Consider the following 72,089-nt stretch of genomic DNA (forward strand, 5'->3'; position numbering starts at 1 on the left):
ATAGAGGATAGGATAGGGCAGAGGATAGGATAGGATAGAGGATAGGATAGGATAAGGAATAGGATAGGATAGAGGAAATGATAGGATAGAGTATAGGATAGGATTGAGGATAGGACAGGATAGAGGATAGGATAGGGTAGAGGATAGGATAGGATTGAGGATACGATATTATAGAGAATAGAATAGGATACAGGATAGGATAGGATTGAGGATAGGATAGGATAGATGATAGGATAGAGAATAGGATAGGATAGAGGATAGGATAGGATAGAGGATAGGATAGGATAGAGGATAGGATAGGATAGAGGATAGGATAGGATATATGATACTATAGAATGGAGGATACGATATTATAGAGGATAGTATACTATAGAGGATAGGATAGGGTAGAGGATAGGATAAGATAGAGGATAGGATAGAATAGAGTACAGGATAGTATAGTGGATAAGATAATATAGAGAATAGGATAGGATAGAGGATAGGACAGGATAGAGGATAGGATAGGATAGAGGATAGGATAGGATAGAGGATAGAATAGGATACAGGATAGGATAGGATTGAGGATAGGATAGGATAGATGATAGGATAGAGGATTGGATAGGATAGAGGATACGATACGATAGAGGATAAGATAGGATAGAGGATAGGATAGATAATTGGATAAGGATAGAGGATACGATACGATAGAGGATAGAATAGGATAGAGGATGGGATAGGACAGAGGATAGGATAGGATAGAGAATAGAATAGGATAGACGATAGGATAGGATTGAGGATAGGATAGGATAGATGATAGGATAGAGGATTGGATAGGATAGAGGATACGATACGATAGAGGATAGGATAGGATAGAGGGTAAGATAGAGAATTGGATGGGATAGAGGATACGATACGATAGAGGTTAGGATAGGATAGAGGATGGGATAGGACAGAGGATAGGATAAGATAGACGATAGGATAGAGGATAGGATAGGATTGAGGATAGGATAGGATAGAGGATAGGATGGGATAAAGGATAGGATAGGATAGAGTACAGGATAGTATAGAGGACAAGATAATATAGGGAATAGGATAGGATAGAGGATAGGATAGGATAGAGGATAGGATAGGATTGAGGATATGATAGGATAGATGATAGGATAGGATAGAGGATAGGATAGAGGATAGGATAGGATAGAGGATAAGATAGTATAGAGGATAGGATATGATAGAGGATAGGATAGGATAGAGGATAGGATAAGATAGAGGATAGCATAGGATAGAGGATAGGATAGGATATATGATACTATAGGATTGAGGATATGATATTATACAGGACAGTATAGGATAGAGGATAGGATAGGGTAGAGGATAGGATAAGATAGAGGATAGGATAGGGTAGAGGATAGGATAAGATAGAGGATAGGATAGAATAGAGTACAGGATAGATAGAGGATAAGATAATATAGAGAATAGGATAGGATAGAGGATAGGATAGGATTGAGGATAGGATAGGATAGAGGATAGGATAGAGGATTGGATAGGATTGCGGATACGATACGATAGAGGATAGGATAGGATAGAGGGTAGGATAGAGAATTGGATGGGATAGAGGATACGATACGATAGAGGAGAGGATAGGATAGAGGATGGGATAGGACAGAGGATAGGATAGGATAGAGGATAGAATAGGATAGAGGATAGGATAGGATTGAGGATAGGATAGGATAGATGATAGGATAGAGGATTGGATAGGATAGAGGATATGATACGATAGAGGATAGGATAGGATAGAGGGTAGGGTAGGGTAGAGGATAGGATAGGATTGAGGATAGGATAGTATAGAGAAGAGAATAGGATAGAGGATAGGATAGGATTGAGGATAGGATAGGATAGATGATAGGATAGAGGATTGGATAGGATGGAGGATACGATACGATAGAGTATAGGATAGGATTGAGGATAGGACAGGATAGATGATAGGATAGGGTAGAGGATAGGATAGGATTGAGGATAGGATAGTATAGAGAATAGAATAGGATAGGGGATAGGATAGGATTGAGGATAGGATAGGATAGATAATAGGATAGAGGATACGATACGATAGAGGATAGGATAGGATAGAGGGTAGGATAGAGAATTGGATGGGATAGAGGATACGATACGATATAGGATAGGATAGGATAGAGGATGGGATAGGACAGAGGATAGGATAGGATAGAGGATAGGATAGGATAGAGGATATGATAGCCTAGGATAGAGGATAGGATAGCATTGAGGATAGGATAGGATAGAGGATAGGATAGGATTGAGGATAGGATAGGATAGAGAGTAGGATAGCGTAGAGGATAGGATAGGATAGAGGATAGGATAGGGGATTGGATAGGATAGGATAGGATAGGATAGAGGATAGGATAGGATATATGATACTATAGAATGGAGGATACGATATTATAGAGGATAGTATACTATAGAGGATAGGATAGGGTAGAGGATAGGATAAGATAGAGGATAGGATAGAATAGAGTACAGGATAGTATAGTGGATAAGATAATATAGAGAATAGGATAGGATAGAGGATAGGACAGGATAGAGGATAGGATAGGATAGAGGATAGGATAGGATAGATGATAGGACAGGATAGAGGATAGGATAGGATAGAAGATAGGATAGGATAGAGGATAGGATAGTATAGAGAATAGAATAGGATAGAGGAAAGGATAGGATAGAGGATAGGATAGGATAGATGATAGGATAGAGGATTGGATAGGATAGAGGATACGATACGATAGAGGATAGGATAAGATAGAGGGTAGGATAGAGAATTGGATGGGATAGAGGATACGATACGATAGAGGATAGGATAGGATAGAGGATGGGATAGAACAGAGGATAGGATAGGATAGAGGGTAGAATAGGATAGAGGATGGGATAGGATTGAGGATAGGATAGGATAGATGATAGGATAGTGGATTGGATAGGATAGAGGATACGATACGATAGAGGATAGGATAGGATAGAGGGTAGGATATAGAATTGAATAGTATTGAGGATAATATGGGATAGAGGATAGGATAGGATAGAGGATAGGATAGGATAGAGGATAGGATAGGATAGAGGAGAGGATAGGATTGAGGATAGGATAGTATAGAGAATAGAATAGGATAGAGGATAGGATAGGATAGATGATAGGATAGAGGATTGGATAGGATAGAGGATACGATACGATAGAGTATAGGATAGGATTGAGGATAGGACAGGATAGATGATAGGATAGGGTAGAGGATAGGATAGGATTGAGGATAGGATAGTATAGAGAATAGAATAGGATAGGGGATAGGATAGGATTGAGGATAGGATAGGATAGATGATAGGATAGAGGATTGGATAGGATAGAGGATACGATACGATAGAGGATAGGATAGGATAGAGGGTAGGATAGAGAATTGGATGGGATAGAGGATACGATACGATATAGGATAGGATAGGATAGAGGATGGGATAGGACAGAGGATAGGATAGGATAGAGGATAGGATAGGATAGAGGATATGATAGCCTAGGATAGAGGATAGGATAGCATTGAGGATAGGATAGGATAGAGGATAGGATAGGATTGAGGATAGGATAGGATAGAGAGTAGGATAGCGTAGAGGATAGGATAGGATAGAGGATAGGATAGGGGATTGGATAGGATTGAGGGTATTATGGGATAGAGGATAGGATAGGATAGGATAGGATAGAGGATAGGATAGGATATATGATACTATAGAATGGAGGATACGATATTATAGAGGATAGTATACTATAGAGGATAGGATAGGGTAGAGGATAGGATAAGATAGAGGATAGGATAGAATAGAGTACAGGATAGTATAGTGGATAAGATAATATAGAGAATAGGATAGGATAGAGGATAGGACAGGATAGAGGATAGGATAGGATAGAGGATAGGATAGGATAGATGATAGGACAGGATAGAGGATAGGATAGGATAGAAGATAGGATAGGATAGAGGATAGGATAGTATAGAGAATAGAATAGGATAGAGGAAAGGATAGGATAGAGGATAGGATAGGATAGATGATAGGATAGAGGATTGGATAGGATAGAGGATACGATACGATAGAGGATAGGATAGGATAGAGGGTAGGATAGAGAATTGGATGGGATAGAGGATACGATACGATAGAGGATAGGATAGGATAGAGAATGGGATAGAACAGAGGATAGGATAGGATAGAGGGTAGAATAGGATAGAGGATAGGATAGGATTGAGGATAGGATAGGATAGATGATAGGATAGAGGATTGGATAGGATAGAGGATACGATACGATAGAGGATAGGATAGGATAGAGGGTAGGATAGAGAATTGAATAGTATTGAGGATAATATGGGATAGAGGATAGGATAGGATAGGATAGGATAGAGGAGAGGATAGGATAGAGGATAGGATAGGATAGAGGATAGGATAGGATAGAGGATAGGATAGGATAGAGGAGAATATAGGATAGAGGATAGGATAGGATATACGATATTATAGGATGGAGGATACGATACTATAGAGGATAGTATAGGATAGAGGGTAGGATAGGATATAGGGTAGGATAGAGAATTGGACAGGATAGAGGATACGATACGATAGAGGATAGGATAGGATAGAGGATAGGATAGGGCAGAGGATAGGATAGGATAGAGGATAGGATTGGATAGAGGATATGATAGGATAGAGGATAGGATAGGATTGAGGATAGCATAGGATTGAGGATAAGGTAGGAAAGAGAATAGGATAGGATAGAGAATAGGATAGGATAGAGGATAGGATAGAGGATACGATACGATAGAGGATAGGATAGGATAAGGAATAGGATAGGATAGAGGAAATGATAGGATAGAGTATAGGATAGGATTGAGGATAGGATAGGATAGAGGATAGGATAGGGTAGAGGATAGGATAGGATTGAGAATAGGATAGTATAGAGAATAGAATAGGATAGAGGATAGGATAGGATTGAGGGTAGGATAGGATAGAGGATAGGATAGAGGATACGATACGATAGAGGATAGGATAGGATAGAGGGTAGGATAGAGAATTGGATGGGATAGAGGATACGATACGATAGAGGAGAGGATAGGATAGAGGATGGGATAGGACAGAGGATAGGATAGGATAGAGGATAGAATAGGATAGAGGATAGGATAGGATTGAGGATAGGATAGGATAGATGATAGGATAGAGGATTGGATAGGATAGAGGATACGATACAATAGAGTATAGGATAGGATTGAGGATAGGACAGGATAGATGATAGGATAGGGTAGAGGATAGGATAGGATTGAGGATAGGATAGTATAGATAATAGAATAGGATAGGGGATAGGATAGGATTGAGGATAGGATAGGATAGATGATAGGATAGAGGATTGGATAGGATAGAGGATACGATACGATAGAGGATAGGATAGGATAGAGGGTAGGATAGAGAATTGGATGGAATAGAGGATACGATACGATAGAGGATAGGATAGGATAGAGGATGGGATAGGACAGAGGATAGGATAGGATAGAGGATAGGATAGGATAGAGGATATGATAGCCTAGGATAGAGGATAGGATAGCATTGAGGATAGGATAGGATAGAGGATAGGATAGGATTGAGGATAGGATAGGATAGAGAGTAGGATAGCGTAGAGGATAGGATAGGATAGAGGATAGGATAGGGGATTGGATAGGATTGAGGGTATTATGGGATAGAGGATAGGATAGGATAGGATAGGATAGAGGATATGATAGGATATATGATACTATAGAATGGAGGATACGATATTATACAGGATAGTATACTATAGAGGATAGGATAGGGTAGAGGATAGGATAAGATAGAGGATAGGATAGAATAGAGTACAGGATAGTATAGTGAATAAGATAATATAGAGAATAGGATAGGATAGAGGATAGGACAGGATAGAGGATAGGATAGGATAGAGGATAGGATAGGATAGATGATAGGATAGAGGATTGGATAGGATAGAGGATACGATACGATAGAGGATAGGATAGAATAGAGGGTAGGATAGAGAATTGAATAGTATTGAGGATAATATGGGATAGAGGATAGGATAGGATAGGATAGGATAGATGATAGGATAGAGGATTGGATAGGATAGAGGATACGATTCAATAGAGGATAGGATAGGATAGATGATAGGATAGGATAGAGGATAGGATAGGATAGATGATAGGATAGAGGTTTGGATAGGATAGAGGATACGATACAATAGAGGATAGGATAGGATAGATGATAGGATAGGATAGAGGATAGGATAGGATAGAGGATATGATAAGCTAGGATAGAGGATAGGACAGGATAGAGGATAGGACAGGATAGAGGATAGGATAGGATAGAGGATAGGATAGGATAGGATGGAGGACAGGATAGGATAGAGTATAGGATAGGATAGAGAATAGAATACGATAGAGGATAGGATAGGATAGAGGATAGGATAGTATAGAGAATAGAATAGGATAGAGGATAGGATAGGATTGAGGATAGGATAGGATAGACGATAGGATAGGGGATTGGATAGGATAGAGGATATGATAGGATAGAGGATAGGATAGGATAGAGGATAGGATAGGATAGATGATAGGATAGAGGATTGGATAGGATAGAGGATACGATACGATAGAGGATAGGATAGGATAGAGGGTAGGATAGAGAATTGAATAGGATTGAGGATATAATGGGATAGAGGATAGGATAGGATAGGATAGGATAGAGGATAGGATAGGATAGAGGATAGGATAGGATAGAGGACAGGATAGGTTAGAGGATAGGATAGGATAGAGGGTAGGATAGAGAATTGAATAGGATTGAGGATATAATGGGATAGAGGATAGGATAGGATAGGATAGGATAGAGGATAGGATAGGATAGAGGATAGGATGGGATAGAGGATAGGATAGGATAGACGATAGGATAGGGGATTGGATAGGATAGAGGATATGATAGGATAGAGGATAGGATAGGATAGAGGATAGGATAGGATAGATGATAGGATAGGATAGAGGATAGGATAGGATAGAGGATATGATAAGCTAGGATAGAGGATAGGATAGGATTGAGGATAGGATAGGATAGAGGATAGGATAGGATAGAGGATAGGATACAGGATTGGATAGGATTGAGGATATTATGGGATAGAGGATAGGATAGGATAGGATAGGATAGAGGATAGGATAGGATAGAGGATATGATAAGCTAGGATAGAGGATAGGATAGGATTGAGGATAGGATAGAATAGAGTACAGGATAGTATAGAGGATAAGATAATATAGAGAATAGGATAGGATAGAGGATAGGACAGGATAGAGGATAGGATAGGATAGAGGATAGGATAGGATAGAGGATAGGATAGGATAGATGATAGGATAGAGGATTGGATAGGATAGAGGATACGATACGATAGAGGATAAGATAGGATAGAGGGTAGGATAGAGAATTGGATAAGGATAGAGGATACGATAGAGGATAGGATAGGATAGAGGATGGGATAGAGAATTGAATAGTATTGAGGATAATATGGGATAGAGGATAGGATAGGATAGGATAGGATAGATGATAGGATAGAGGATTGGATAGGATAGAGGATACGATTCAATAGAGGATAGGATAGGATAGATGATAGGATAGGATAGAGGATAGGATAGGATAGATGATAGGATAGAGGTTTGGATAGGATAGAGGATACGATACAATAGAGGATAGGATAGGATAGATGATAGGATAGGATAGAGGATAGGATAGGATAGAGGATATGATAAGCTAGGATAGAGGATAGGACAGGATAGAGGATAGGACAGGATAGAGGATAGGATAGGATAGAGGATAGGATAGGATAGGATGGAGGACAGGATAGGATAGAGTATAGGATAGGATAGAGAATAGAATACGATAGAGGATAGGATAGGATAGAGGATAGGATAGTATAGAGAATAGAATAGGATAGAGGATAGGATAGGATTGAGGATAGGATAGGATAGACGATAGGATAGGGGATTGGATAGGATAGAGGATATGATAGGATAGAGGATAGGATAGGATAGAGGATAGGATAGGATAGATGATAGGATAGAGGATTGGATAGGATAGAGGATACGATACGATAGAGGATAGGATAGGATAGAGGGTAGGATAGAGAATTGAATAGGATTGAGGATATAATGGGATAGAGGATAGGATAGGATAGGATAGGATAGAGGATAGGATAGGATAGAGGATAGGATAGGATAGAGGACAGGATAGGTTAGAGGATAGGATAGGATAGAGGGTAGGATAGAGAATTGAATAGGATTGAGGATATAATGGGATAGAGGATAGGATAGGATAGGATAGGATAGAGGATAGGATAGGATAGAGGATAGGATGGGATAGAGGATAGGATAGGATAGACGATAGGATAGGGGATTGGATAGGATAGAGGATATGATAGGATAGAGGATAGGATAGGATAGAGGATAGGATAGGATAGATGATAGGATAGGATAGAGGATAGGATAGGATAGAGGATATGATAAGCTAGGATAGAGGATAGGATAGGATTGAGGATAGGATAGGATAGAGGATAGGATAGGATAGAGGATAGGATACAGGATTGGATAGGATTGAGGATATTATGGGATAGAGGATAGGATAGGATAGGATAGGATAGAGGATAGGATAGGATAGAGGATATGATAAGCTAGGATAGAGGATAGGATAGGATTGAGGATAGGATAGAATAGAGTACAGGATAGTATAGAGGATAAGATAATATAGAGAATAGGATAGGATAGAGGATAGGACAGGATAGAGGATAGGATAGGATAGAGGATAGGATAGGATAGAGGATAGGATAGGATAGATGATAGGATAGAGGATTGGATAGGATAGAGGATACGATACGATAGAGGATAAGATAGGATAGAGGGTAGGATAGAGAATTGGATAAGGATAGAGGATACGATAGAGGATAGGATAGGATAGAGGATGGGATAGGACAGAGGATAGGATAGGATAGAGGATAGAATAGGATAGAGGATAGGATAGGATTGAGGATAGGATAGGATAGATGATAGGATAGAGGATTGGATAGGATAGAGGATACGATACGATAGAGGATAGGATAGGATAGAGGGTAGGATAGAGAATTGAATAGGATTGAGGATAATATGGGATAGAGGATAGGATAGGATAGGATAGGATAGAGGATAAGATAGGATATATGATATTATAGGATGGAGGATACGATATTATAGAGGATAATATAGGGTAGAGAATAGGATAAGATAGAGGATAGGATAGGGTAGAGGATAGGATAAGATAGAGGATAGGATAGAATAGAGTACAGGATAGTATAGAGGATAAGATAATATAGAGAATAGGATAGGATAGATGATAGGACATGATAGAGGATAGGATAGGATAGAGGATGGGATAGGATAGAGGATAGGATAGTATAGAGAATAGAATAGGATAGAGGATAGGATAGGACAGAGGATAGGATAGGACAGAGGATAGGATAGGATAGAGGAGAGGATAGGATAGAGGATAGGATAGGATAGAGTACAGGATAGTATAGAGGATAAGATAATATAGAGAATATAATAGGTTAGAGGATAGGACAGGATAGAGGATAGGATAGGATAGAGGATAGGATAGTATAGAGAATAGAATAGGATAGAGGATAGGATAGGATTGAGGATAGGATAGGATAGATGATAGGATAGAGGATTGGATAGGATAGAGGATAGGATACGATAGAGGATAGGATAGGGTAGAGGGTAGAATAGAGAATTGGATGGGATAGAGGATACGATACGATAGAGGATAGGATAGGATAGAGGATGGGATAGGACAGAGGATAGGATAGGATAGAGGATTGAATAGGATAGAGGATAGGATAGGATTGAGGATAGGATAGGATAGGATAGGATAGAGGATAGGATAGGATTGAGGATAGGATAGGATAGAGGATAGGATAGGTTAGAGGATAGGATAGGATAGAGGGTAGGATACAGAATTGAATAGGATTGAGGATATAATGGGATAGAGGATAGGATAGGATAGGATAGGATAGAGGATAGGATAGGATAGAGGATAGGATAGGATAGAGGATAGGATAGGTTAGAGGATAGGATAGGATAGAGGATAAGATAGGATAGAGGGTAGGATAGGATATATGATATTATAGGATGGAGGATACGATATTATAGAGGATAGTATAGGATAGAGGGTAGGATAGGATATAGGGTAGGATAGAGAATTGGATAGGATAGAGGATACGATACGATAGAGGATAGGATAGGATAGAGGATAGGATAGGACAGAGGATAGGATAGGATAGAGGATAGGATAGGATAGGGGATAGGATAGGATAGAGGATAGGATAGGATAGGATAGAGGATAGGATAGGATATATGATATTATTGGATGGAGGATACGATATTATAGAGGATAGGATAGGATAGAGGAAAGGATAGGATAGATGATAGGATAGAGGATTGGATAGGATAGAGGATACGATACGATAGAGGATAGGATAGGATAGGATAGAGGATAGGATAGGATAGGATAGAGGATAGGATAGGATAGACGATAGGATAGAGGATAGGATTGAGGATATTATGGGATAGTGGAAAGGATAGGATAGATGATAGGATAGAGGATTGGATAGGATAGAGGATTGGATAGGATAGAGGATACGATACGATAGAGGATAGGATAGGATACAGGATAGGATAGGATAGAGGGTAGGATAGCGGATTGGATTGGATAGGTTATACGATACGATAGAGGATAGGATAGGATAGAGGATAGGATAGGACAGAGGATAGGATAGGATAGAGGATAGGATAGGATAGAGGATATGGTAGGATAGAGGATAGGATAGGATAGAGGATAGGATAGGATTGAGGATCGGATAGGATAGATGATAGGATAGGATAGAGGATAGGATTGGATTGAGGATAGGATAGAATAGAGTACAGGATAGTATAAAGGATAAGATAGGATAGAGGATAGGATAGGATAGAGGATAGGATAGTATAGAGGATAGGATAGGACAGAGAATAGGATAGGATAGAGGATAGGATAGGATAGAGGATAGGATAGGATAGGATAGAGAATAGGATAGGATAGGATAGAGGATAGGATTGGATAGGGGATAGGATAGGGTAGAGGATAGGATAGGATAGACGATAGGATAGGGGATAGGATTGAGGATATTATGGGATAGAGGAAAGGATAGGATAGATGATAGGATAGAGGATTGGATAGGATAGAGGATACGATACGATAGAGGATAGGATAGGATACAGGATAGGATAGGATAGAGGGTAGGATAGCGGATTGGATTGGATAGAGGATACGATACGATAGAGGATAGGATAGGATAGAGGATAGGATAGGACAGAGGATAGGATAGGATAGAGGATAGGATAGGATAGAGGATATGATAGGATAGAGGATAGGATAGGATAGAGGATAGGATAGGATTGTGGATCGGATAGGATAGATGATAGGATAGGATAGAGGATAGGATAGGATTGAGGATAGGATAGAATAGAGTACAGGATAGTATAGAGGATAAGATAGGATAGAGGATAGGATAGGATAGAGGATAGGATAGGATTGAGGATATAATTGGATACAGGACAGGATAGGATATATGATATTATAGGATAGAGGATAGGATAGGATTGAGGATATAATTGGGTACAGGACAGGATAGGATATATGATATTATAGGATAGAGGATAGGATAGGATTGTGGATATAATTGGATACAGGACAGGATAGGATATATGATATTATAGGATGGAGGATACGATATTATAGAGGATAGGATAGGATAGACGATAGGATAGGGGATTGGATAGGAAAGAGGATAGGATAGGATAGAGGATAGGATAGGATACAGGATAGGATTGGATAGAGAATAGAATAGGATACAGGATAGGATAGGATTGAGGATAGAATAGGATAGAGGATAGGATAGGATTGAGGATAGGATAAGATAGAGGATAGGATAGAATAGAGTACAGGATAGTATAGAGGATAAGATAGGATAGCGGATAGGATAGGATAGAGGATAGGATAGGATTGAGGATATTATAGGTTAGAGGATAGGATAGGATAGCGGACAGGATAGGATACAGGATAGGACAGGATAGAGGATAGGATAGGATAGACGATAGGATAGGGGATTGGATAGGAAAGAGGATATAATAGGATAGAGGATAGGATAGGATACAGGATAGGATTGGATAGAGGATAGAATAGGATAGAGGATAGGATAGGATTGAGGATAGGATAGAATAGAGTACAGGATATATAGAGGATAAGATAGGATAGAGGATAGGATAGGATAGAGGATAGGATAGGATTGAGGATAGGATGGGATAGAGGATAGGATAGAGGATATTAAAGGAGAGAGGATATCATCGGATAGAGGATAGGATACGATTGAGGATAGGATTGGATACAGGATAGGATAGGATATATGATATTATGGGATGGAGGATACGATATTATAGAGGATAGGATAGGATAGACGATAGGATAGGGGATTGGATAGGATAGAGAATAGGATAGGATAGAGGATAGGATAGGATAGAGGATAGGATGGTATAGAGGACAGGATAGGATTGAGGATAGGATAGGATAGATTATAAGATTGGATAGAGGATAGGATAATATAGAGGATAAGATAGGATAGAGGATATGATAGGATAGAGGATAGGATAGGATAGGATTAAGGATAGGATAGGATAGAGGATAGGATAGGATAGAAGATAGGATAGGATAGAGGATAGGATAGGATAGAGGATAGGATAAGATAGAGGAGAGGATAGGGTAGAGGATTGGATAAGATAGAGGATATGATAGAATAGAGTACAGGATAGTATAGAGGATAAGATACGATAGAGGATAGGATTGGATAGAGGATAGGATAGGATAGAGGATATGTTAGGATTGAGAATAGGATAGGAGAGAGGATAGGATAGGATAGAGGATAGGTTTGAGGATTGGATAGGATTGAGGATATTATGGGATAGAGGATAGGATAGGATAGGATAGGATAGGATAGAGGATAGGATAGGATAGGATAGGATAGAGGATAGGATAGGATAGGGAATAGGATAGGATACAGGATAGGATAGGATAGAGGATAGGATAGGGTAGAGGATAGGATAAGATAGAGGATAGGATATGGTAGAGGATAGGATAAGATGGAGGATAGGATACAATAGTGTACAGGATAGTATTGAGGATAAGGTAGGATAGAGGATAGGGTAGGATAGAGGATAGGATAGGATTGAGGATAGGATAGGATAGAGGATAGGATAGAGGATTTAATAGGATAGAGGATACGATACGATAGAGGATAAGATAGGATAGAGGATAGGATAGGATAGAGGATAGGATAGGATAGAGGATAGGATAGGATAGAGGATAGGACAGGATAGAGGATAGGATAGAATAGAGGATAGGATAGGATAGAGGATAGGATAGGATAGAGAATAGAATAGGATAGAGGATAGGATAGGATAGAGGATACGATACGATAGAGGATAGGATAGGATAGAGGGTAGGATAGAGAATTGGATAGGATAGAGGATAGGATAGGATGGAGGACAGGATAGGATAGAGGATAGGATAGGATAGAGGATAGGATAGGATAGGATAGAGGATAGGATAGGATAGAGGATAGGATGGGATTGGAGAGAGGATAGGATAGATGATAGGATAGAGAATTGGATAGGATAGAGGATACGATACGATAGAGGATAGGATAGGATAGAGGGTAGGATTGAGAAATGGATAGGATAGAGGATACGATACGATAGAGGATAGGATAGGATATATGATATTATAGGATGGAGGATACGATATTATAGAGGATAGGATAGAGGATAGGATAAGGTAGAGGTTAGGATAGGATAGAGAATTGAATAGGATAGAGGATAGGATAGGATTGCGGATAGGATAGGATAGATGATAGGATAGAGGATTGGATAGGATAGAGGATACGATACGATAGAGGATAGGATATGATAGAGGGTAGGATAGAGAATTGGATAGGATAGAGGATACGATACGATAGAGGATAGGATAGGATAGAGGATAGGATAGGATAGAGGATAGGATAGGATTGAGGATATTAAGGGATAGAGGATAGGATAGGATAGGATAGAGGATAGGATACGATAGAGGATAGGATAGGATAGAGGATGGGATAGGGCAGAGGATAGGATAGGATAGAGGATAGAATAGGATAGAGGATAGGATTGGATTGAGGATAGAATCGAGGATAGGATAGGATAGAGGATAGGATAGGATTGAGTATAGGATAGAGGATTGGATAGGATTGAGTACATTATGGGATAGAGGATAGGATAGGATAGGATAGAGGATAGGATAGGACACAGGATAGGATAGGATAGAGAATAGGATAGGATAGAGGATATTATAGTATAGAGAAGAGAATAGGATAGAGGATAGGATAGGATTGAGGATTGGATAGGATACATGATAGGATAGAGTATTGGATAGGATACATGATAGGATAGAGTATTGGATAGGATAGAGGATACGATACGATAGAGGCTAGGATAGGTTAGAGGGTAGGATAGATAATTGGATGCGATAGAGGATACGATACGATAGAGGATAGGATAGGATAGAGGATGGGATAGGACAGAGGATAGGATAGGATAGAGGATAGAATAGGATAGAGGATACGATTGGATTGAGGATAGGATAGGATAGAGGATAGGATAGGATAGGATAGGATAGAGGATAGGATAGGATATATGATATTATAGGATGGAGGATACGATATTATAGAGGATAGGATAGGGTAGTGGATAGGATAAGATAGAGGATAGGATATGGTAGAGGATAGGATAAGATGGAGGATAGGATAGAATAGAGTACAGGATAGTATAGAGGATAAGATAATATAGAGAATAGGATAGCATAGAGGATAGGTCAGGATAGAGGATAGGATAGGATAGAGGATAGGATGGGATAGAGGATAGGATAGGATTGTGGATCGGATAGGATAGATGATAGGATAGGATAGAGTATAGGATAGGATTGAGGATAGGATAGAATAGAGTACAGGATAGTATAGAGGATAAGATAGGATAGAGAATAGGATAGGATACAGGATAGGATTGGATAGAGAATAGAATAGGATAGAGGATAGGATAGGATTGAGGATAGAATAGGATAGAGGATAGGATAGGATTGAGGATAGGATAAGATAGAGGATAGGATAGAATAGAGTACAGGATAGTATAGAGGATAAGATAGGATAGCGGATAGGATAGGATAGAGGATAGGATAGGATTGAGGATAGGATAGGATAGAGGATAGGATAGGGGATTGGATAGGAAAGAGGATAGGATAGGATAGAGGATAGGATAGGATACAGGATAGGATTGGATAGAGAATAGAATAGGATAGAGGATAGGATAGGATTGAGGATAGAATAGGATAGAGGATAGGATAGGATAGAGGATAGGATAGAGGATATTATAGGAGAGAGGATATTATAGGATAGAGGATAGGATAGGATAGAGGATAGGATAGGATTGAGGATAGCATAGGATTGAGGATAGGATAGGATAGAAAATAGGATAGGATAGAGGATAGGATAGATGATACGATACGATAGAGGATAGGATAGGATAGAGGATAGGATAGGATACAGGACAGGATAGGAAAGAGTATAAGATAGGGTAGAGGATAGGATAGGATAGAGGGTAGGATAGGACAGAGGATAGGATAGGATAGAGGATAGGATAGGATAGAGGATATGATAGGCTAGGATAGAGGATAGGATAGCATTGAGGATAGGATAGGATAGAGGATAGGATAGGATTTAGGATAGCATAGGATTGAGGATAGGATAGGATAGTGAATAGGATAGGATAGAGGATAGGATAGGATAGAGGATAGGATAGGATAGAGGATAGGATAGGATACAGGATAGGATAGGAAAGAGTATAAGATAGGATAGAGGATAGGATAGGATAGAGGGTAGGATAGAGGATTGGATAGGATTGAGTATAGGATAGAGGATTGGATAGAGGGTTGGATAGGATAGAGGATAGGATTGAGGATATTATGGGATCGAGGATAGGATAGGATAGGATAGGATAGGAAAGAGGATAGGATAGGATAGAGGATAGGATAGGATAGAGGATAGGATAGGATAGAGGATAGGATAGGATAGAGGATAGGATTGGATAGAGAATAGAATAGGATAGAGGATAGGATAGGATTGAGGATAGAATAGGATAGAGGATAGGATAGGATAGAGGATAGGATAGAGGATATTATAGGAGAGAGGATATTATAGGATAGAGGATAGGATAGGATAGAGGATAGGATAGGATTGAGGATAGCATAGGATTGAGGATAGGATAGGATAGAAAATAGGATAGGATAGAGGATAGGATAGATGATACGATACGATAGAGGATAGGATAGGATAGAGGATAGGATAGGATACAGGACAGGATAGGAAAGAGTATAAGATAGGGTAGAGGATAGGATAGGATAGAGGGTAGGATAGGACAGAGGATAGGATAGGATAGAGGATAGGATAGGATAGAGGATAGGATAGGATAGAGGATATGATAGGCTAGGATAGAGGATAGGATAGCATTGAGGATAGGATAGGATAGAGGATAGGATAGGATTTAGGATAGCATAGGATTGAGGATAGGATAGGATAGTGAATAGGATAGGATAGAGGATAGGATAGGATAGAGGATAGGATAGGATAGAGGATAGAATAGGATAGAGGATAGGATTGGATTGAGGATAGAATCGAGGATAGGATAGGATAGAGGATAGGATAGGATTGAGTATAGGATAGAGGATTGGATAGGATTGAGTACATTATGGGATAGAGGATAGGATAGGATAGGATAGAGGATAGGATAGGACACAGGATAGGATAGGATAGAGAATAGGATAGGATAGAGGATATTATAGTATAGAGAAGAGAATAGGATAGAGGATAGGATAGGATTGAGGATTGGATAGGATACATGATAGGATAGAGTATTGGATAGGATACATGATAGGATAGAGTATTGGATAGGATAGAGGATACGATACGATAGAGGCTAGGATAGGTTAGAGGGTAGGATAGATAATTGGATGCGATAGAGGATACGATACGATAGAGGATAGGATAGGATAGAGGATGGGATAGGACAGAGGATAGGATAGGATAGAGGATAGAATAGGATAGAGGATACGATTGGATTGAGGATAGGATAGGATAGAGGATAGGATAGGATAGGATAGGATAGAGGATAGGATAGGATATATGATATTATAGGATGGAGGATACGATATTATAGAGGATAGGATAGGGTAGTGGATAGGATATGATAGAGGATAGGATATGGTAGAGGATAGGATAAGATGGAGGATAGGATAGAATAGAGTACAGGATAGTATAGAGGATAAGATAATATAGAGAATAGGATAGCATAGAGGATAGGTCAGGATAGAGGATAGGATAGGATAGAGGATAGGATGGGATAGAGGATAGGATAGGATTGTGGATCGGATAGGATAGATGATAGGATAGGATAGAGTATAGGATAGGATTGAGGATAGGATAGAATAGAGTACAGGATAGTATAGAGGATAAGATAGGATAGAGGATAGGATAGGATACAGGATAGGATTGGATAGAGAATAGAATAGGATAGAGGATAGGATAGGATTGAGGATAGAATAGGATAGAGGATAGGATAGGATTGAGGATAGGATAAGATAGAGGATAGGATAGAATAGAGTACAGGATAGTATAGAGGATAAGATAGGATAGCGGATAGGATAGGATAGAGGATAGGATAGGATTGAGGATAGGATAGGATAGAGGATAGGATAGGGGATTGGATAGGAAAGAGGATAGGATAGGATAGAGGATAGGATAGGATACAGGATAGGATTGGATAGAGAATAGAATAGGATAGAGGATAGGATAGGATTGAGGATAGAATAGGATAGAGGATAGGATAGGATAGAGGATAGGATAGAGGATATTATAGGAGAGAGGATATTATAGGATAGAGGATAGGATAGGATAGAGGATAGGATAGGATTGAGGATAGCATAGGATTGAGGATAGGATAGGATAGAAAATAGGATAGGATAGAGGATAGGATAGATGATACGATACGATAGAGGATAGGATAGGATAGAGGATAGGATAGGATACAGGACAGGATAGGAAAGAGTATAAGATAGGGTAGAGGATAGGATAGGATAGAGGGTAGGATAGGACAGAGGATAGGATAGGATAGAGGATAGGATAGGATAGAGGATATGATAGGCTAGGATAGAGGATAGGATAGCATTGAGGATAGGATAGGATAGAGGATAGGATAGGATTTAGGATAGCATAGGATTGAGGATAGGATAGGATAGTGAATAGGATAGGATAGAGGATAGGATAGGATAGAGGATAGGATAGGATAGAGGATAGGATAGGATACAGGATAGGATAGGAAAGAGTATAAGATAGGATAGAGGATAGGATAGGATAGAGGGTAGGATAGAGGATTGGATAGGATTGAGTATAGGATAGAGGATTGGATAGAGGGTTGGATAGGATAGAGGATAGGATTGAGGATATTATGGGATCGAGGATAGGATAGGATAGGATAGGATAGGAAAGAGGATAGGATAGGATAGAGGATAGGATAGGATAGAGGATAGGATAGGATAGAGGATAGGATAGGATAGAGGATAGGATTGGATAGAGAATAGAATAGGATAGAGGATAGGATAGGATTGAGGATAGAATAGGATAGAGGATAGGATAGGATAGAGGATAGGATAGAGGATATTATAGGAGAGAGGATATTATAGGATAGAGGATAGGATAGGATAGAGGATAGGATAGGATTGAGGATAGCATAGGATTGAGGATAGGATAGGATAGAAAATAGGATAGGATAGAGGATAGGATAGATGATACGATACGATAGAGGATAGGATAGGATAGAGGATAGGATAGGATACAGGACAGGATAGGAAAGAGTATAAGATAGGGTAGAGGATAGGATAGGATAGAGGGTAGGATAGGACAGAGGATAGGATAGGATAGAGGATAGGATAGGATAGAGGATAGGATAGGATAGAGGATATGATAGGCTAGGATAGAGGATAGGATAGCATTGAGGATAGGATAGGATAGAGGATAGGATAGGATTTAGGATAGCATAGGATTGAGGATAGGATAGGATAGTGAATAGGATAGGATAGAGGATAGGATAGGATAGAGGATAGGATAGGATAGAGGATAGGATAGGATAGAGGATAGGATAGGATACAGGATAGGATAGAAAAGAGTATAAGATAGGATAGAGGATAGGATAGGATAGAGGGTAGGATAGAGGATTGGATAGGATTGAGTATAGGATAGAGGATTGGATAGAGGGTTGGATAGGATAGAGGATAGGATTGAGGATATTATGGGATCGAGGATAGGATAGGATAGGATAGGATAGGAAAGAGGATAGGATAGGATAGAGGATAGGATAGGATAGAGGATAGGATAGGATAGAGGATAGGATAGGATAGAGGATAGGATAGGATAGAGGATAGGATAGGATATATGATATTATAGGATGGAGGATACGATATTATAGAGGATAGGATAGAGGATAGGATAGGATAGAGGATAGGATAGGATAGACAATAGGATAGGGGATTGGATAGGGTAGAGGATAGGATAGGATAGATGATAGGATAATATAGAGAATAGGATAGGATAGAGGATAGGACAGGATGGAGGATAGGATAGGATAGAGGATATGATAGGATAGAGGATAGGATTGGGTAGAGACTAGGATAGGATAGAGGATATTATAGAGGATTGGATAGAGGATTGGAAAGGATTGAGGATATTATGGGATAGAGGATAGGATAGGATATATGATATTATAGAATGGAGGATACGATATTATAGAGGATAGGATAGGATAGACGATAGGATAGGAGATTGGATAGCATAGAGGATATCATAGGATAGAGGATAGGATAGGATAGAGGATAGGATAGGACAGAGGATAGGATACGATAGAGGATAGGATAGGATAGAGGATAGGATAGGATAGAGTACAGGATAGTATAGAGGATAAGATAGGATAGAGAATAGGATAGGATAGAGGATAGGATAGGACAGAGGATAGGATAGGATAGAGGATAGGATAGGATAGAGGATATGATAGGCTAGGATAGAGGATAGGATAGGATTGAGGATAGCATAGGATTGAGGATAGGATAGGATAGAGAATAGGATAGGATAGAGGATAGGATAGATGATAAGATACGATAGAGGATAGGATAGGATAGAGGATAGGATAGGATAGAGGATACGATACGATAGAGGATAGGATAGGATAGAGGATAGGATAGGACAGAGGATAGGGTAGGATAGAGGATAGGATAGGATAGAGGATTGGATAGGATTCAGGATATTATGGGATAGAGGTTGGTATAGGATAGGATAGAGGATAGGATAGGATAGAGGATATGTTAGGATTGAGAATAGGATAGGAGAGAGGATAGGATAGGATAGAGGATAGGTTTGAGGATTGGATAGGATTGAGGATATTATGGGATAGAGGATAGGATAGGATAGGATAGGATAGGATAGAGGATAGGATAGGATAGGATAGGATAGAGGATAGGATAGGATAGGGAATAGGATAGGATACAGGATAGGATAGGATAGAGGATAGGATAGGGTAGAGGATAGGATAAGATAGAGGATAGGATATGGTAGAGGATAGGATAAGATGGAGGATAGGATACAATAGAGTACAGGATAGTATTGAGGATAAGGTAGGATAGAGGATAGGGTAGGATAGAGGATAGGATAGGATTGAGGATAGGATAGGATAGAGGATAGGATAGAGGATTTAATAGGATAGAGGATACGATACGATAGAGGATAAGATAGGATAGAGGATAGGATAGGATAGAGGATAGGATAGGATAGAGGATAGGATAGGATAGAGAATAGAATAGGATAGAGGATAGGATAGGATTGCGGATAGGATAGGATAGATGATAGGATAGGATATAGGATAGGATAGGATAGGGGATAAGATACTATAGAGGATAGGATAGGATAGAGGATAGGATAGGATAGAGGATACGATACGATAGAGGATAGGATAGGATAGAGGGTAGGATAGAGAATTGGATAGGATAGAGGATAGGATAGGATGGAGGACAGGATAGGATAGAGGATAGGATAGGATAGAGGATAGGATAGGATAGGATAGAGGATAGGATAGGATAGAGGATAGGATGGGATTGGAGAGAGGATAGGATAGATGATAGGATAGAGAATTGGATAGGATAGAGGATACGATACGATAGAGGATAGGATAGGATAGAGGGTAGGATTGAGAAATGGATAGGATAGAGGATACGATACGATAGAGGATAGGATAGGATATATGATATTATAGGATGGAGGATACGATATTATAGAGGATAGGATAGAGGATAGGATAAGGTAGAGGTTAGGATAGGATAGAGAATTGAATAGGATAGAGGATAGGATAGGATTGCGGATAGGATAGGATAGATGATAGGATAGAGGATTGGATAGGATAGAGGATACGATACGATAGAGGATAGGATATGATAGAGGGTAGGATAGAGAATTGGATAGGATAGAGGATACGATACGATAGAGGATAGGATAGGATAGAGGATAGGATAGGATAGAGGATAGGATAGGATTGAGGATATTAAGGGATAGAGGATAGGATAGGATAGGATAGAGGATAGGATACGATAGAGGATAGGATAGGATAGAGGATGGGATAGGGCAGAGGATAGGATAGGATAGAGGATAGAATAGGATAGAGGATAGGATTGGATTGAGGATAGAATCGAGGATAGGATAGGATAGAGGATAGGATAGGATTGAGTATAGGATAGAGGATTGGATAGGATTGAGTACATTATGGGATAGAGGATAGGATAGGATAGGATAGAGGATAGGATAGGACACAGGATAGGATAGGATAGAGAATAGGATAGGATAGAGGATATTATAGTATAGAGAAGAGAATAGGATAGAGGATAGGATAGGATTGAGGATTGGATAGGATACATGATAGGATAGAGTATTGGATAGGTTACATGATAGGATAGAGTATTGGATAGGATAGAGGATACGATACGATAGAGGCTAGGATAGGTTAGAGGGTAGGATAGATAATTGGATGCGATAGAGGATACGATACGATAGAGGATAGGATAGGATAGAGGATGGGATAGGACAGAGGATAGGATAGGATAGAGGATAGGATAGGATAGAGGATAGGATAGGATAGAAGATATGATACGATAGAGGATAGGATAGGATAGAGGATATGATAGGATAGAGGATAGGATAGGATAGAGGATAGGACAGGGTAGAGGATAGGATAGGATATATGATACTATAGGATGGAGGATACGATATTATAGAGGATAGTATAGGATAGAGGATAGGATAGGGTTGAGGATAGGATAAGATAGAGGATAGGATAGGGTAGAGGGTAGGATAAGATATAGGATAGGATAGAATAGAGTACAGGATAGTATAGAGGATAGGATAGGATAGAGGATAGGATAGGATAGATGATAGGATAGAGGATTGGATAGGATAGAGGATTGGATAGGATAGAGGATACGATACGATAGAGGATAGGATAGGATAGAGGATGGGATAGGGCAGAGGATAGGATAGGATAGAGGATAGAATAGGATAGAGGATACGATTGGATTGAGGATAGGATAGGATAGAGGATAGGATAGGATAGGATAGGATAGAGGATAGGATAGGATATATGATATTATAGGATGGAGGATACGATATTATAGAGGATAGGATAGGGTAGTGGATAGGATAAGATAGAGGATAGGATATGGTAGAGGATAGGATAAGATGGAGGATAGGATAGAATAGAGTACAGGATAGTATAGAGGATAAGATAATATAGAGAATAGGATAGCATAGAGGATAGGTCAGGATAGAGGATAGGATAGGATAGAGGATAGGATGGGATAGAGGATAGGATAGTATAGAGGATAGGATAGGATAGATGATAGGATAGAGAATTGGATAGGACAGAGGATACGATACGATAGAGGATAGGATAGGATAGAGGGTAGGATTGAGAAATGGATAGGATAGAGGATACGATACGATAGAGGATAGGATAGGATATATGATATTATAGGATGGAGGATACGATATTATAGAGGATAAGATAGGATAGACGATAGGATAGGGGATAGGATAGGACAGAGGATAGGATAGGATAGAGGATACCATACGATAGAGGATAGGCTAGGATAGAGGGTAGGATAGAGAATTGGATAGGATAGAGGATACGATACGATAGAGGATAGGATTGGATAGAGGATAGGATAGGATAGAGGATAGGATAAGGTAGAGGATAGGATAGGATAGACGATAGGATAGGGGATAGGATTGAGGATATTATGGGATAGAGGAAAGGATAGGATAGATGATAGGATAGAGGATTGGATAGGATAGAGGATACGATACGATAGAGGATAGGATAGGATACAGGATAGGATAGGATAGAGGGTAGGATAGCGGATTGGATTGGATAGAGGATACGATACGATAGAGGATAGGATAGGATAGAGGATAGGATAGGACAGAGGATAGGATAGGATAGAGGATAGGATAGGATAGAGGATATGATAGGATAGAGGATAGGATAGGATAGAGGATAGGATAGGATTGTGGATCGGATAGGATAGATGATAGGATAGGATAGAGGATAGGATAGGATTGAGGATAGGATAAGATAGAGGATAGGATAGAATAGAGTACAGGATAGTATAGAGGATAAGATAGGATAGCGGATAGGATGGGATAGAGGATAGGATAGGATTGAGGATAGGATAGGATAGAGGATAGGATAGGGGATTGGATAGGAAAGAGGATAGGATAGGATAGAGGATAGGATAGGATACAGGATAGGATTGGATAGAGAATAGGATAGGATAGAGGATAGGATAGGATTGAGGATAGAATAGGATAGAGGATAGGATAGGATAGAGGATAGGATAGAGGATATTATAGGAGAGAGGATATTATAGGATAGAGGATAGGATAGGATAGAGGATAGGATAGGATTGAGGATAGCATAGGATTGAGGATAGGATAGGATAGAGAATAGGATAGGATAGAGGATAGGATAGATGATACGATACGATAGAGGATAGGATAGGATAGAGGATAGGATAGGATACAGGACAGGATAGGAAAGAGTATAAGATAGGGTAGAGGATAGGATAGGATAGAGGGTAGGATAGGACAGAGGATAGGATAGGATAGAGGATAGGATAGGATAGAGGATAGGATAGGATAGAGGATATGATAGGCTAGGATAGAGGATAGGATAGCATTGAGGATAGGATAGGATAGAGGATAGGATAGGATTTAGGATAGCATAGGATTGAGGATAGGATAGGATAGTGAATAGGATAGGATAGAGGATAGGATAGGATAGAGGATAGGATAGGATAGAGGATAGGATAGGATACAGGATAGGATAGGAAAGAGTATAAGATAGGATAGAGGATAGGATAGGATAGAGGGTAGGATAGAGGATTGGATAGGATTGAGTATAGGATAGAGGATTGGATAGAGGGTTGGATAGGATAGAGGATAGGATTGAGGATATTATGGGATCGAGGATAGGATAGGATAGGATAGGATAGGAAAGAGGATAGGATAGGATAGAGGATAGGATAGGATAGAGGATAGGATAGGATAGAGGATAGGATAGGATAGAGGATAGGATAGGATATGTGATATTATAGGATGGAGGATACGATATTATAGAGGATAGGATAGAGGATAGAATAGGATAGAGGATAGGATAGGATAGACAATAGGATAGGGGATTGGATAGGGTAGAGGATAGGATAGGATAGATGACAGTGTAGGATAGAGGATAGGATAGGATAGATGATAGGATAATATAGAGAATAGGATAGGATAGAGGATAGGACAGGATAGAGGATAGGATAGGATAGAGGATATGATAGGATAGAGGATAGGATTGGGTAGAGACTAGGATAGGATAGAGGATATTATAGAGGATTGGATAGAGGATTGGAAAGGATTGAGGATATTATGGGATAGAGGATAGGATAGGATATATGATATTATAGAATGGAGGATACGATATTATAGAGGATAGGATAGGATAGACGATAGGATAGGAGATTGGATAGCATAGAGGATATCATAGGAAAGAGGATAGGATAGGATTGAGGATAGGATAGGATTGAGGATAGGATAGGATAGAGAATAGGATTGGATAGAGGATAGGATAGAGGATTGGATAGGATAGAGGATACGATACGATAGAGGATAGGATAGGATAGAGGATAGGATAGGACAGAGGATAGGGTAGGATAGAGGATAGGATAGGATAGAGGATTGGATAGGATTCAGGATATTATGGGATAGAGGTTGGTATAGGATTGGATAGAGGATAGGATAGGATAGAGGATATGTTAGGATTGAGGATTGGATAGGAGAGAGGATAGGATAGGATTGAGGATAGGATAGGATAGAGGATAGGATTGAGGATTGGATAGGATTGAGGATATTATGGGATAGAGGATAGGATAGGATAGGATAGGATAGAGGATAGGATAGGATAGGATAGGATAGGATAGAGGATAGGATAGGATAGGGAATAGGATAGGATACAGGATAGGATAGGATAGAGGATATAATAGGGTAGAGGATAGGATAAGATAGAGGATAGGATATGGTAGAGGATAGGATAAGATGGAGGATAGGATACAATAGAGTACAGGATAGTATTGAGGATAAGATAGGATAGAGGATAGGGTAGGATAGAGGATAGGATGGGATTGAGGATAGGATAGGATAGAGGATAGGATAGAGGATTTAATAGGATAGAGGATACGGTACGATAGAGGATAAGATAGGATAGAGGATAGGATTGAGGATAGGATTGAGGATAGGATAGAGGATTGGATAGGATAGGGGATAGGATAGAGGATAGGATACGATAGGATAGGATAGAGGGTAGGATAGGATATAGGATAGGATAGGATAGAGGATAGGATAGGATACAGGATAGGATAGGATAGAGGATAGGATAGGATATATGATATTATAGGATGGAGGATACGATATTATAGAGGATAGGATAGAGGATAGGATAAGGTAGAGGTTAGGATAGGATAGAGAATTGAATAGGATAGAGGATAGGATAGGATTGCGGATAGGATAGGATAGATGATAGGATAGAGGATTGGATAGGATAGAGGATACGATACGATAGAGGATAGGATATGATAGAGGGTAGGATAGAGAATTGGATAGGATAGAGGATACGATACGATAGAGGATATGATAGGATAGAGGATAGGATAGGATAGAGGATAGGACAGGGTAGAGGATAGGATAGGATATATGATACTATAGGATGGAGGATACGATATTATAGAGGATAGTATAGGATAGAGGATAGGATAGGGTAGAGGATAGGATAAGATAGAGGATAGGATAGGGTAGAGGGTAGGATAAGATATAGGATAGGATAGAATAGAGTACAGGATAGTATAGAGGATAGGATAGGATAGAGGATAGGATAGGATAGATGATAGGATAGAGGATTGGATAGGATAGAGGATTGGATAGGATAGAGGATACGATACGATAGAGGATAGGATAGGATAGAGGATGGGATAGGGCAGAGGATAGGATAGGATAGAGGATGGAATAGGATAGAGGATAGGATTGGATTGAGGATAGGATAGGATAGAGGATAGGATAGGATAGGATAGGATAGAGGATAGGATAGGATATATGATATTATAGGATGAAGGATACGATATTATAGAGGATAGGATAGGGTAGTGGATAGGATAAGATAGAGGATAGGATAGGGTAGACGATAGGATAAGAAAGAGGATAGGATAGAATAGAGTACAGGATAGTATAGAGGATAAGATAATATAGAGAATAGGATAGCATAGAGGATAGGTCAGGATAGAGGATAGGATAGGATAGAGGATAGGATAGGATTGAGTATAGGATAGAGGATTGGATAGGATTGAGTACATTATGGGATAGAGGATAGGATAGGATAGGATAGAGGATAGGATAGGACACAGGATAGGATAGGATAGAGAATAGGATAGGATAGAGGATATTATAGTATAGAGAAGAGAATAGGATAGAGGATAGGATAGGATTGAGGATTGGATAGGATACATGATAGGATAGAGTATTGGATAGGTTACATGATAGGATAGAGTATTGGATAGGATAGAGGATACGATACGATAGAGGCTAGGATAGGTTAGAGGGTAGGATAGATAATTGGATGCGATAGAGGATACGATACGATAGAGGATAGGATAGGATAGAGGATGGGATAGGACAGAGGATAGGATAGGATAGAGGATAGGATAGGATAGAGGATAGGATAGGATAGAAGATATGATACGATAGAGGATAGGATAGGATAGAGGATATGATAGGATAGAGGATAGGATAGGATAGAGGATAGGACAGGGTAGAGGATAGGATAGGATATATGATACTATAGGATGGAGGATACGATATTATAGAGGATAGTATAGGATAGAGGATAGGATAGGGTTGAGGATAGGATAAGATAGAGGATAGGATAGGGTAGAGGGTAGGATAAGATATAGGATAGGATAGAATAGAGTACAGGATAGTATAGAGGATAGGATAGGATAGAGGATAGGATAGGATAGATGATAGGATAGAGGATTGGATAGGATAGAGGATTGGATAGGATAGAGGATACGATACGATAGAGGATAGGATAGGATAGAGGAAGGGATAGGGCAGAGGATAGGATAGGATAGAGGATAGAATAGGATAGAGGATACGATTGGATTGAGGATAGGATAGGATAGAGGATAGGATAGGATAGGATAGGATAGAGGATAGGATAGGATATATGATATTATAGGATGGAGGATACGATATTATAGAGGATAGGATAGGGTAGTGGATAGGATAAGATAGAGGATAGGATATGGTAGAGGATAGGATAAGATGGAGGATAGGATAGAATAGAGTACAGGATAGTATAGAGGATAAGATAATATAGAGAATAGGATAGCATAGAGGATAGGTCAGGATAGAGGATAGGATAGGATAGAGGATAGGATGGGATAGAGGATAGGATAGTATAGAGGATAGGATAGGATAGATGATAGGATAGAGAATTGGATAGGATAGAGGATACGATACGATAGAGGATAGGATAGGATAGAGGGTAGGATTGAGAAATGGATAGGATAGAGGATACGATACGATAGAGGATAGGATAGGATATATGATATTATAGGATGGAGGATACGATATTATAGAGGATAAGATAGGATAGACGATAGGATAGGGGATAGGATAGGACAGAGGATAGGATAGGATAGAGGATACCATACGATAGAGGATAGGCTAGGATAGAGGGTAGGATAGAGAATTGGATAGGATAGAGGATACGATACGATAGAGGATAGGATTGGATAGAGGATAGGATAGGATAGAGGATAGGATAAGGTAGAGGATAGGATAGGATAGACGATAGGATAGGGGATAGGATTGAGGATATTATGGGATAGAGGAAAGGATAGGATAGATGATAGGATAGAGGATTGGATAGGATAGAGGATACGATACGATAGAGGATAGGATAGGATACAGGATAGGATAGGATAGAGGGTAGGATAGCGGATTGGATTGGATAGAGGATACGATACGATAGAGGATAGGATAGGATAGAGGATAGGATAGGACAGAGGATAGGATAGGATAGAGGATAGGATAGGATAGAGGATATGATAGGATAGAGGATAGGATAGGATAGAGGATAGGATAGGATTGTGGATCGGATAGGATAGATGATAGGATAGGATAGAGGATAGGATAGGATTGAGGATAGGATAAGATAGAGGATAGGATAGAATAGAGTACAGGATAGTATAGAGGATAAGATAGGATAGCGGATAGGATGGGATAGAGGATAGGATAGGATTGAGGATAGGATAGGATAGAGGATAGGATAGGGGATTGGATAGGAAAGAGGATAGGATAGGATAGAGGATAGGATAGGATACAGGATAGGATTGGATAGAGAATAGGATAGGATAGAGGATAGGATAGGATTGAGGATAGAATAGGATAGAGGATAGGATAGGATAGAGGATAGGATAGAGGATATTATAGGAGAGAGGATATTATAGGATAGAGGATAGGATAGGATAGAGGATAGGATAGGATTGAGGATAGCATAGGATTGAGGATAGGATAGGATAGAGAATAGGATAGGATAGAGGATAGGATAGATGATACGATACGATAGAGGATAGGATAGGATAGAGGATAGGATAGGATACAGGACAGGATAGGAAAGAGTATAAGATAGGGTAGAGGATAGGATAGGATAGAGGGTAGGATAGGACAGAGGATAGGATAGGATAGAGGATAGGATAGGATAGAGGATAGGATAGGATAGAGGATATGATAGGCTAGGATAGAGGATAGGATAGCATTGAGGATAGGATAGGATAGAGGATAGGATAGGATTTAGGATAGCATAGGATTGAGGATAGGATTGGATAGTGAATAGGATAGGATAGAGGATAGGATAGGATAGAGGATAGGATAGGATAGAGGATAGGATAGGATACAGGATAGGATAGGAAAGAGTATAAGATAGGATAGAGGATAGGATAGGATAGAGGGTAGGATAGAGGATTGGATAGGATTGAGTATAGGATAGAGGATTGGATAGAGGGTTGGATAGGATAGAGGATAGGATTGAGGATATTATGGGATCGAGGATAGGATAGGATAGGATAGGATAGGAAAGAGGATAGGATAGGATAGAGGATAGGATAGGATAGAGGATAGGATAGGATAGAGGATAGGATAGGATAGAGGATAGGATAGGATATGTGATATTATAGGATGGAGGATACGATATTATAGAGGATAGGATAGAGGATAGAATAGGATAGAGGATAGGATAGGATAGACAATAGGATAGGGGATTGGATAGGGTAGAGGATAGGATAGGATAGATGACAGTGTAGGATAGAGGATAGGATAGGATAGATGATAGGATAATATAGAGAATAGGATAGGATAGAGGATAGGACAGGATAGAGGATAGGATAGGATAGAGGATATGATAGGATAGAGGATAGGATTGGGTAGAGACTAGGATAGGATAGAGGATATTATAGAGGATTGGATAGAGGATTGGAAAGGATTGAGGATATTATGGGATAGAGGATAGGATAGGATATATGATATTATAGAATGGAGGATACGATATTATAGAGGATAGGATAGGATAGACGATAGGATAGGAGATTGGATAGCATAGAGGATATCATAGGAAAGAGGATAGGATAGGATTGAGGATAGGATAGGATTGAGGATAGGATAGGATAGAGAATAGGATTGGATAGATGATAGGATAGAGGATTGGATAGGATAGAGGATTGGATAGGATAGAGGATACGATACGATAGAGGATAGGATAGGATAGAGGAAGGGATAGGGCAGAGGATAGGATAGGATAGAGGATAGAATAGGATAGAGGATACGATTGGATTGAGGATAGGATAGGATAGAGGATAGGATAGGATAGGATAGGATAGAGGATAGGATAGGATATATGATATTATAGGATGGAGGATACGATATTATAGAGGATAGGATAGGGTAGTGGATAGGATAAGATAGAGGATAGGATATGGTAGAGGATAGGATAAGATGGAGGATAGGATAGAATAGAGTACAGGATAGTATAGAGGATAAGATAATATAGAGAATAGGATAGCATAGAGGATAGGTCAGGATAGAGGATAGGATAGGATAGAGGATAGGATGGGATAGAGGATAGGATAGTATAGAGGATAGGATAGGATAGATGATAGGATAGAGAATTGGATAGGATAGAGGATACGATACGATAGAGGATAGGATAGGATAGAGGGTAGGATTGAGAAATGGATAGGATAGAGGATACGATACGATAGAGGATAGGATAGGATATATGATATTATAGGATGGAGGATACGATATTATAGAGGATAAGATAGGATAGACGATAGGATAGGGGATAGGATAGGACAGAGGATAGGATAGGATAGAGGATACCATACGATAGAGGATAGGCTAGGATAGAGGGTAGGATAGAGAATTGGATAGGATAGAGGATACGATACGATAGAGGATAGGATTGGATAGAGGATAGGATAGGATAGAGGATAGGATAAGGTAGAGGATAGGATAGGATAGACGATAGGATAGGGGATAGGATTGAGGATATTATGGGATAGAGGAAAGGATAGGATAGATGATAGGATAGAGGATTGGATAGGATAGAGGATACGATACGATAGAGGATAGGATAGGATACAGGATAGGATAGGATAGAGGGTAGGATAGCGGATTGGATTGGATAGAGGATACGATACGATAGAGGATAGGATAGGATAGAGGATAGGATAGGACAGAGGATAGGATAGGATAGAGGATAGGATAGGATAGAGGATATGATAGGATAGAGGATAGGATAGGATAGAGGATAGGATAGGATTGTGGATCGGATAGGTTAGATGATAGGATAGGATAGAGGATAGGATAGGATTGAGGATAGGATAAGATAGAGGATAGGATAGAATAGAGTACAGGATAGTATAGAGGATAAGATAGGATAGCGGATAGGATGGGATAGAGGATAGGATAGGATTGAGGATAGGATAGGATAGAGGATAGGATAGGGGATTGGATAGGAAAGAGGATAGGATAGGATAGAGGATAGGATAGGATACAGGATAGGATTGGATAGAGAATAGGATAGGATAGAGGATAGGATAGGATTGAGGATAGAATAGGATAGAGGATAGGATAGGATAGAGGATAGGATAGAGGATATTATAGGAGAGAGGATATTATAGGATAGAGGATAGGATAGGATAGAGGATAGGATAGGATTGAGGATAGCATAGGATTGAGGATAGGATAGGATAGAGAATAGGATAGGATAGAGGATAGGATAGATGATACGATACGATAGAGGATAGGATAGGATAGAGGATAGGATAGGATACAGGACAGGATAGGAAAGAGTATAAGATAGGGTAGAGGATAGGATAGGATAGAGGGTAGGATAGGACAGAGGATAGGATAGGATAGAGGATAGGATAGGATAGAGGATAGGATAGGATAGAGGATATGATAGGCTAGGATAGAGGATAGGATAGCATTGAGGATAGGATAGGATAGAGGATAGGATAGGATTTAGGATAGCATAGGATTGAGGATAGGATTGGATAGTGAATAGGATAGGATAGAGGATAGGATAGGATAGAGGATAGGATAGGATAGAGGATAGGATAGGATACAGGATAGGATAGGAAAGAGTATAAGATAGGATAGAGGATAGGATAGGATAGAGGGTAGGATAGAGGATTGGATAGGATTGAGTATAGGATAGAGGATTGGATAGAGGGTTGGATAGGATAGAGGATAGGATTGAGGATATTATGGGATCGAGGATAGGATAGGATAGGATAGGATAGGAAAGAGGATAGGATAGGATAGAGGATAGGATAGGATAGAGGATAGGATAGGATAGAGGATAGGATAGGATAGAGGATAGGATAGGATATGTGATATTATAGGATGGAGGATACGATATTATAGAGGATAGGATAGAGGATAGAATAGGATAGAGGATAGGATAGGATAGACAATAGGATAGGGGATTGGATAGGGTAGAGGATAGGATAGGATAGATGACAGTGTAGGATAGAGGATAGGATAGGATAGATGATAGGATAATATAGAGAATAGGATAGGATAGAGGATAGGACAGGATAGAGGATAGGATAGGATAGAGGATATGATAGGATAGAGGATAGGATTGGGTAGAGACTAGGATAGGATAGAGGATATTATAGAGGATTGGATAGAGGATTGGAAAGGATTGAGGATATTATGGGATAGAGGATAGGATAGGATATATGATATTATAGAATGGAGGATACGATATTATAGAGGATAGGATAGGATAGACGATAGGATAGGAGATTGGATAGCATAGAGGATATCATAGGAAAGAGGATAGGATAGGATTGAGGATAGGATAGGATTGAGGATAGGATAGGATAGAGAATAGGATTGGATAGAGGATAGGATAGAGGATTGGATAGGATAGAGGATACGATACGATAGAGGATAGGATAGGATAGAGGATAGGATAGGACAGAGGATAGGGTAGGATAGAGGATAGGATAGGATAGAGGATTGGATAGGATTCAGGATATTATGGGATAGAGGTTGGTATAGGATTGGATAGAGGATAGGATAGGATAGAGGATATGTTAGGATTGAGGATTGGATAGGAGAGAGGATAGGATAGGATTGAGGATAGGATAGGATAGAGGATAGGATTGAGGATTGGATAGGATTGAGGATATTATGGGATAGAGGATAGGATAGGATAGGATAGGATAGAGGATAGGATAGGATAGGATAGGATAGGATAGAGGATAGGATAGGATAGGGAATAGGATAGGATACAGGATAGGATAGGATAGAGGATATAATAGGGTAGAGGATAGGATAAGATAGAGGATAGGATATGGTAGAGGATAGGATAAGATGGAGGATAGGATACAATAGAGTACAGGATAGTATTGAGGATAAGATAGGATAGAGGATAGGGTAGGATAGAGGATAGGATGGGATTGAGGATAGGATAGGATAGAGGATAGGATAGAGGATTTAATAGGATAGAGGATACGGTACGATAGAGGATAAGATAGGATAGAGGATAGGATTGAGGATAGGATTGAGGATAGGATAGAGGATTGGATAGGATAGGGGATAGGATAGAGGATAGGATACGATAGGATAGGATAGAGGGTAGGATAGGATATAGGATAGGATAGGATAGAGGATAGGATAGGATACAGGATAGGATAGGATAGAGGATAGGATAGGATATATGATATTATAGGATGGAGGATACGATATTATAGAGGATAGGATAGAGGATAGGATAAGGTAGAGGTTAGGATAGGATAGAGAATTGAATAGGATAGAGGATAGGATAGGATTGCGGATAGGATAGGATAGATGATAGGATAGAGGATTGGATAGGATAGAGGATACGATACGATAGAGGATAGGATATGATAGAGGGTAGGATAGAGAATTGGATAGGATAGAGGATACGATACGATAGAGGATATGATAGGATAGAGGATAGGATAGGATAGAGGATAGGACAGGGTAGAGGATAGGATAGGATATATGATACTATAGGATGGAGGATACGATATTATAGAGGATAGTATAGGATAGAGGATAGGATAGGGTAGAGGATAGGATAAGATAGAGGATAGGATAGGGTAGAGGGTAGGATAAGATATAGGATAGGATAGAATAGAGTACAGGATAGTATAGAGGATAGGATAGGATAGAGGATAGGATAGGATAGATGATAGGATAGAGGATTGGATAGGATAGAGGATTGGATAGGATAGAGGATACGATACGATAGAGGATAGGATAGGATAGAGGATGGGATAGGGCAGAGGATAGGATAGGATAGAGGATGGAATAGGATAGAGGATAGGATTGGATTGAGGATAGGATAGGATAGAGGATAGGATAGGATAGGATAGGATAGAGGATAGGATAGGATATATGATATTATAGGATGAAGGATACGATATTATAGAGGATAGGATAGGGTAGTGGATAGGATAAGATAGAGGATAGGATAGGGTAGACGATAGGATAAGAAAGAGGATAGGATAGAATAGAGTACAGGATAGTATAGAGGATAAGATAATATAGAGAATAGGATAGCATAGAGGATAGGTCAGGATAGAGGATAGGATAGGATAGAGGATAGGATGGGATAGAGGATAGGATAGTATAGAGGATAGGATAGGATAGATGATAGGATAGAGAATTGGATAGGATAGAGGATACGATACGATAGAGGATAGGATAGGATAGAGGGTAGGATTGAGAAATGGATAGGATAGAGGATACGATACGATAGAGGATAGGATAGGATATATGATATTATAGGATGGAGGATACGATATTATAGAGGATAAGATAGGATAGACGATAGGATAGGGGATTGGATAGGATAGAGGATATGATAGGATAGAGGATAGGATAGGATGGAGGATAGGATAGGACAGAGGATAGGATAGGATAGAGGATACCATACGATAGAGGATAGGCTAGGATAGAGGGTAGGATAGAGAATTGGATAGGATAGAGGATACGATACGATAGAGGATAGGATTGGATAGAGGATAGGATAGGATAGAGGATAGGATAAGGTAGAGGTTAGGATAGGATAGAGGATAGGATAGGATTGAGGGTACGATATTATAGAGGATAGTATAGGATAGAGGGTAGGATAGGATATAGGGCAGGATAGAGAATTGGATAGGATAGAGGATAGGATAGAGGATTGGATAGGATAGAGGATTGGATAGGATAGAGGATACGATACGATAGAGGATAGGATAGGATAGAGGATTGGATAGGATAGAGGATACGATACGATAGAGGATAGGATAGGATAGAGGGTAGGATAGAGAATTGAATAGGATTAAGGATATTATGGGATAGAGGATAGGATAGGATAGGATAGGATAGAGTATAGGATAGGATATATGATATTATAGGATGGAGGATACGATATTATAGAGGATAGGATAGGGTAGAGGATAGGATAAGATAGAGGATAGGATAAGGTAGACGATAGGATAAGAAAGAGGACGAGTTAGAATAGAGTACAGGATAGTATAGAGGATAAGATAATATAGAGAATAGGATAGCATAGAGGATAGGTCAGGATAGAGGATAGGATAGGATAGAGGATAGGATGGGATAGAGGATAGGATAGTATAGAGGATAGGATAGGATAGATGATAGGATAGAGAATTGGATAGGATAGAGGATACGATACGATAGAGGATAGGATAGGATAGAGGGTAGGATTGAGAAATGGATAGGATAGAGGATACGATACGATAGAGGATAGGATAGGATATATGATATTATAGGATGGAGGATACGATATTATAGAGGATAAGATAGGATAGACGATAGGATAGGGGATTGGATAGGATAGAGGATATGATAGGATAGAGGATAGGATAGGATAGAGGATAGGATAGGACAGAGGATAGGATAGGATAGAGGATACCATACGATAGAGGATAGGCTAGGATAGAGGGTAGGATAGAGAATTGGATAGGATAGAGGATACGATACGATAGAGGATAGGATTGGATAGAGGATAGGATAGGATAGAGGATAGGATATGATAGAGGATAGGATAGGATAGAGGATAGGATAGGATTGAGGATAGGATAGGATTGAGGATAGGATAGGATAGAGAATAGGATTGGATAGAGGATAGGATAGAGGATTGGATAGGATAGAGGATACGATACGATAGAGGATAGGATAGGATAGAGGATAGGATAGGATAGAGTACAGGATAGTATAGAGGATAAGATAGGATAGAGAATAGGATAGGATAGAGGATAGGATAGGACAGAGGATAGGATAGGATAGAGGATAGGATAGGATAGAGGATATGATAGGCTAGGATAGAGGATAGGATAGAATTGAGGATAGGATAGGATAGAGGATAGGATAGGATTGAGGATAGCATAGGATTGAGGATAGGATAGGATAGAGAATAGGATAGGATAGAGGATAGGATAGATGATAAGATACGATAGAGGATAGGATAGGATAGAGGATAGGATAGGATAGAGGATACGATACGATAGAGGATAGGATAGGATAGAGGATAGGATAGGACAGAGGATAGGGTAGGATAGAGGATAGGATAGGATAGAGGATTGGATAGGATTCAGGATATTATGGGATAGAGGTTGGTATAGGATAGGATAGAGGATAGGATAGGATAGAGGATATGTTAGGATTGAGAATAGGATAGGAGAGAGGATAGGATAGGATAGAGGATAGGTTTGAGGATTGGATAGGATTGAGGATATTATGGGATAGAGGATAGGATAGGATAGGATAGGATAGGATAGAGGATAGGATAGGACAGAGGATAGGGTAGGATAGAGGATAGGATAGGATAGAGGATTGGATAGGATTCAGGATATTATGGGATAGAGGTTGGTATAGGATAGGATAGAGGATAGGATAGGATAGAGGATATGTTAGGATTGAGAATAGGATAGGAGAGAGGATAGGATAGGATAGAGGATAGGTTTGAGGATTGGATAGGATTGAGGATATTATGGGATAGAGGATAGGATAGGATAGGATAGGATAGGATAGAGGATAGGATAGGATAGGATAGGATAGAGGATAGGATAGGATAGGGAATAGGATAGGATACAGGATAGGATAGGATAGAGGATAGGATAGGGTAGAGGATAGGATAAGATAGAGGATAGGATATGGTAGAGGATAGGATAAGATGGAGGATAGGATACAATAGAGTACAGGATAGTATTGAGGATAAGGTAGGATAGAGGATAGGGTAGGATAGAGGATAGGATAGGATTGAGGATAGGATAGGATAGAGGATAGGATAGAGGATTTAATAGGATAGAGGATACGATACGATAGAGGATAAGATAGGATAGAGGATAGGATAGGATAGAGGATAGGATAGGATAGAGGATAGGATAGGATAGAGAATAGAATAGGATAGAGGATAGGATAGGATTGCGGATAGGATAGGATAGATGATAGGATAGGATATAGGATAGGATAGGATAGGGGATAAGATACTATAGAGGATAGGATAGGATAGAGGATAGGATAGGATAGAGGATACGATACGATAGAGGATAGGATAGGATAGAGGGTAGGATAGAGAATTGGATAGGATAGAGGATAGGATAGGATGGAGGACAGGATAGGATAGAGGATAGGATAGGATAGAGGATAGGATAGGATAGGATAGAGGATAGGATAGGATAGAGGATAGGATGGGATTGGAGAGAGGATAGGATAGATGATAGGATAGAGAATTGGATAGGATAGAGGATACGATACGATAGAGGATAGGATAGGATAGAGGGTAGGATTGAGAAATGGATAGGATAGAGGATACGATACGATAGAGGATAGGATAGGATATATGATATTATAGGATGGAGGATACGATATTATAGAGGATAGGATAGAGGATAGGATAAGGTAGAGGTTAGGATAGGATAGAGAATTGAATAGGATAGAGGATAGGATAGGATTGCGGATAGGATAGGATAGATGATAGGATAGAGGATTGGATAGGATAGAGGATACGATACGATAGAGGATAGGATATGATAGAGGGTAGGATAGAGAATTGGATAGGATAGAGGATACGATACGATAGAGGATAGGATAGGATAGAGGATAGGATAGGATAGAGGATAGGATAGGATTGAGGATATTAAGGGATAGAGGATAGGATAGGATAGGATAGAGGATAGGATACGATAGAGGATAGGATAGGATAGAGGATGGGATAGGGCAGAGGATAGGATAGGATAGAGGATAGAATAGGATAGAGGATAGGATTGGATTGAGGATAGAATCGAGGATAGGATAGGATAGAGGATAGGATAGGATTGAGTATAGGATAGAGGATTGGATAGGATTGAGTACATTATGGGATAGAGGATAGGATAGGATAGGATAGAGGATAGGATAGGACACAGGATAGGATAGGATAGAGAATAGGATAGGATAGAGGATATTATAGTATAGAGAAGAGAATAGGATAGAGGATAGGATAGGATTGAGGATTGGATAGGATACATGATAGGATAGAGTATTGGATAGGTTACATGATAGGATAGAGTATTGGATAGGATAGAGGATACGATACGATAGAGGCTAGGATAGGTTAGAGGGTAGGATAGATAATTGGATGCGATAGAGGATACGATACGATAGAGGATAGGATAGGATAGAGGATGGGATAGGACAGAGGATAGGATAGGATAGAGGATAGGATAGGATAGAGGATAGGATAGGATAGAAGATATGATACGATAGAGGATAGGATAGGATAGAGGATATGATAGGATAGAGGATAGGATAGGATAGAGGATAGGATAGGATAGGGAATAGGATAGGATACAGGATAGGATAGGATAGAGGATATAATAGGGTAGAGGATAGGATAAGATAGAGGATAGGATATGGTAGAGGATAGGATAAGATGGAGGATAGGATACAATAGAGTACAGGATAGTATTGAGGATAAGATAGGATAGAGGATAGGGTAGGATAGAGGATAGGATGGGATTGAGGATAGGATAGGATAGAGGATAGGATAGAGGATTTAATAGGATAGAGGATACGGTACGATAGAGGATAAGATAGGATAGAGGATAGGATTGAGGATAGGATTGAGGATAGGATAGAGGATTGGATAGGATAGGGGATAGGATAGAGGATAGGATACGATAGGATAGGATAGAGGGTAGGATAGGATATAGGATAGGATAGGATAGAGGATAGGATAGGATACAGGATAGGATAGGATAGAGGATAGGATAGGATATATGATATTATAGGATGGAGGATACGATATTATAGAGGATAGGATAGAGGATAGGATAAGGTAGAGGTTAGGATAGGATAGAGAATTGAATAGGATAGAGGATAGGATAGGATTGCGGATAGGATAGGATAGATGATAGGATAGAGGATTGGATAGGATAGAGGATACGATACGATAGAGGATAGGATATGATAGAGGGTAGGATAGAGAATTGGATAGGATAGAGGATACGATACGATAGAGGATATGATAGGATAGAGGATAGGATAGGATAGAGGATAGGACAGGGTAGAGGATAGGATAGGATATATGATACTATAGGATGGAGGATACGATATTATAGAGGATAGTATAGGATAGAGGATAGGATAGGGTAGAGGATAGGATAAGATAGAGGATAGGATAGGGTAGAGGGTAGGATAAGATATAGGATAGGATAGAATAGAGTACAGGATAGTATAGAGGATAGGATAGGATAGAGGATAGGATAGGATAGATGATAGGATAGAGGATTGGATAGGATAGAGGATTGGATAGGATAGAGGATACGATACGATAGAGGATAGGATAGGATAGAGGATGGGATAGGGCAGAGGATAGGATAGGATAGAGGATGGAATAGGATAGAGGATAGGATTGGATTGAGGATAGGATAGGATAGAGGATAGGATAGGATAGGATAGGATAGAGGATAGGATAGGATATATGATATTATAGGATGAAGGATACGATATTATAGAGGATAGGATTGGATAGAGGATAGGATAGGATAGAGGATAGGATATGATAGAGGATAGGATAGGATAGAGGATAGGATAGGATTGAGGATAGGATAGGATTGAGGATAGGATAGGATAGAGAATAGGATTGGATAGAGGATAGGATAGAGGATTGGATAGGATAGAGGATACGATACGATAGAGGATAGGATAGTATAGAGGATAGGATAGGATAGAGTACAGGATAGTATAGAGGATAAGATAGGATAGAGAATAGGATAGGATAGAGGATAGGATAGGACAGAGGATAGGATAGGATAGAGGATAGGATAGGATAGAGGATATGATAGGCTAGGATAGAGGATAGGATAGAATTGAGGATAGGATAGGATAGAGGATAGGATAGGATTGAGGATAGCATAGGATTGAGGATAGGATAGGATAGAGAATAGGATAGGATAGAGGATAGGATAGATGATAAGATACGATAGAGGATAGGATAGGATAGAGGATAGGATAGGATAGAGGATACGATACGATAGAGGATAGGATAGGATAGAGGATAGGATAGGACAGAGGATAGGGTAGGATAGAGGATAGGATAGGATAGAGGATTGGATAGGATTCAGGATATTATGGGATAGAGGTTGGTATAGGATAGGATAGAGGATAGGATAGGATAGAGGATATGTTAGGATTGAGAATAGGATAGGAGAGAGGATAGGATAGGATAGAGGATAGGTTTGAGGATTGGATAGGATTGAGGATATTATGGGATAGAGGATAGGATAGGATAGGATAGGATAGGATAGAGGATAGGATAGGACAGAGGATAGGGTAGGATAGAGGATAGGATAGGATAGAGGATTGGATAGGATTCAGGATATTATGGGATAGAGGTTGGTATAGGATAGGATAGAGGATAGGATAGGATAGAGGATATGTTAGGATTGAGAATAGGATAGGAGAGAGGATAGGATAGGATAGAGGATAGGTTTGAGGATTGGATAGGATTGAGGATATTATGGGATAGAGGATAGGATAGGATAGGATAGGATAGGATAGAGGATAGGATAGGATAGGATAGGATAGAGGATAGGATAGGATAGGGAATAGGATAGGATACAGGATAGGATAGGATAGAGGATAGGATAGGGTAGAGGATAGGATAAGATAGAGGATAGGATATGGTAGAGGATAGGATAAGATGGAGGATAGGATACAATAGAGTACAGGATAGTATTGAGGATAAGGTAGGATAGAGGATAGGGTAGGATAGAGGATAGGATAGGATTGAGGATAGGATAGGATAGAGGATAGGATAGAGGATTTAATAGGATAGAGGATACGATACGATAGAGGATAAGATAGGATAGAGGATAGGATAGGATAGAGGATAGGATAGGATAGAGGATAGGATAGGATAGAGAATAGAATAGGATAGAGGATAGGATAGGATTGCGGATAGGATAGGATAGATGATAGGATAGGATATAGGATAGGATAGGATAGGGGATAAGATACTATAGAGGATAGGATAGGATAGAGGATAGGATAGGATAGAGGATACGATACGATAGAGGATAGGATAGGATAGAGGGTAGGATAGAGAATTGGATAGGATAGAGGATAGGATAGGATGGAGGACAGGATAGGATAGAGGATAGGATAGGATAGAGGATAGGATAGGATAGGATAGAGGATAGGATAGGATAGAGGATAGGATGGGATTGGAGAGAGGATAGGATAGATGATAGGATAGAGAATTGGATAGGATAGAGGATACGATACGATAGAGGATAGGATAGGATAGAGGGTAGGATTGAGAAATGGATAGGATAGAGGATACGATACGATAGAGGATAGGATAGGATATATGATATTATAGGATGGAGGATACGATATTATAGAGGATAGGATAGAGGATAGGATAAGGTAGAGGTTAGGATAGGATAGAGAATTGAATAGGATAGAGGATAGGATAGGATTGCGGATAGGATAGGATAGATGATAGGATAGAGGATTGGATAGGATAGAGGATACGATACGATAGAGGATAGGATATGATAGAGGGTAGGATAGAGAATTGGATAGGATAGAGGATACGATACGATAGAGGATAGGATAGGATAGAGGATAGGATAGGATAGAGGATAGGATAGGATTGAGGATATTAAGGGATAGAGGATAGGATAGGATAGGATAGAGGATAGGATACGATAGAGGATAGGATAGGATAGAGGATGGGATAGGGCAGAGGATAGGATAGGATAGAGGATAGAATAGGATAGAGGATAGGATTGGATTGAGGATAGAATCGAGGATAGGATAGGATAGAGGATAGGATAGGATTGAGTATAGGATAGAGGATTGGATAGGATTGAGTACATTATGGGATAGAGGATAGGATAGGATAGGATAGAGGATAGGATAGGACACAGGATAGGATAGGATAGAGAATAGGATAGGATAGAGGATATTATAGTATAGAGAAGAGAATAGGATAGAGGATAGGATAGGATTGAGGATTGGATAGGATACATGATAGGATAGAGTATTGGATAGGTTACATGATAGGATAGAGTATTGGATAGGATAGAGGATACGATACGATAGAGGCTAGGATAGGTTAGAGGGTAGGATAGATAATTGGATGCGATAGAGGATACGATACGATAGAGGATAGGATAGGATAGAGGATGGGATAGGACAGAGGATAGGATAGGATAGAGGATAGGATAGGATAGAGGATAGGATAGGATAGAAGATATGATACGATAGAGGATAGGATAGGATAGAGGATATGATAGGATAGAGGATAGGATAGGATAGAGGATAGGACAGGGTAGAGGATAGGATAGGATATATGATACTATAGGATGGAGGATACGATATTATAGAGGATAGTATAGGATAGAGGATAGGATAGGGTTGAGGATAGGATAAGATAGAGGATAGGATAGGGTAGAGGGTAGGATAAGATATAGGATAGGATAGAATAGAGTACAGGATAGTATAGAGGATAGGATAGGATAGAGGATAGGATAGGATAGATGATAGGATAGAGGATTGGATAGGATAGAGGATTGGATAGGATAGAGGATACGATACGATAGAGGATAGGATAGGATAGAGGATGGGATAGGGCAGAGGATAGGATAGGATAGAGGATAGAATAGGATAGAGGATACGATTGGATTGAGGATAGGATAGGATAGAGGATAGGATAGGATAGGATAGGATAGAGGATAGGATAGGATATATGATATTATAGGATGGAGGATACGATATTATAGAGGATAGGATAGGGTAGTGGATAGGATAAGATAGAGGATAGGATATGGTAGAGGATAGGATAAGATGGAGGATAGGATAGAATAGAGTACAGGATAGTATAGAGGATAAGATAATATAGAGAATAGGATAGCATAGAGGATAGGTCAGGATAGAGGATAGGATAGGATAGAGGATAGGATGGGATAGAGGATAGGATAGTATAGAGGATAGGATAGGATAGATGATAGGATAGAGAATTGGATAGGATAGAGGATACGATACGATAGAGGATAGGATAGGATAGAGGGTAGGATTGAGAAATGGATAGGATAGAGGATACGATACGATAGAGGATAGGATAGGATATATGATATTATAGGATGGAGGATACGATATTATAGAGGATAAGATAGGATAGACGATAGGATAGGGGATAGGATAGGACAGAGGATAGGATAGGATAGAGGATACCATACGATAGAGGATAGGCTAGGATAGAGGGTAGGATAGAGAATTGGATAGGATAGAGGATACGATACGATAGAGGATAGGATTGGATAGAGGATAGGATAGGATAGAGGATAGGATAAGGTAGAGGATAGGATAGGATAGACGATAGGATAGGGGATAGGATTGAGGATATTATGGGATAGAGGAAAGGATAGGATAGATGATAGGATAGAGGATTGGATAGGATAGAGGATACGATACGATAGAGGATAGGATAGGATACAGGATAGGATAGGATAGAGGGTAGGATAGCGGATTGGATTGGATAGAGGATACGATACGATAGAGGATAGGATAGGATAGAGGATAGGATAGGACAGAGGATAGGATAGGATAGAGGATAGGATAGGATAGAGGATATGATAGGATAGAGGATAGGATAGGATAGAGGATAGGATAGGATTGTGGATCGGATAGGATAGATGATAGGATAGGATAGAGGATAGGATAGGATTGAGGATAGGATAAGATAGAGGATAGGATAGAATAGAGTACAGGATAGTATAGAGGATAAGATAGGATAGCGGATAGGATGGGATAGAGGATAGGATAGGATTGAGGATAGGATAGGATAGAGGATAGGATAGGGGATTGGATAGGAAAGAGGATAGGATAGGATAGAGGATAGGATAGGATACAGGATAGGATTGGATAGAGAATAGGATAGGATAGAGGATAGGATAGGATTGAGGATAGAATAGGATAGAGGATAGGATAGGATAGAGGATAGGATAGAGGATATTATAGGAGAGAGGATATTATAGGATAGAGGATAGGATAGGATAGAGGATAGGATAGGATTGAGGATAGCATAGGATTGAGGATAGGATAGGATAGAGAATAGGATAGGATAGAGGATAGGATAGATGATACGATACGATAGAGGATAGGATAGGATAGAGGATAGGATAGGATACAGGACAGGATAGGAAAGAGTATAAGATAGGGTAGAGGATAGGATAGGATAGAGGGTAGGATAGGACAGAGGATAGGATAGGATAGAGGATAGGATAGGATAGAGGATAGGATAGGATAGAGGATATGATAGGCTAGGATAGAGGATAGGATAGCATTGAGGATAGGATAGGATAGAGGATAGGATAGGATTTAGGATAGCATAGGATTGAGGATAGGATAGGATAGTGAATAGGATAGGATAGAGGATAGGATAGGATAGAGGATAGGATAGGATAGAGGATAGGATAGGATACAGGATAGGATAGGAAAGAGTATAAGATAGGATAGAGGATAGGATAGGATAGAGGGTAGGATAGAGGATTGGATAGGATTGAGTATAGGATAGAGGATTGGATAGAGGGTTGGATAGGATAGAGGATAGGATTGAGGATATTATGGGATCGAGGATAGGATAGGATAGGATAGGATAGGAAAGAGGATAGGATAGGATAGAGGATAGGATAGGATAGAGGATAGGATAGGATAGAGGATAGGATAGGATAGAGGATAGGATAGGATATGTGATATTATAGGATGGAGGATACGATATTATAGAGGATAGGATAGAGGATAGAATAGGATAGAGGATAGGATAGGATAGACAATAGGATAGGGGATTGGATAGGGTAGAGGATAGGATAGGATAGATGACAGTGTAGGATAGAGGATAGGATAGGATAGATGATAGGATAATATAGAGAATAGGATAGGATAGAGGATAGGACAGGATAGAGGATAGGATAGGATAGAGGATATGATAGGATAGAGGATAGGATTGGGTAGAGACTAGGATAGGATAGAGGATATTATAGAGGATTGGATAGAGGATTGGAAAGGATTGAGGATATTATGGGATAGAGGATAGGATAGGATATATGATATTATAGAATGGAGGATACGATATTATAGAGGATAGGATAGGATAGACGATAGGATAGGAGATTGGATAGCATAGAGGATATCATAGGAAAGAGGATAGGATAGGATTGAGGATAGGATAGGATTGAGGATAGGATAGGATAGAGAATAGGATTGGATAGAGGATAGGATAGAGGATTGGATAGGATAGAGGATACGATACGATAGAGGATAGGATAGGATAGAGGATAGGATAGGACAGAGGATAGGGTAGGATAGAGGATAGGATAGGATAGAGGATTGGATAGGATTCAGGATATTATGGGATAGAGGTTGGTATAGGATTGGATAGAGGATAGGATAGGATAGAGGATATGTTAGGATTGAGGATTGGATAGGAGAGAGGATAGGATAGGATTGAGGATAGGATAGGATAGAGGATAGGATTGAGGATTGGATAGGATTGAGGATATTATGGGATAGAGGATAGGATAGGATAGGATAGGATAGAGGATAGGATAGGATAGGATAGGATAGGATAGAGGATAGGATAGGATAGGGAATAGGATAGGATACAGGATAGGATAGGATAGAGGATATAATAGGGTAGAGGATAGGATAAGATAGAGGATAGGATATGGTAGAGGATAGGATAAGATGGAGGATAGGATACAATAGAGTACAGGATAGTATTGAGGATAAGATAGGATAGAGGATAGGGTAGGATAGAGGATAGGATGGGATTGAGGATAGGATAGGATAGAGGATAGGATAGAGGATTTAATAGGATAGAGGATACGGTACGATAGAGGATAAGATAGGATAGAGGATAGGATTGAGGATAGGATTGAGGATAGGATAGAGGATTGGATAGGATAGGGGATAGGATAGAGGATAGGATACGATAGGATAGGATAGAGGGTAGGATAGGATATAGGATAGGATAGGATAGAGGATAGGATAGGATACAGGATAGGATAGGATAGAGGATAGGATAGGATATATGATATTATAGGATGGAGGATACGATATTATAGAGGATAGGATAGAGGATAGGATAAGGTAGAGGTTAGGATAGGATAGAGAATTGAATAGGATAGAGGATAGGATAGGATTGCGGATAGGATAGGATAGATGATAGGATAGAGGATTGGATAGGATAGAGGATACGATACGATAGAGGATAGGATATGATAGAGGGTAGGATAGAGAATTGGATAGGATAGAGGATACGATACGATAGAGGATATGATAGGATAGAGGATAGGATAGGATAGAGGATAGGACAGGGTAGAGGATAGGATAGGATATATGATACTATAGGATGGAGGATACGATATTATAGAGGATAGTATAGGATAGAGGATAGGATAGGGTAGAGGATAGGATAAGATAGAGGATAGGATAGGGTAGAGGGTAGGATAAGATATAGGATAGGATAGAATAGAGTACAGGATAGTATAGAGGATAGGATAGGATAGAGGATAGGATAGGATAGATGATAGGATAGAGGATTGGATAGGATAGAGGATTGGATAGGATAGAGGATACGATACGATAGAGGATAGGATAGGATAGAGGATGGGATAGGGCAGAGGATAGGATAGGATAGAGGATGGAATAGGATAGAGGATAGGATTGGATTGAGGATAGGATAGGATAGAGGATAGGATAGGATAGGATAGGATAGAGGATAGGATAGGATATATGATATTATAGGATGAAGGATACGATATTATAGAGGATAGGATAGGGTAGTGGATAGGATAAGATAGAGGATAGGATAGGGTAGACGATAGGATAAGAAAGAGGATAGGATAGAATAGAGTACAGGATAGTATAGAGGATAAGATAATATAGAGAATAGGATAGCATAGAGGATAGGTCAGGATAGAGGATAGGATAGGATAGAGGATAGGATAGGATTGAGTATAGGATAGAGGATTGGATAGGATTGAGTACATTATGGGATAGAGGATAGGATAGGATAGGATAGAGGATAGGATAGGACACAGGATAGGATAGGATAGAGAATAGGATAGGATAGAGGATATTATAGTATAGAGAAGAGAATAGGATAGAGGATAGGATAGGATTGAGGATTGGATAGGATACATGATAGGATAGAGTATTGGATAGGTTACATGATAGGATAGAGTATTGGATAGGATAGAGGATACGATACGATAGAGGCTAGGATAGGTTAGAGGGTAGGATAGATAATTGGATGCGATAGAGGATACGATACGATAGAGGATAGGATAGGATAGAGGATGGGATAGGACAGAGGATAGGATAGGATAGAGGATAGGATAGGATAGAGGATAGGATAGGATAGAAGATATGATACGATAGAGGATAGGATAGGATAGAGGATATGATAGGATAGAGGATAGGATAGGATAGAGGATAGGACAGGGTAGAGGATAGGATAGGATATATGATACTATAGGATGGAGGATACGATATTATAGAGGATAGTATAGGATAGAGGATAGGATAGGGTTGAGGATAGGATAAGATAGAGGATAGGATAGGGTAGAGGGTAGGATAAGATATAGGATAGGATAGAATAGAGTACAGGATAGTATAGAGGATAGGATAGGATAGAGGATAGGATAGGATAGATGATAGGATAGAGGATTGGATAGGATAGAGGATTGGATAGGATAGAGGATACGATACGATAGAGGATAGGATAGGATAGAGGATGGGATAGGGCAGAGGATAGGATAGGATAGAGGATAGAATAGGATAGAGGATACGATTGGATTGAGGATAGGATAGGATAGAGGATAGGATAGGATAGGATAGGATAGAGGATAGGATAGGATATATGATATTATACGATGGAGGATACGATATTATAGAGGATAGGATAGGGTAGTGGATAGGATAAGATAGAGGATAGGATATGGTAGAGGATAGGATAAGATGGAGGATAGGATAGAATAGAGTACAGGATAGTATAGAGGATAAGATAATATAGAGAATAGGATAGCATAGAGGATAGGTCAGGATAGAGGATAGGATAGGATAGAGGATAGGATGGGATAGAGGATAGGATAGTATAGAGGATAGGATAGGATAGATGATAGGATAGAGAATTGGATAGGATAGAGGATACGATACGATAGAGGATAGGATAGGATAGAGGGTAGGATTGAGAAATGGATAGGATAGAGGATACGATACGATAGAGGATAGGATAGGATATATGATATTATAGGATGGAGGATACGATATTATAGAGGATAAGATAGGATAGACGATAGGATAGGGGATAGGATAGGACAGAGGATAGGATAGGATAGAGGATACCATACGATAGAGGATAGGCTAGGATAGAGGGTAGGATAGAGAATTGGATAGGATAGAGGATACGATACGATAGAGGATAGGATTGGATAGAGGATAGGATAGGATAGAGGATAGGATAAGGTAGAGGATAGGATAGGATAGACGATAGGATAGGGGATAGGATTGAGGATATTATGGGATAGAGGAAAGGATAGGATAGATGATAGGATAGAGGATTGGATAGGATAGAGGATACGATACGATAGAGGATAGGATAGGATACAGGATAGGATAGGATAGAGGGTAGGATAGCGGATTGGATTGGATAGAGGATACGATACGATAGAGGATAGGATAGGATAGAGGATAGGATAGGACAGAGGATAGGATAGGATAGAGGATAGGATAGGATAGAGGATATGATAGGATAGAGGATAGGATAGGATAGAGGATAGGATAGGATTGTGGATCGGATAGGATAGATGATAGGATAGGATAGAGGATAGGATAGGATTGAGGATAGGATAAGATAGAGGATAGGATAGAATAGAGTACAGGATAGTATAGAGGATAAGATAGGATAGCGGATAGGATGGGATAGAGGATAGGATAGGATTGAGGATAGGATAGGATAGAGGATAGGATAGGGGATTGGATAGGAAAGAGGATAGGATAGGATAGAGGATAGGATAGGATACAGGATAGGATTGGATAGAGAATAGGATAGGATAGAGGATAGGATAGGATTGAGGATAGAATAGGATAGAGGATAGGATAGGATAGAGGATAGGATAGAGGATATTATAGGAGAGAGGATATTATAGGATAGAGGATAGGATAGGATAGAGGATAGGATAGGATTGAGGATAGCATAGGATTGAGGATAGGATAGGATAGAGAATAGGATAGGATAGAGGATAGGATAGATGATACGATACGATAGAGGATAGGATAGGATAGAGGATAGGATAGGATACAGGACAGGATAGGAAAGAGTATAAGATAGGGTAGAGGATAGGATAGGATAGAGGGTAGGATAGGACAGAGGATAGGATAGGATAGAGGATAGGATAGGATAGAGGATAGGATAGGATAGAGGATATGATAGGCTAGGATAGAGGATAGGATAGCATTGAGGATAGGATAGGATAGAGGATAGGATAGGATTTAGGATAGCATAGGATTGAGGATAGGATAGGATAGTGAATAGGATAGGATAGAGGATAGGATAGGATAGAGGATAGGATAGGATAGAGGATAGGATAGGATACAGGATAGGATAGGAAAGAGTATAAGATAGGATAGAGGATAGGATAGGATAGAGGGTAGGATAGAGGATTGGATAGGATTGAGTATAGGATAGAGGATTGGATAGAGGGTTGGATAGGATAGAGGATAGGATTGAGGATATTATGGGATCGAGGATAGGATAGGATAGGATAGGATAGGAAAGAGGATAGGATAGGATAGAGGATAGGATAGGATAGAGGATAGGATAGGATAGAGGATAGGATAGGATAGAGGATAGGATAGGATATGTGATATTATAGGATGGAGGATACGATATTATAGAGGATAGGATAGAGGATAGAATAGGATAGAGGATAGGATAGGATAGACAATAGGATAGGGGATTGGATAGGGTAGAGGATAGGATAGGATAGATGACAGTGTAGGATAGAGGATAGGATAGGATAGATGATAGGATAATATAGAGAATAGGATAGGATAGAGGATAGGACAGGATAGAGGATAGGATAGGATAGAGGATATGATAGGATAGAGGATAGGATTGGGTAGAGACTAGGATAGGATAGAGGATATTATAGAGGATTGGATAGAGGATTGGAAAGGATTGAGGATATTATGGGATAGAGGATAGGATAGGATATATGATATTATAGAATGGAGGATACGATATTATAGAGGATAGGATAGGATAGACGATAGGATAGGAGATTGGATAGCATAGAGGATATCATAGGAAAGAGGATAGGATAGGATTGAGGATAGGATAGGATTGAGGATAGGATAGGATAGAGAATAGGATTGGATAGAGGATAGGATAGAGGATTGGATAGGATAGAGGATACGATACGATAGAGGATAGGATAGGATAGAGGATAGGATAGGACAGAGGATAGGGTAGGATAGAGGATAGGATAGGATAGAGGATTGGATAGGATTCAGGATATTATGGGATAGAGGTTGGTATAGGATTGGATAGAGGATAGGATAGGATAGAGGATATGTTAGGATTGAGGATTGGATAGGAGAGAGGATAGGATAGGATTGAGGATAGGATAGGATAGAGGATAGGATTGAGGATTGGATAGGATTGAGGATATTATGGGATAGAGGATAGGATAGGATAGGATAGGATAGAGGATAGGATAGGATAGGATAGGATAGGATAGAGGATAGGATAGGATAGGGAATAGGATAGGATACAGGATAGGATAGGATAGAGGATATAATAGGGTAGAGGATAGGATAAGATAGAGGATAGGATATGGTAGAGGATAGGATAAGATGGAGGATAGGATACAATAGAGTACAGGATAGTATTGAGGATAAGATAGGATAGAGGATAGGGTAGGATAGAGGATAGGATGGGATTGAGGATAGGATAGGATAGAGGATAGGATAGAGGATTTAATAGGATAGAGGATACGGTACGATAGAGGATAAGATAGGATAGAGGATAGGATTGAGGATAGGATTGAGGATAGGATAGAGGATTGGATAGGATAGGGGATAGGATAGAGGATAGGATACGATAGGATAGGATAGAGGGTAGGATAGGATATAGGATAGGATAGGATAGAGGATAGGATAGGATACAGGATAGGATAGGATAGAGGATAGGATAGGATATATGATATTATAGGATGGAGGATACGATATTATAGAGGATAGGATAGAGGATAGGATAAGGTAGAGGTTAGGATAGGATAGAGAATTGAATAGGATAGAGGATAGGATAGGATTGCGGATAGGATAGGATAGATGATAGGATAGAGGATTGGATAGGATAGAGGATACGATACGATAGAGGATAGGATATGATAGAGGGTAGGATAGAGAATTGGATAGGATAGAGGATACGATACGATAGAGGATATGATAGGATAGAGGATAGGATAGGATAGAGGATAGGACAGGGTAGAGGATAGGATAGGATATATGATACTATAGGATGGAGGATACGATATTATAGAGGATAGTATAGGATAGAGGATAGGATAGGGTAGAGGATAGGATAAGATAGAGGATAGGATAGGGTAGAGGGTAGGATAAGATATAGGATAGGATAGAATAGAGTACAGGATAGTATAGAGGATAGGATAGGATAGAGGATAGGATAGGATAGATGATAGGATAGAGGATTGGATAGGATAGAGGATTGGATAGGATAGAGGATACGATACGATAGAGGATAGGATAGGATAGAGGATGGGATAGGGCAGAGGATAGGATAGGATAGAGGATGGAATAGGATAGAGGATAGGATTGGATTGAGGATAGGATAGGATAGAGGATAGGATAGGATAGGATAGGATAGAGGATAGGATAGGATATATGATATTATAGGATGAAGGATACGATATTATAGAGGATAGGATAGGGTAGTGGATAGGATAAGATAGAGGATAGGATAGGGTAGACGATAGGATAAGAAAGAGGATAGGATAGAATAGAGTACAGGATAGTATAGAGGATAAGATAATATAGAGAATAGGATAGCATAGAGGATAGGTCAGGATAGAGGATAGGATAGGATAGAGGATAGGATGGGATAGAGGATAGGATAGTATAGAGGATAGGATAGGATAGATGATAGGATAGAGAATTGGATAGGATAGAGGATACGATACGATAGAGGATAGGATAGGATAGAGGGTAGGATTGAGAAATGGATAGGATAGAGGATACGATACGATAGAGGATAGGATAGGATATATGATATTATAGGATGGAGGATACGATATTATAGAGGATAAGATAGGATAGACGATAGGATAGGGGATTGGATAGGATAGAGGATATGATAGGATAGAGGATAGGATAGGATGGAGGATAGGATAGGACAGAGGATAGGATAGGATAGAGGATACCATACGATAGAGGATAGGCTAGGATAGAGGGTAGGATAGAGAATTGGATAGGATAGAGGATACGATACGATAGAGGATAGGATTGGATAGAGGATAGGATAGGATAGAGGATAGGATAAGGTAGAGGTTAGGATAGGATAGAGGATAGGATAGGATTGAGGGTACGATATTATAGAGGATAGTATAGGATAGAGGGTAGGATAGGATATAGGGCAGGATAGAGAATTGGATAGGATAGAGGATAGGATAGAGGATTGGATAGGATAGAGGATTGGATAGGATAGAGGATACGATACGATAGAGGATAGGATAGGATAGAGGATTGGATAGGATAGAGGATACGATACGATAGAGGATAGGATAGGATAGAGGGTAGGATAGAGAATTGAATAGGATTAAGGATATTATGGGATAGAGGATAGGATAGGATAGGATAGGATAGAGTATAGGATAGGATATATGATATTATAGGATGGAGGATACGATATTATAGAGGATAGGATAGGGTAGAGGATAGGATAAGATAGAGGATAGGATAAGGTAGACGATAGGATAAGAAAGAGGACGAGTTAGAATAGAGTACAGGATAGTATAGAGGATAAGATAATATAGAGAATAGGATAGCATAGAGGATAGGTCAGGATAGAGGATAGGATAGGATAGAGGATAGGATGGGATAGAGGATAGGATAGTATAGAGGATAGGATAGGATAGATGATAGGATAGAGAATTGGATAGGATAGAGGATACGATACGATAGAGGATAGGATAGGATAGAGGGTAGGATTGAGAAATGGATAGGATAGAGGATACGATACGATAGAGGATAGGATAGGATATATGATATTATAGGATGGAGGATACGATATTATAGAGGATAAGATAGGATAGACGATAGGATAGGGGATTGGATAGGATAGAGGATATGATAGGATAGAGGATAGGATAGGATAGAGGATAGGATAGGACAGAGGATAGGATAGGATAGAGGATACCATACGATAGAGGATAGGCTAGGATAGAGGGTAGGATAGAGAATTGGATAGGATAGAGGATACGATACGATAGAGGATAGGATTGGATAGAGGATAGGATAGGATAGAGGATAGGATATGATAGAGGATAGGATAGGATAGAGGATAGGATAGGATTGAGGATAGGATAGGATTGAGGATAGGATAGGATAGAGAATAGGATTGGATAGAGGATAGGATAGAGGATTGGATAGGATAGAGGATACGATACGATAGAGGATAGGATAGGATAGAGGATAGGATAGGACAGAGGATAGGGTAGGATAGAGGATAGGATAGGATAGAGGATTGGATAGGATTCAGGATATTATGGGATAGAGGTTGGTATAGGATTGGATAGAGGATAGGATAGGATAGAGGATATGTTAGGATTGAGGATTGGATAGGAGAGAGGATAGGATAGGATTGAGGATAGGATAGGATAGAGGATTGGATCGAGGATTGGATAGGATTGAGGATATTATGGGATAGAGGATAGGATAGGATAGGATAGGATAGGATAGAGGATAGGATAGGATAGGGAATAGGATAGGATACAGGATAGGATAGGATAGAGGATATAATAGGGTAGAGGATAGGATAAGATAGAGGATAGGATATGGTAGAGGATAGGATAAGATGGAGGATAGGATACAATAGAGTACAGGATAGTATTGAGGATAAGATAGGATAGAGGATAGGGTAGGATAGAGGATAGGATGGGATTGAGGATAGGATAGGATAGAGGATAGGATAGAGGATTTAATAGGATAGAGGATACGGTACGATAGAGGATAAGATAGGATAGAGGATAGGATTGAGGATAGGATTGAGGATAGGATAGAGGATTGGATAGGATAGGGGATAGGATAGAGGATAGGATACGATAGGATAGGATAGAGGGTAGGATAGGATATAGGATAGGATAGGATAGAGGATAGGATAGGATACAGGATAGGATAGGATAGAGGATAGGATAGGATATATGATATTATAGGATGGAGGATACGATATTATAGAGGATAGGATAGAGGATAGGATAAGGTAGAGGTTAGGATAGGATAGAGAATTGAATAGGATAGAGGATAGGATAGGATTGCGGATAGGATAGGATAGATGATAGGATAGAGGATTGGATAGGATAGAGGATACGATACGATAGAGGATAGGATATGATAGAGGGTAGGATAGAGAATTGGATAGGATAGAGGATACGATACGATAGAGGATATGATAGGATAGAGGATAGGATAGGATAGAGGATAGGACAGGGTAGAGGATAGGATAGGATATATGATACTATAGGATGGAGGATACGATATTATAGAGGATAGTATAGGATAGAGGATAGGATAGGGTAGAGGATAGGATAAGATAGAGGATAGGATAGGGTAGAGGGTAGGATAAGATATAGGATAGGATAGAATAGAGTACAGGATAGTATAGAGGATAGGATAGGATAGAGGATAGGATAGGATAGATGATAGGATAGAGGATTGGATAGGATAGAGGATTGGATAGGATAGAGGATACGATACGATAGAGGATAGGATAGGATAGAGGATGGGATAGGGCAGAGGATAGGATAGGATAGAGGATGGAATAGGATAGAGGATAGGATTGGATTGAGGATAGGATAGGATAGAGGATAGGATAGGATAGGATAGGATAGAGGATAGGATAGGATATATGATATTATAGGATGAAGGATACGATATTATAGAGGATAGGATAGGGTAGTGGATAGGATAAGATAGAGGATAGGATAGGGTAGACGATAGGATAAGAAAGAGGATAGGATAGAATAGAGTACAGGATAGTATAGAGGATAAGATAATATAGAGAATAGGATAGCATAGAGGATAGGTCAGGATAGAGGATAGGATAGGATAGAGGATAGGATGGGATAGAGGATAGGATAGTATAGAGGATAGGATAGGATAGATGATAGGATAGAGAATTGGATAGGATAGAGGATACGATACGATAGAGGATAGGATAGGATAGAGGGTAGGATTGAGAAATGGATAGGATAGAGGATACGATACGATAGAGGATAGGATAGGATATATGATATTATAGGATGGAGGATACGATATTATAGAGGATAAGATAGGATAGACGATAGGATAGGGGATTGGATAGGATAGAGGATATGATAGGATAGAGGATAGGATAGGATGGAGGATAGGATAGGACAGAGGATAGGATAGGATAGAGGATACCATACGATAGAGGATAGGCTAGGATAGAGGGTAGGATAGAGAATTGGATAGGATAGAGGATACGATACGATAGAGGATAGGATTGGATAGAGGATAGGATAGGATAGAGGATAGGATAAGGTAGAGGTTAGGATAGGATAGAGGATAGGATAGGATTGAGGGTACGATATTATAGAGGATAGTATAGGATAGAGGGTAGGATAGGATATAGGGCAGGATAGAGAATTGGATAGGATAGAGGATAGGATAGAGGATTGGATAGGATAGAGGATTGGATAGGATAGAGGATACGATACGATAGAGGATAGGATAGGATAGAGGATTGGATAGGATAGAGGATACGATACGATAGAGGATAGGATAGGATAGAGGGTAGGATAGAGAATTGAATAGGATTAAGGATATTATGGGATAGAGGATAGGATAGGATAGGATAGGATAGAGTATAGGATAGGATATATGATATTATAGGATGGAGGATACGATATTATAGAGGATAGGATAGGGTAGAGGATAGGATAAGATAGAGGATAGGATAAGGTAGACGATAGGATAAGAAAGAGGACGAGTTAGAATAGAGTACAGGATAGTATAGAGGATAAGATAATATAGAGAATAGGATAGCATAGAGGATAGGTCAGGATAGAGGATAGGATAGGATAGAGGATAGGATGGGATAGAGGATAGGATAGTATAGAGGATAGGATAGGATAGATGATAGGATAGAGAATTGGATAGGATAGAGGATACGATACGATAGAGGATAGGATAGGATAGAGGGTAGGATTGAGAAATGGATAGGATAGAGGATACGATACGATAGAGGATAGGATAGGATATATGATATTATAGGATGGAGGATACGATATTATAGAGGATAAGATAGGATAGACGATAGGATAGGGGATTGGATAGGATAGAGGATATGATAGGATAGAGGATAGGATAGGATAGAGGATAGGATAGGACAGAGGATAGGATAGGATAGAGGATACCATACGATAGAGGATAGGCTAGGATAGAGGGTAGGATAGAGAATTGGATAGGATAGAGGATACGATACGATAGAGGATAGGATTGGATAGAGGATAGGATAGGATAGAGGATAGGATATGATAGAGGATAGGATAGGATAGAGGATAGGATAGGATTGAGGATAGGATAGGATTGAGGATAGGATAGGATAGAGAATAGGATTGGATAGAGGATAGGATAGAGGATTGGATAGGATAGAGGATACGATACGATAGAGGATAGGATAGGATAGAGGATAGGATAGGACAGAGGATAGGGTAGGATAGAGGATAGGATAGGATAGAGGATTGGATAGGATTCAGGATATTATGGGATAGAGGTTGGTATAGGATTGGATAGAGGATAGGATAGGATAGAGGATATGTTAGGATTGAGGATTGGATAGGAGAGAGGATAGGATAGGATTGAGGATAGGATAGGATAGAGGATTGGATCGAGGATTGGATAGGATTGAGGATATTATGGGATAGAGGATAGGATAGGATAGGATAGGATAGGATAGAGGATAGGATAGGATAGGGAATAGGATAGGATACAGGATAGGATAGGATAGAGGATAGGATAGGGTAGAGGATAGGATAAGATAGAGGATAGGATATGGTAGAGGATAGGATAAGATGGAGGATAGGATACAATAGAGTACAGGATAGTATTGAGGATAAGATAGGATAGAGGATAGGGTAGGATAGAGGATAGGATAGGATTGAGGATAGGATAGGATAGAGGATAGGATAGAGGATTTAATAGGATAGAGGATACGATACGATAGAGGATAAGATAGGATAGAGGATAGGATAGGATAGAGTATAGGATAGGATTGAGGATAGGATAGGATAGAGGATAGGATAGAGGATTGGATAGGACAGAGGATACGATACGATAGAGGATAGGATAGGATACAGGGTAGGATAGCATAGAGGATAGGATAGGATTGAGGATAGGATAGGATACAGGATAGGATAGGATACAGGATAGGATAGGATAGAGGATAGGATAGAGGATATTATAGGATAGAGGATTGGATACAGGATAGGATAGTATAGAGGATAGGATAGAGGATTTGATAGGATAGAGGATACGATACGATAGAGGATAGGATAGGATAGAGGATAGGATAGGACAGAGGATAGGATAGAGGATTGGATAGGATTGAGGATATTAAGGGATAGACGATAGGATAGGATAGGATAGAGGATAGGATAGGATAGAGGATAGGATAAGATAGAGGATAGGATAGGATAGAGGATTGGATAGAGGATAGGTTAGAGGATTGGATAGGATTGAGGATATTATGGGATAGAGGATATGAATGGATAGGATAGGATGGAGGATAGGATAGGATAGAGGATAGGATAGGATAGAGGATAGGATAGGATAGAGGATAGCATAGGATTGAGGATAGGATAGGATAGATGATAGAATAGGATAGAGGATAGGTTAGAGGATTGGATAGGATAGGGGATAGGATAGAGGATAGGATACGATAGGATAGGATAGAGGGTAGGATAGGATATAGGATAGGACAGGATAGAGGATAGGATAGGATACAGGATAGGATAGGATAGAGGATAGGATAGGATATATGATATTATAGGATGGAGGATACGATATTATAGAGGATAGGTTAGAGGATAGGATAGGGTAGAGGATAGGATAGGATAGAGAATTGAATAGGATAGAGGATAGGATAGGATTGCGGATAGGATAGGATAGATGATAGGATAGAGGATTGGATAGGATAGAGGATAGGATAGGATAGAGGATAGGATAGAGGATTGGATAGGACAGAGGATACGATACGATAGAGGATAGGATAGGATAGAGGGTAGGATAGGATAGAGGATAGGATAGGATTGAGGATACGATATTATAGAGGATAGTATAGGATAGAGGGTAGGATAGGATATAGGGTAGGATAGAGAATTGGATAGGATAGAGGATACGATACGATAGAGGATAGGATAGGATAGAGGATAGGATAGGATATATGATATTATAGGATGGAGGATACGATATTATAGAGGATAGGATAGGGTAGAGGATAGGATAAGATAGAGGATAGGATAGGGTAGAGGATAGGATAAGATAGAAGATAGGATAGAATAGAGTACAGGATAGTATAGAGGATAAGATAATATAGTGAATAGGATAGGATAGAGTATAGGATAGGATAGAGGATAGGATAGGATAGAAGATATTATAGGATGGAGGATACGATATTATAGAGGATAGGATAGGATAGACGATAGGATAGGGTAGAGGATAGGATAAGATAGAGGATAGGATAGGATAGAGGATATTATAGGATAGAGGATAGGATAGGATTGAGGATCGGATAGGATAGAGGATAGGATAGAGGATTTGATAGGATTGTGGATATCATGGGATAGATAATAGGATAGGATAGGATAGGATAGGATAGAGGATAGGATAGGATAGAGGATAGGATAGTATAGAGGATAGGATAGGATAGAGTATAGGATAGGATAGATGATAGGATAGAGGATTGGATAGGATAGAGGATACGATACGATAGAGGATAGGATAGGATAGAGGGTAGGATAGAGAATTGGATAAGGATAGAGGATACGAAACGATAGAGGATAGGATAGGATAGAGGATGGGATAGGGCAGAGGATAGGATAGGATAGAGGATAGAATAGAATAGAGGATAGGATAGGATTGAGGATAGGATAGGATAGAGGATTGGATAGGATAGAGGATACGATACGATAGAGGATAGGATAGGATAGAGGGTAGGATAGAGAATTGAATAGGATTAAGGATATTATGGGATAGAGGATAGGATAGGATAGGATAGGATAGAGTATAGGATAGGATAGATGATAGGATAGGATATATGATACTATAGGATGGAGGATACGATATTATAGAGGATAGCATAGGATAGAGGATAGGATAGGGTAGAGGATAGGATAAGATAGAGGATAGGATAGAATAGAGTACAGGATACTATAGACGACAAGATAATATAGAGAATAGGATAGGATAGAGGATAGGACAGGATAAAGGATAGGATAGGATAGAGGATTGGATAGGACAGAGGATAGGATAGGATAGAGGAGAGGATAGGATAGAGGATAGGATAGGATAGAGTACAGGATAGTATAGAGGATAAGATAATATAGAGAATATAATAGGATAGAGGATAGGACAGTATAGAGGATAGGATAGGATAGAGGATAGGATAGTATAGAGAATAGAATAGGATAGCGGATAGGATAGGATCCAGGATAGGATAGGATAGATGATAGGATAGAGGATTGGCTAGGATAGAGGATACGATACGATAGAGGATAGGATAGGATAGAGGGTAGGATAGAGAATTGGATGGGATAGAGGATACGATACGATAGAGGATAGGATAGGATAGAGGATGGGATAGGACAGAGGATAGGATAGGATAGAGGATTGAATAGGATAGAGGATAGGATAGGATTGAGGATAGGATAGGATAGATGATAGGATAGAGGATTGGATAGGATAGAGGATACGATACGATAGAGGATAGGATAGGATAGAGGGTAGGATAGAGAATTGAATAGGATTGAGGATATTATGGGATAGAGGATAGGATAGGATAGGATAGGATAGAGGATAGGATAGGATAGAGGATAGGATAGGATAGGGGATAGGATGGGATAGAGGATACGATAGGATAGAGGATAGGATAGGATAGAGGATAGGATAGGATAGAGGATAGGATAGGATATATGATATTATAGGATGGTGGATACGGTATTATAGAGGATAGTATGGGATAGAGGGTAGGATAGGATATAGGGTAGGATAGAGAATTGGATAGGATAGAGGATACGATAGGGTAGAGGATAGGATAAGATAGAAGATAGGATAGAATAGAGTACAGGATAGTATAGAGGATAAGATAATATAGTGAATAGGATAGGATAGAGTATAGGATAGGATAGAGGATAGGATAGGATAGAAGATATTATAGGATGGAGGATACGATATTATAGAGGATAGGATAGGATAGACGATAGGATAGGGTAGAGGATAGGATAAGATAGAGGATAGGATAGGATAGAGGATATTATAGGATAGAGGATAGGATAGGATTGAGGATCGGATAGGATAGAGGATAGGATAGAGGATTTGATAGGATTGTGGATATCATGGGATAGATAATAGGATAGGATAGGATAGGATAGGATAGAGGATAGGATAGGATAGAGGATAGGATAGGATAGAGGATAGGACAGGATAGAGGATAGGATAGAATAGAGTACAGGATAGTATAGAGGATAGGATAGGATAGAGTATAGGATAGGATAGATGATAGGATAGAGGATTGGATAGGATAGAGGATACGATACGATAGAGGATAGGATAGGATAGAGGGTAGGATAGAGAATTGGATAAGGATAGAGGATACGATACGATAGAGGATAGGATAGGATAGAGGATGGGATAGGGCAGAGGATAGGATAGGATAGAGGATAGAATAGAATAGAGGATAGGATAGGATTGAGGATAGGATAGGATAGAGGATTGGATAGGATAGAGGATACGATACGATAGAGGATAGGATAGGATAGAGGGTAGGATAGAGAATTGAATAGGATTAAGGATATTATGGGATAGAGGATAGGATAGGATAGGATAGGATAGAGTATAGGATAGGATAGATGATAGGATAGGATATATGATACTATAGGATGGAGGATACGATATTATAGAGGATAGCATAGGATAGAGGATAGGATAGGGTAGAGGATAGGATAAGATAGAGGATAGGATAGAATAGAGTACAGGATACTATAGACGACAAGATAATATAGAGAATAGGATAGGATAGAGGATAGGACAGGATAAAGGATAGGATAGGATAGAGGATTGGATAGGACAGAGGATAGGATAGGATAGAGGAGAGGATAGGATAGAGGATAGGATAGGATAGAGTACAGGATAGTATAGAGGATAAGATAATATAGAGAATATAATAGGATAGAGGATAGGACAGTATAGAGGATAGGATAGGATAGAGGATAGGATAGTATAGAGAATAGAATAGGATAGCGGATAGGATAGGATTCAGGATAGGATAGGATAGATGATAGGATAGAGGATTGGCTAGGATAGAGGATACGATACGATAGAGGATAGGATAGGATAGAGGGTAGGATAGAGAATTGGATGGGATAGAGGATACGATACGATAGAGGATAGGATAGGATAGAGGATGGGATAGGACAGAGGATAGGATAGGATAGAGGATTGAATAGGATAGAGGATAGGATAGGATTGAGGATAGGATAGGATAGATGATAGGATAGAGGATTTGATAGGATAGAGGATACGATACGATAGAGGATAGGATAGGATAGAGGGTAGGATAGAGAATTGAATAGGATTGAGGATATTATGGGATAGAGGATAGGATAGGATAGGATAGGATAGAGGATAGGATAGGATAGAGGATAGGATAGGATAGGGGATAGGATGGGATAGAGGATACGATAGGATAGAGGATAGGATAGGATAGAGGATAGGATAGGATAGAGGATAGGATAGGATATATGATATTATAGGATGGTGGATACGGTATTATAGAGGATAGTATGGGATAGAGGGTAGGATAGGATATAGGGTAGGATAGAGAATTGGATAGGATAGAGGATACGATACGATAGAGGATAGGATAGGATAGAGGATAGGATAGGACAGAGGATAGGATAGGATAGAGGATAGGATAGAGGATAGGATAGGATAGAGGATAGGATAGGATAGGATAGAGGATAGGATAGGATATATGATATTATTGGATGGAGGATACGATATTATAGAGGATAGGATAGGGTAGAGGATAGGATAAGATAGAGGATAGGATAGGGTAGAGGATAGGATAAGATAGAGGATAGGATAGGGTAGAGGATAGGATAAGATAGAGGATAGGATAGAATAGAGTACAGGATAGTATAGAGGATAAGATAATATAGAGAATACTATAGGATAGAGGATAGGACAGGATAGAGGATAGGATAGGATAGTGGATAGGATAGGATAGAGGATAGGATATTATAGAGAATAGAATAGGATAGAGGATAGGATAGGATTGAGGATAGGATAGGATAGATGATAGGATAGAGGATTGGATAGGATAGAGGATACGATACGATAGAGGATAGGATAGGATAGAGGGTAGGATAGAGAATTGGATAGGATAGAGGATACGATACGATAGAGGATAGGATAGGATAGAGGATAGGATAGGACAGAGGATAGGATAGGATAGATGATAGGATTGGATAGAGGATATGATAGAATAGAGGATAGGATAGGATTGAGGATAGGATAGGATAGAGAGTAGGATAGGATAGAGGATAGGATGGGATAGAGGATAGGATAGAAGATTGGATAGGATTGAGGATATTATGAGATAGAGGATAGGATAGAAGATTGGATAGGATTGAGGATATTATGGGATAGAGAATAGGAGAGGATAGGATAGGATAGAGGATAGGATAGGATAGAGGATATGATAGGCTAGGATAGAGGATAGGATAGGATTGAGGATAGGATAGGATAGAGTACAGGATAGTATAGAGGATAAGATAATATAGAGAATAGGATAGGATAGAGGATAGGACAGGATGGAGGATAGGATAGGATAGAGTACTGGATAGTATAGAGGATAAGATAATATAGAGAATAGGATAGGATAGAGGATAGGACAGGATAGAGGATAGGATAGGGTAGAGGATAGGATAGGATAGAGGATAGGATAGAATAGAGTACAGGATAGTATAGAGGATAAGATAATATAGAGAATAGGATAGGATAGAGGATAGGACAGGATACAGGATAGGATAGCATAGTGGATAGGATAGGATAGAGGATAGGATATTATAGAGAATAGAATAGGATAGAGGATAGGATAGGATAGAGGATACGATACGATAGAGGATAGGATAGGATAGAGGGTAGGATAGAGAATTGGATAGGATAGAGTATACGATACGATAGAGGATAGGATAGGATAGAGGATAGGATAGGACAGAGGATAGGATAGGATAGAGGATAGGATTGGATAGAGGATATGATAGGATAGAGGATAGGATAGGATAGAGGATATAATAAAGGATACGATACGATAGAGGATAGGATAGGATAAGGAATAGGATAGGATAGAGGATATGATAGGATAGAGGATAGGATAGGATTGAGGATAGGATAGGATACATGATAGGATAGGATAGAGGATAGGATAGAGGATTGGATAGGATAGAGGATAGGATAGAGGATTGGATAGGATTGAGGATATTATGGCATAGAGGATAGGATAGGATAGGATAGGATAGGATACGATAGAGGATAGGATAGGGTAGAGGATAGGATAAGATAGATGATAGGATAGGGTAGATAATAGGATAAGATAGATTATAGGATAGAATAGAGTACAGGATAGTATAGAGGATAAGATAATAAAGAGAATAGGATAGGATAGAGGATAGGATAGGATAGAGGATAGGATAGGATAGAGGATATAATAAAGGATACGATACGATAGAGGATAGGATAGGATAAGGAATAGGATAGGATAGAGGATATGATAGGATAGAGGATAGGATAGGATTGAGGATAGGATAGGATACATGATAGGATAGGATAGAGGATAGGATAGACGATTGGATAGGATAGAGGATAGGATAGAGGATTGGATAGGATTGAGGATATTATGGCATAGAGGATAGGATAGGATAGGATAGGATAGGATACGATAGAGGATAGGATAGGGTAGAGGATAGGATAAGATAGATGATAGGATAGGGTAGATAATAGGATAAGATAGATTATAGGATAGTATAGAGTACAGGATACTATAGAGGATAAGATAATAAAGAGAATAGGATAGGATAGAGGATAGGATAGGATAGAGGATAGGATAGGATAGAGGATAGGATAGGATAGAGGATAGGATAGGATAGAGGATAGGATAGGATAGAGGATAGGATAGGATAGAGGATAAGATAATATAGGGAATAGGATAGGATAGAGGATAGGCCAGGATAGAGGATTGGATAGGATAGAGTACAGGATAGTATAGAAGATAAGATAATATAGAGAATATAATAGGATAGAGGATAGGACAGGATAGAGGATAGGATAGGATAGAGGATAGGATAGTATAGAGAATAGAATATGATAGAGGATAGGATAGGATTCAGGATAGGATGGGATAGATGATAGGATAGAGGATTGGATAGGATAGAGGATACGATACGATAGAGGATAGGATAGGATAGAGGGTAGGATAGGGAATTGGATGGGATAGAGGATACGATACGATAGAGGATAGGATAGGATAGAGGATGGGATAGGACAGAGGATAGGATAGGATAGAGGATTGAATAGGATAGAGGATACGATAGGATTGAGGATAGGATAGGATAGATGATAGGATAGAGGATTGGATAGGATAGAGGATACGATACGATAGAGGATAGGATAGGATAGAGGATAGGATAGGACAGAGGATAGGATAGGATAGAGGATAGGATAGTATAGAGGATAGGATAGGATAGAGGATAGGATAGGATAGGATAGAGGATAGGATACGATAGAAAAGAGGATAGGATAGGATATATGATATTATTGGATGGAGGATACGATATTATAGAGGATAGGATAGGGTAGAGGATAGGATAAGATAGAGGATAGGATAGGGTAGAGGATAGGATAAGATAGAGGATAGGATAGAATAGAGTACAGGATAGTATAGAGGATAAGATAATATAGAGAATAGTATAGGATAGAGGATAGGACAGGATAGAGGATAGGATAGGATAGTGGATAGGATAGGATAGAGGATAGGATATTATAGAGAATAGAATAGGATAGAGGATAGGATAGGATTGAGGATAGGATAGGATAGATGATAGGATAGAGGATTGGATAGGATAGAGGATACGATACGATAGAGGATAGGATAGGATAGAGGGTAGGATAGAGAATTGGATAGGATAGAGGATACGATACGATAGAGGATAGGATAGGATAGAGGATAGGATAGGACAGAGGATAGGATAGGATAGATGATAGGATTGGATAGAGGATATGATAGGATAGAGGATAGGATAGGATTGAGGATAGGATAGGATAGAGAGTAGGATAGGATAGAGGATAGGATGGGATAGAGAGTAGGATAGGATAGAAGATTGGATAGGATTGAGGATATTATGGGATAGAGGATAGGATAGAAGATTGGATAGGATTGAGGATATTATGGGATAGAGGATAGGAGAGGATAGGATAGGATAGAGGATAGGATAGGATAGAGGATATGATAGGCTAGGATAGAGGATAGGATAGGATTGAGGATAGGATAGGATAGAGTACAGGATAGTATAGAGGATAAGATAATATAGAGAATAGGATAGGATAGAGGATAGGACAGGATAGAGGATAGGATAGGGTAGAGGATAGGATAGGATAGAGGATAGGATAGAATAGAGTACAGGATAGTATAGAGGATAAGATAATATAGAGAATAGGATAGGATAGAGGATAGGACAGGATACAGGATAGGATAGCATAGTGGATAGGATAGGATAGAGGATAGGATATTATAGAGAATAGAATAGGATAGAGGATAGGATAGGATAGAGGATACGATACGATAGAGGATAGGATAGGATAGAGGGTAGGATAGAGAATTGGATAGGATAGAGTATACGATACGATAGAGGATAGGATAGGATAGAGGATAGGATAGGACAGAGGATAGGATAGGATAGAGGATAGGATTGGATAGAGGATATGATAGGATAGAGGATAGGATAGGATAGAGGATATAATAAAGGATACGATACGATAGAGGATAGTATAGGATAAGGAATAGGATAGGATAGAGGATATGATAGGATAGAGGATAGGATAGGATTGAGGATAGGATAGGATACATGATAGGATAGGATAGAGGATAGGATAGAGGATTGGATAGGATAGAGGATAGGATAGAGGATTGGATAGGATTGAGGATATTATGGCATAGAGGATAGGATAGGATAGGATAGGATAGGATACGATAGAGGATAGGATAGGGTAGAGGATAGGATAAGATAGATGATAGGATAGGGTAGATAATAGGATAAGATAGATTATAGGATAGAATAGAGTACAGGATAGTATAGAGGATAAGATAATAAAGAGAATAGGATAGGATAGAGGATAGGATAGGATAGAGGATAGGATATGATAGAGGATAGGATAGGATAGAGGATAGGATAGGATAGAGGTTAAGATAATATAGGGAATAGGATAGGATAGAGGATAGGCCAGGATAGAGGATAGGATAGGATAGAGTACAGGATAGTATAGAGGATAAGATAATATAGAGAATAGGATAGGATAGAGGATAGGACAGGATAGAGGATAGGATAGGATAGAGGATAGGATAGGATAGAGGATATGATAGGATAGAGGATAGGATAGGATAGAGGATATGATAGGCTAGGATAGAGGATAGGATAGGATTGAGGATAGGATAGGATAGAGTACAGGATAGTATAGAGGATAAGATAATATAGAGAATAGGATAGGATAGAGGATAGGACAGGATGGCGGATAGGATAGGGTAGAGGATAGGATAGGATAGAGGATAGGATAGGATAGAGGATATGATAAGCTAGGATAGAGGATAGGATAGGATTGAGGATAGGATAGGATAGAGGATAGTATAGGATAGGGGATAGGATAGAGGATTGGATAGGATTGAGGATATTATTTGATAGAGGATAGGATAGGATAGGATAGGATAGAGGATAGGATACGATAGAGGATATGATAGGATAGAGGATAGGATAGGATAGAGGATAGGATAGGATAGAGCATAGGATAGGATATATGATACTATAGGATGACGGATACGATATTATAGAGGATAGTATAGGATAGAGGATAGGATAGGGTAGAGGATAGGATAAGATAGAGGATAGGATAGGGTAGAGGATATGATAGGCTAGGATAGAGGATAGGATAGGATGGAGGATAGGATAGGATTGAGGATAGCATAGGATTGATGATAGGATAGGATAGAGAATAGGATAGGATGGGGGATAGGATAGGATAGAGGATAGGATGGAGGATAGGATAGAGGATTGGATAGCATTGAGGATATTATGGGATAGAGGATAGGATAGGATAGGATAGTATAGGGGATAGGATAGAATAGAGTACAGGATAGTATAGAGGATAAGATAATATAGAGAATAGGATAGGATAGAGGATAGGAGAGGATAGAGGATAGGATAGGATAGAGGATAGGATAGGATAGAGTATAGGATAGGATAGAGAATAGAATACGATAGAGGATAGGATAGGATAGAGGATAGGATAGTATAGAGAATAGAATAGGATAGAGGATAGGATAGGATTGAGGATAGGATAGGGTAGATGATAGGATAGAGGATTGGATGGGATAGAGGATACGATACGATAGAGGATAGGATAGGATATATGATATTATGGGATGGAGGATAGGATAGGATAGACAATAGGATGGGGGATTGGATAGGATAGAGGATATGATAGGATAGAGGATAGGATAGAGAATTGGATGGCATAGAGGATACGATACGATAGAGGATAGGATAGGATAGAGGACAGGATAGGATAGAGGATAGGATATTATAGAGGATAGGATAGGATAGACGATAGGATAGGGGATTGGATAGGATAGAGGATATGATAGGATAGAGGATAGGATAGGATAGAGGATAGGATAGGATAGAGGATAGGATAGGACAGAGGATACCATACGATAGAGGATAGGCTAGGATAGACGGTAGGATAGAGAATTGGATAGGATAGAGGATACGATACGATAGAGGATAGGATAGGATATATGATATTATGGGATGGAGGATAGGATAGGATAGACAATAGGATGGGGGATTGGATAGGATAGAGGATATGATAGGATAGAGGATAGGACAGGACAGAGGATAGGATACGACGGAGGATAGGATAGGATAGAGGAGAGGATAGGATAGACGATAGGATAGGATAGACTACAGGATAGTATAGAGTATAAGATAATATAGAGAGTAGGATAGGATAGAGGATAGGATAGGATAGAGTACAGGATAGTATAGAGGATAAGATAATATAGAGAATAGGATAGGATAGAGGATAGGACAGGATAGAGGATAGGATAGGGTAGAGGATAGGATAGGATAGAGGATAGGATAGAATAGAGTACAGGATAGTATAGAGGATAAGATAATAAAGAGAATAGGATAGGATAGAGGATAGGATAGGATAGAGGATAGGATAGGATAGAGGATAGGATAGGATAGGATAGAGGATAGGATAGGATAGATGATAGGATAGAGAATTGGATAGGATAGAGGATACGATACGATAGAGGATAGGATAGGATAGAGGATAGGATAGGACAGAGGATAGGATAGGATAGATGATAGGATTGGATAGAGGATATGATAGGATAGAGGATAGGATAGGATTGAGGATAGGATAGGATAGAGAGTAGGATAGGATAGAGGATAGGATGGGATAGAGGATAGGATAGAAGATTGGATAGGATTGAGGATATTATGGGATAGAGGATAGGATAGAAGATTGGATAGGATTGAGGATATTATGGGATAGAGGATAGGAGAGGATAGGATAGGATAGAGGATAGGATAGGATAGAGGATATGATAGGCTAGGATAGAGGATAGGATAGGATTGAGGATAGGATAGGATAGAGTACAGGATAGTATAGAGGATAAGATAATATAGAGAATAGGATAGGATAGAGGATAGGACAGGATGGCGGATAGGATAGGATAGAGGATAGGATAGGATAGAGGATATGATAGGCTAGGATAGAGGATAGGATAGGATTGAGGATAGGATAGGATAGAGTACAGGATAGTATAGAGGATAAGATAATATAGAGAATAGGATAGGATAGAGGATAGGACAGGATAGAGGATAGGATAGGGTAGAGGATAGGATAGGATAGAGGATAGGATAGAATAGAGTACAGGATAGTATAGAGGATAAGATAATATAGAGAATAGGATAGGATAGAGGATAGGACAGGATACAGGATAGGATAGCATAGTGGATAGGATAGGATAGAGGATAGGATATTATAGAGAATAGAATAGGATAGAGGATAGGATAGGATAGAGGATACGATACGATAGAGGATAGGATAGGATAGAGGGTAGGATAGAGAATTGGATAGGATAGAGTATACGATACGATAGAGGATAGGATAGGATAGAGGATAGGATAGGACAGAGGATAGGATAGGATAGAGGATAGGATTGGATAGAGGATATGATAGGATAGAGGATAGGATAGGATAGAGGATATAATAAAGGATACGATACGATAGAGGATAGTATAGGATAAGGAATAGGATAGGATAGAGGATATGATAGGATAGAGGATAGGATAGGATTGAGGATAGGATAGGATACATGATAGGATAGGATAGAGGATAGGATAGAGGATTGGATAGGATAGAGGATAGGATAGAGGATTGGATAGGATTGAGGATATTATGGCATAGAGGATAGGATAGGATAGGATAGGATAGGATACGATAGAGGATAGGATAGGGTAGAGGATAGGATAAGATAGATGATAGGATAGGGTAGATAATAGGATAAGATAGATTATAGGATAGAATAGAGTACAGGATAGTATAGAGGATAAGATAATAAAGAGAATAGGATAGGATAGAGGATAGGATAGGATAGAGGATAGGATAGGATAGAGGATAGGATAGGATAGAGGATAGGATAGGATAGAGGATAGGATAGGATAGAGGTTAAGATAATATAGGGAATAGGATAGGATAGAGGATAGGCCAGGATAGAGGATAGGATAGGATAGAGTACAGGATAGTATAGAGGATAAGATAATATAGAGAATAGGATAGGATAGAGGATAGGACAGGATAGAGGATAGGATAGGATAGAGGATAGGATAGGATAGAGGATATGATAGGATAGAGGATAGGATAGGATAGAGGATATGATAGGCTAGGATAGAGGATAGGATAGGATTGAGGATAGGATAGGATAGAGTACAGGATAGTATAGAGGATAAGATAATATAGAGAATAGGATAGGATAGAGGATAGGACAGGATGGCGGATAGGATAGGGTAGAGGATAGGATAGGATAGAGGATAGGATAGGATAGAGGATATGATAAGCTAGGATAGAGGATAGGATAGGATTGAGGATAGGATAGGATAGAGGATAGTATAGGATAGGGGATAGGATAGAGGATTGGATAGGATTGAGGATATTATTTGATAGAGGATAG

Source organism: Halictus rubicundus, unplaced genomic scaffold (genome assembly GCF_050948215.1).
Source record: "Halictus rubicundus isolate RS-2024b unplaced genomic scaffold, iyHalRubi1_principal scaffold0178, whole genome shotgun sequence".
Taxonomy (NCBI): domain Eukaryota; kingdom Metazoa; phylum Arthropoda; class Insecta; order Hymenoptera; family Halictidae; genus Halictus; species Halictus rubicundus.